The sequence below is a fragment of the Frieseomelitta varia genome, unplaced genomic scaffold, assembly GCF_011392965.1.
Source record: "Frieseomelitta varia isolate USP_RPSP 00005682 unplaced genomic scaffold, Fvar_1.2 scaffold_655, whole genome shotgun sequence".
In the NCBI taxonomy this organism is placed as follows: domain Eukaryota; kingdom Metazoa; phylum Arthropoda; class Insecta; order Hymenoptera; family Apidae; genus Frieseomelitta; species Frieseomelitta varia.
In genome coordinates this window covers 7,526-70,584 of record NW_025110429.1, presented here as the reverse complement: position 1 = coordinate 70,584, position 63,059 = coordinate 7,526, and the positions used below count along the sequence as shown (strand labels likewise).

General features: G+C 44.9%; 1 protein-coding gene across 1 annotated transcript; it reads right to left on the bottom strand.

Annotated features, from left to right (window-relative positions):
* Positions 1–6,659: 6,659 nt before the first annotated feature.
* LOC122534979 (lachesin-like) lies at positions 6,660–61,169 on the bottom strand. The gene is made up of 5 exons (XM_043666111.1): positions 61,045–61,169; positions 53,750–54,034; positions 53,237–53,299; positions 43,212–43,367; positions 6,660–8,436 (listed from the first exon to the last, which is right to left on the bottom strand). Exons 1-5 carry the CDS (start codon positions 61,118–61,120, stop codon positions 8,327–8,329), a joined length of 690 nt encoding a protein of 229 aa, XP_043522046.1. The 5' UTR covers positions 61,121–61,169; the 3' UTR covers positions 6,660–8,326.
* Between the last annotated feature and the right edge of the window lie 1,890 nt (positions 61,170–63,059).

The window sequence follows — 63,059 nt, the reverse complement described above, 5'->3', positions numbered from 1 at the left end:
TTTTCTTTTTTTTTTTTTTTTTTTACTAAAAATAAATGTCGCGCAATGCAAATTGCACGAATTCAACGCGAATTCGTGAACCGCGGCCTCCCTACCCGTCGTTCTGACTGACGTTGCGCGAGCAACCGAACAACGAAATTTCCGGCACGGCCACGTCCAAATGAATTCCCTTCCGTCTCCGGGCATAGAAATCCGAGCCGACGCGAACTCTCCGTCACGGGCGTGGGATCAAGGGTGGCGGAGGAGGAGGGGGAGGGCGAGCCACGAAAGAAATCAAAGGGAAGAAGCAACAGATTGGACGTGTTCCGCGCGGACAATACTTTCGCGGCGGTGAATTTTGCCGGGACGAACCGGGACTGTTAAACCGGACGAGAAGCGCTCACGGACCGTGACGCAGATTATGTATAACAGGATCCGATTCTGAGTGTTCCGCGCCCATCGTTCCGTTCTCTAACCTCTGATTTCGTCTTATGTATATACATATATATGTACACACGGTGGCTTGGTCTGATTTCCGGTCTGATTACGTTTCTCAGAAACGGTATTATTATTATTATTATTGTTGTTGTGCTGATTCGCGCGTGCACAGCCACGAAAAACGCGATCGCGCAAATATACGCTTATATAAATTGGCTGGCTAGCCGGCCAGGCAATTTAAATCGATCCTTTTGTTTCGTCGCGTGTTTTTCCGCCAGTGCTTTCGGTAATTTACGCGAAATTCGCCGTTCTTGTTTTCGCAAAGACGCGAAAGAAACGATCGTGCCGGGAGCAGAGTCCCCTCCCTCCTCCCTTCCCACCCTGCGGCAAATAAAAATGGAAAAAGAAGCCACGGATTGGTTTACGTTCTTCCAAAGTTGCCTTTGTTTCTCGTCTCACTCGTTCCCCTACCTCGCTTTTTACCGCGGTATTTTTTGATTGGAGATAGACAAGAGCTGCCCGGCTATTTGTGTTAGGTAACGGCGACTTTACTAACCGCCCTCTCGCTCGGTAAAAAGTTTCCACGGTCCTTGGGAATGCCACGGCTGGGAAAGAAATTTCCGCATGATATCTCACGGCAAAGGTAAATACTTTAAACTTTCGTCCGCGCGGATCAGAAGGGGAGGGATAAGGAGGAGGAGAAGGTGGCGGGTGGCAATAAATTCCAAGGGAAACGTATATTTTCGATTATCGTTCGCTCAGTCGGTTTTTCGTTTCCTTTTACGAATTTCGCGCTTTCTGTTCGAGTTCGACGAGAAACGACCACTCGTTGAGTCGGGATCGTTCTCCATTCATCGAGTCGTTCACTCCAGTGTCTTTTCATGTCGCTAATTTAAAAATAAGGTGGCATGAAACGTTGCTGAGCCGAGCCAAAAAAATTTCAATTGCGCGAAATGTTGTTATTAACTGAAAATGAAAATAAAAAAAGGAAAAAATGAGAGAGAGAGAGAGAGAAAAAAGGAATAAACATTGAAATTTCAAATGAAATTAGCGTGGACGTTTGTTCTTTGAGATGGAATGAAATTTAACCTGTGCCGGTTATTGCATTAATAACATGTTTTCCTGTCTGAAAACGACGATATATAATATTGTTACCGGCCGAAGAAGAATGATAAAATTCGGCAAAATTTCAGATTTGCGTTTAATTTCTCAGAATTCAATTGACCGACCGATGAGTTTTGACTCGTCACTATCGATGCGCCTGACCACCGATTCGTACCACTTAACGCGTTTGAATATCAATTATTAAATATCAGTAACGCAGTTGTTTATCGACTTGGATTTCGATTGAAAAAAGCACATTCAATGGAATATGCTTTCTGAATCCAGCGTTCGTCGCTCTTAATTCGCGTTCGAATGATAAATAACAAATATCATATTAAAAAAAAAAAGAAAATAAAGAGAGAAAAAAATAGTCGGAAATTCGCCGGAGCGGAAGTAATTTCGTAATCTGTCGAACTGGGATAAAAATGCTTCGATGACGGTTGTAATATAAAATTTCCGTGTCAAATGAAATCGTTAAATTTTAATCTACCTCCGAACGTACACACAGAGAAACATTAAACATACAGCAACTGTCCTGTCTCTCTCTCTCTCTCTCTCTCTCTCTCTCTGTCTGTCAGTTTTTTGTAATTTAGCGTTGCGAGGAGCACGATCCACGAGGACGGCCATTAGTCTCGGCTCCGTTGTTGTTCGCACTGTCGCAATTTTCTGCTTATTAATCGGATAGCGTGTCACGATGTACGCGCGCGTGATGTCTGCTTTCGTACACGCATACAAGAACGAACTCCCTCGCAAACGCCTCGACGATCGCGTGTGCAAACGCGATTCCGCTTTATTTTCCATCGCAGAATACTGTATGCTCGGACGAACGGTTTTCGGACCGGTTATCACGTCGAAGAACAGATGTTCCGTGTCCCGTTGAATAACGGGAAGTTCAACGGTGGATTCGCGGTAATCGACAAATGATCGCACGAAAAAAAAGAGAAAAAAAAATAACGCCAAGGATAAGATACGAGTGGAATGAGGAAGGAGTGGGGGTTGGAGGAGGGAGAAGGCTTAATCCGTGCCTCGAATCTAGGTTAAGTTTGGGTTATCATCTACTTAAGGGGTAATTTGCATAACCTCGATTCTTTGCCTTCTAGAAGGCTTGGCTCTTACGTAAACCTTACGGGCCTAACTTTCATTGATCTTGACAAACTTTTTACGTCGTTTTAAATAATCTCTCGATAATAAGACGTTCTGTTCCCGCGAGAGAAATTTTTCAATCTTCTCCGATCGCAATACCGGTTGGTGAAGACGAAGCGCAGTTGCGAGTACAAATCAAGTATATTGGTTGGAAGGTTTTGTCGATAAAGAGATAGTTGCAGAATATATATCGTTCTTAATCTCTTAGTTACGGCGAGATTTATCGCGAAGCTACACTTCCAGTACGGCAAACTGTGCGAAACAGTGTAGCAATGTATGAAATTTATATCCGATTACGATAAACTATGAATAAATCAAAATTTTGGAATTGAAGAGATCAAATAAGTTGAAGTTTGTTTTACGAAGAGTGTGAGAAATCGTAGCAGCGTAACAGTGCGTGTTTGACTGAGAGACAATCATTCGAAAAGATGGCATATGCGAGAGCTGCTTATAGCTGGGCAAGTTCAGTAGCCAAGAGATTAACAAAAGACTGATTTGTTCCGATTACTTTTTGAGTATCCGCGAGATATATCGTCAATTTCACTCCTCGTTAGTTGTGCGACTTCACCATGTCGCAGACTGTACATACGTGCCACGTCGTTCCACTGGCCTACTGTTTCATTTCGAGAAGGAACTCGGAGAACGATTCGATTACCGTTCAATATCGGCGAGGCAATGCGACGAAACGTCGCCTGATCGACGCATTAATTTCGCGTAACAGCTGTGTTAACGGCTGGCAAACAGAGAAAGAGAGAGAGAGAGAGAGAGAGAGAGAGAGAGAGAGAGAGAGAGAGAGAGAGAGAGAGAGAGAGAGGAATTACGTTTTCTCCTTTCTTTTCCTCCGACGTTGGTGTTTCGTCTTTTCCGCTACGCTTTCACAGCAATCGGAGGAACGCGTCAGTGTGAATCGATCAGCGTCCACGCGATTAACCTTTTGCCTTCGAGTCTCGTGTCGCGGGTTAAACGACGATCCTCGATAAAAAGCGAGACTACGACTTGTCCGCGATTAGATCATCGGCGCGAGGAATTCGAGGAATTCTCGGCGGAGAACTTTGAACGTCCTTCCGTGTCGCTCTCTGACGATGACTCGTTGCTCTGTCATCCGGGATGACAATATTTCAACAAAAATCGACGGGCTGATGTCGAATTTGATGCACTGTTGAGCGAGAAAAGACGCGAAGCAATCTTGAGCGAGAAAATAGCGAGCGAGTGAGACAGATACGCGTAGGTAGAAATGGCGAGAAAGAGAGAGAGAGAGAGAGAGAGAGAGAGAGAGAGAGAGAGAGAGAGAGAGAGAGAGAGAGAGAGGAGAGGGACGAAGCTGTGAATAAAATTCATGTCGCGCGTGCAGCAGACGATACACGATTCCTATCCGTGTACGCATCTAAATAGGCAGGCGTGTATTTTATCGGCGCGTGCACAGGCCGCGAATGCGAACGCGGACGCGGACGCGGACGCGGACGCGGCAATACACCGGTGGCGTGTAACGATGCGACGTCACCGAGCAGTATCTCTGTTACGCCTGGCTTCCCGTGGACTGTGGCCGCTCACGCATCGCTTAACATAATCCCCCATCCGACCAGGTCTACATAGATTACGAAATGATACCTCTGAAACGCGTACAATTATATTGGCGTGAGATATTTCACCCGTGCGCGCTGTTTCGTGCTACGAATCTCAATCCGCCGGTCTCCTCCTCCTCCTCCTCTTCCTCCTCTTCGTCGCTTTGCCCGTCGTCTGCCCGCTTTCGCGTAGGATATCGCTACGAACGAGGATAAATGCCGAAAAGCTGTTGGCCTAATTCATTGCCTCGTCCCGCGTGCATGCCGTGAATCGCGATCAACTGCTCGCGAACTGGTTGGTGATTTGAAGAAAGTTCGTGATCGAAGAAAATTGAAGGGGACATAGACTGTGTACCGTGGTGATATTGGAAGTTACAGCGAAAATGTTTCGGAGCCGTATTTTCAGACGAGAGCGTGTAAATAGAGACGTCTTGATTAAATCGTCGCCGGCGGTGAGCGGTGGTAATTACGGCAAGGTTGTAGGTAGAATCATAATGTAGCCATTCGGCTGGCTCGTGGACCGAATTCGAATGAGTCTATCGGTTCCCCGGCGGCGTGGAAGATTCGCGCGGCGCCGCGTCGACGACGCTCGCCCGTGAAAGATAAATCTGAAACGGCGCACTAATTTGCCATTTTCATTTAAATGCTAATCCGCAAAACAGAGGCCAAACGGTTGAACGTTTCTCGATGCGCTCGAAGGAGGGGGCGGGGATCGGTCTCCTCACGGTTTGTCGAGGGAACCTCCCAGACCAAGTCTCGTACGACTTTTCTGCACGCTTTATCTTTCGTTCTCGTACATTAAACAAGAAATCACGTTTCTCTGCTTACTCGTTTTACTCTTCTTCGCTCTCTCTCTCTCTCTCTCTCTGTTTCTCTCGAAGCTCTTCTTTCGTTTTTTATGCCGATGTTTTCGAAGAATCTTCATCCGAGGATGCCGGTATTCGGGCGGAGGATACCACCGTTCCCGCCGGCATCGCCGATAAAAGGGAACTTTTCAATTTAGAAGCGAGCCAACTTTCACAGTTGCAAGACTTTCCGACCGAATGATACTTTATCGAAGCCCTTTTCGCGCGATCGAAACTTTTCATACTGGCTTCCCTGAGCCGCTTGCGTGACCGACGAACGAAGTTACCCAGACCAGACACACAAATGGTTTCTACCGATTCGTCCGGAAGCGGAATTATGCGTCGACCGAGCCTACCACACCGCTAATTCCACGACACGACTGTTTCGTCTCTCGCTTTTCAGCCTGGCTCCCCTCACCGCAAAATTCGGCAGTTTCTCGTCGCTGGCCGAATTCGAACTTTCATTTTTCTCTGCGACATTGTACGACCTCTGGAAACCAACAAACAACCAACAATGCAACGCTGTTGTATCGCAACTGGAACCAGTTCCCCTCGGAGCATGAAAAATTTCTCGCGGTCGCGCGAAATTTTATAATTTGAGAATCGTTTGTCATTTTTCATCCGCGGCAGTTTAATTATCGGACACCGGCGAAATTGAATTACTGGCAAAACACCGGATCGGTTATTAATATTTGCGTTTCGTTACCGTACCGCCGGATCACGGAACGTTGGCTCCGATTTTGAATTCACGATGCTTTTCGATTAACCGAGTCCTAGACACCGACGTTGGCTGGCAGACGATTCGTTCGTCAGTCACGTCGCCGGAATTGGATTCTCCGTGTCGTTTGATGTCTTTGTGTCTTCTTTCGGTAATTAATTCGGAGCGGCGGGCGTATTTTAATTTAGAGCGGGCCTCTCGCCTGTCGACGATATCGCGAAACCCAATTACACGTCACGCGCCGATTACACGATCGGTAATGGAAAGTTTCTTAATTAGAGGGAAGCCACGATGATTAATACGTTCGCCCGGGGAATCATAGTAATTTCGGGGTCTTTGAAAGCGCGCCGCACGAGAGCGGGAACGCGCGTCGCGAGAAAACGCGTGGCTGGCATCGCGGAATGTTTCAAACCAGCCTCCGTAATGACACCTTTATCGCGTGAAAATTAGAAGCGTGCTCGTTTCGTTTTCATCTCCTCTCCGCGTGTCGTTGATTTCCGACACGGAATTTCATCGTTGTGTTTTAATAAATCATTTGTATTGTCGCGTCAGCGACGGCCTCCCATTTCCCCTCGCGACGGAAATTGAAACATCGACCGATTTATTTGTCGAAGAATCGCCGACGATCTCTGCCAATCGAAGAAATTCTCGCCGTAAATATTTGCGCCAGTGAATATTAGTCGCGAGAAATCACAAGAGGAGAAAGAATCGGGCAAAAAAAAAAAAAAAGTAACGAAGGAACAAAGAGAAAATGAGGTGAAATTTGTGAAAGTTGAAACGAGTTGAATGGAAAATCAGCAAGTTGCCGTGGCTCGTGAATTTTTTTTCCTTTTTTTTTTCTTTTTTTCTTTTTTTTTTTGGAGAAACGGCAGGCGAAGTTTCCACCGTCGTGCAACGATCCAACGAACCGTTTCGATAATTGGATTCTCCGGTGGCGACCGTTTTTTTTTTTTTAAATAACGCGAAAACCGTCGTTACGCTCCTGCCAACCTTCGTGATTTCGCGAGCGCCATTTTTCACGTGCCGAGGCATTAATCAAATTCCCTCCCTTCACTCCCTCGAGGGCTGTCTACTTGAATGCCATTTCCTGGCCGGGCTTGAAAAAGTCTCCGGGCCTCCCGGAGATTCCATTCAGCGACTTTCCTACGCAAACTACTCACGTATCTCCCCCAAGCGTCTTCGGGGACGTTTTGTTTCCGATCGCGACCTCGATTTGTTCTTCGCGATCCGCGAGATTCAAACTGTCGAACAACCGAAGCGACTGAAGCGACGGTATCACGTTAATTGACGATATATATATACATATATATCGCACGCACTCTTTAGAAAGAGCGACCATTCGAAACGGGGAGTATTGGCGCATCGCGAGGAGAGTCTAGAGTTTCGTTCTGTTCACCTTTTCCAAGTGTGTACTCTCGCAGGACAGATTTGTCATTTTCAGAGCGACCAAGCCTCGCCGAGTTTGATTGTTTTCGGAATTTATCGCGCTACGTGGTAACCCCCGGGTGTGCGTGTCTCCTTTCTTTTTTTTCGACTTGTTTCATCGACCGATTATCTCGCTCTGAGTTTACAATCTTGTTTGAAAATTTCAAGTAGGTTTCGATCGTGGGAGAAGGAAGAGTTTTCATCGATCGAGCTGTCATCGAGCTTTACCCGACTTTACTTGTTGAACTACCAAAGTGGTGAGCGTTCGTCGATTTCTATTAAAATTTTCTATCACGACGCTCGAAGTATTCGACAAACACAATTACACAGAGTCGCGAAAATTGCACGCCAACTGGCATTCAAGCCGTGAATTCATCACGGTGAAACAACACGGTCGAAAAACGCAACGAAAAAATTCAAACGCGAAAAGACACCGACACGAGCACCGCCGTAATAAATTTCCCTCTAATTGCGTCGATTAACTACAGGTCCGCGGTGCAGCGTCATATTGCTCTAGGAGCGGTTCGTTCCCCGTTCATACGTCATTACTTCCGACAAATAATTTACCAAGATAATTCACCTCACAATAAATATCCGACGCTAATTAAGCCGGTAATCCAGCGGCAGCCGATACATGATTCAATTATCCCAATTAATATTCGATTGCGATTAACAATCCAATTAAAGGTATAGAACTTGGTTGACAAATAATTTCGTCTGTTCCCGCTAATGCATTCCATCAATCGCTATTCGGTCTAATCGCGAATATTAGCCAAACGTACTGTTTCGTTTCTTTCGCGAGTGAATCGCCTTTATGAATGCCTCCCCTGACGCGTGACGCGTGATTTCTCCGAGAGACAAAGCCGCTCGATTGTTACATTATCTGCTAAATTACGTCGAGATGAAGCAAATCACGCGAAATAAATAAATAAATAAGTAGAGAAAAAAAAAAAAGAAAAGAAAAAACGTTTCGAAGGTGCACGCGCGATGCTCTCGAGCGCGGCTCTTCTCCGTGGAAATAGATGGTGATTCCGAAGGATTCAGACACAGACTCAGGGCGCGACAGAACGTCCTGGATAAACACGGGCCACGTGGGTATCGTGATCCATCTCCTAATTCGCCGTCTGGGGCACGTACGGGGGCATGTAGGGCCCCGTGAGGATATACTGCACCGCCACCACCATCAGCTGCGGCGCGCTCCATCTTATGATGTACGCGCTCCCTGAAACAGAAATGCATTTTCCTCGTTACTTGCGGTAGCCGACTCGCGCGCTCGCAGCCGGAGCTGAGTGCCGTAATGCTTCTGCTCGAGGATGAAAAGATGCAGAGTGCACGTGTCTGTTGGCGTGTGTCTCCCACGGACTGCGTTTCCATCGCGTTATGCATCGTACGGAAGACGGTAGAATACGGCCATGGGAATATTCGTTTTCGGACGGTGCAAGGGAAACGTATTACATCCACGGGACCGGCTGGTTTTTTACGGTATTGGAACTTTCGACGTCTCGCGTTACGGTGGTTCGTAACGAGACGCGTTTTGTGTTACGTGTTTCGCGCAAAGAGGTAGAACGCATCGGGCGTGGAACAAGGGAATTATGATCTCCTGGCTGCGGCTTTGTCGTTGGCTTACGCGTAATCGTTACACGATTAGTCGATGTTCCTAATTTCCAGAGCTCATTATCGCGGTAATTGGATGTCGAAATGAGGAGTTCCGAGGCTCGTGTCGTTTAAAATTTCGCGCTACGCTGCCACGGAATCTCAGTCCGCGAGGGAATTACAAGCGTTCCGTTCTCGTCGGCTGCCACGTAGACTCTACCGGTCCGAGTTCTGGCGCGTACGGCAGAAAACGCGTCGGTATTTATGCCAACGGCGAACAAATTTTCCGTCACCCCTCTGAAAGCTGCCGGCTATCTGGGGAAAGTTTCGCGAGTCGCGTCGCGAAAGAGAATTTAAATTAACATTTAAAGTGGAGGAGCACACATTTTCGAAATACTTGGCGCGTATCGAGTGGCGGGAGGGGATGCGTCGGCGAGCGATACCGGCCGGCGAAAACTTGTCGGATGGGAAAACTCGTCTAAGCAACGGAGAAAGCGAAACGGTTTCCGGGACGGAACTTTCTCGTCTAGAATCCCACGGGTGTTCGTTTCGCGCTATCTCTGATCTAAGCTCGCTCGAGCAACGACCAAAGATCTCATTGGTTTTCCAATAAATACACTCTTTTTCGATATATCGACGCGAGCGTTCCTTCTATCACGGATGCTACACCTAAATTCGCCTGCTCGTTGAAGATGCCCGAGCTTAAATAAAATTTCCACTGTGCTTCCGTTCAGGCGAAATACCTGTTATCGCATCGAGCTCGTTTCTCAAAAACGTATTTCCAAAATATCTCTGGGATACGTACAAATATATGCACCTTTGTTTAAAAGATCATTCCTACGATGTTCGATCGCACGAATAGAATGTTTTTTACTCGACACACGGCGAAGAGCATAACTGTAACCAATGACGATGGAAAATTTAAACTGATCTAACTCCGAAGACAAAGATCGTACAACAATTCGCTTGGTGAGTTTAAAGATGATTTCACGTCAGGTAGGAATACCTTTGTTTCGAAAATTGTAAAAATTCAAACGCATATGAAATCATTGAAAAGTCTCTTTTGTGATTAAATCCACCAAGGCATTGAAATTTGAATATCAAAGTTAAACGACAAAATTTTAAAAAAATCTTAATATTAATTCGTCATTTAGCCTCTAATGTTCAAAGTTGAAGAAAAAAAACACAGCGGAGTCTTAAGGGAAAAACAATTTTTAAAATGACGGTGGAACTAGTTACGAAAATAATTTTTTAACGTTTTTATTTTTTACATTCTCACTTTCTCATCTGCCACGTGATACCGTCATTATCATATAAAGAACGAATTCACTGTCAAACTAGAGATTTTGTACTTTAAAAAGCACCAAATGTTATATATAATTTTTATATTAGTTTAAATTGTCGGCAATATTTCGTTATTATTGGTAAAGTCGTTCCAGTCACTCTATACAGGTAATAATAGGCAGAAGACGATCAATGAAACAGAAATTACATGATAATAATTTCATTCTACAGAACTCGTTCGACAGATACATAGATTTTTGCCTAGTGCAGTTTTGTATTCTTCGTTCTTTCACAGTGGAGTTTGCTCGTTTCTCGATTATTCATCATCCACGTGAATTCTCACTTGCTCGACGGTATTGAAATTTTAAAGAAACCCCGCGGTGTATTCGCTGAATCGAGTAGAAGCAAAGCACGATGTAATTCAAAGGAGAAGAGAGGGATAAAAGGAACAAGGGGTTGACTTCCGTCGCGCTCGTCACGCTCGTTTTTTCTTCGAGACCGCAGGAGTCTTCTGTTCGAAGGGCCGCGAAATCAAAGTTACAAGGAGAAATCCCTACCCTCCTGTGCTGTGAATTACCTGTCAGCTTGACAGCCAGTCCCTTGCATTTCTGTTTACATATATGCGGCATCAGGCGTGCGCTCGCGTCACTTCTTCGTTTCGCGCGACCGAGCTTAAGGGGCGTTTTTGCCTGGCAGACTTCGGCATACGGTGTTTCGCTCGTCGATTTTTCACGGTTAATCCAGCGGCGTCGGAATTGCCGATGTTTCGAGACGTCTACGAGTTTTGAAAATTTTCGCGAAGCAATTTTCGCTAGAACTAGATCAAGTGCGAATAGTTTGAAGAGAAAAATGTACGAAACAAAAGTAACAATTTGAAGCAACGCAACAAACAAAAATTGCAAAATATAAAACACAATGAGGTAATAATTTGTCGTCTGGGTGTCAACTGGACTCGACTTTTGCTGCCTCTTCAAAAAACGTCGAATGGAACGCGGCTCCGCAAGGACGGATCAAGTGGCAGCCAACTTGTGAAATGTAATTTATCGCGTCTCGACTATTTATTTCGGGTTCGCCCGAATGGAGCAAATAGAGTTATAAATAATCCAGAGATTCCGAGGATCCGAATAAAAGGAGTGTGTGTGTGTGTGTGTGTGTGTGTGTGTAGGAGGATGGGAAATATATCGGGAGTAAATAACGTCGAATCGCTCGGTTCATCGAACGTTCCGGAAACCGCGGCAAGGGAGGCTCCTTGATCGCGGACGAAATTACAAATCGGGCGGCGTATCGGTTATCGGCCGATGAAAAATTTCAAATTGGATGCCGACTGAAATGACAGCGTGGCACCCTTCCGCAGGACAAAAGGAAAAAAAGAAAAAAGAAGCTCCGTCCCCTCTTCTCTACTCGTATCTCTTCACCGTAAGATTTTTATTTACATCCCCGCGTACCGCCTGATTTATCGTTGATCTGCATCACGTTCCCCACGCGGCGTACTCTGCTATTCTCACTACGCCGGCGTGAATCTAGCTGGAAGTTTTGCGTCTGGAAATATATTGGTCGTTCCACCGTGGCTCGGGGTAGATTGTTGAAAAAGAAGCGGACGAGACAGAGACAGAGAGAGGGAGAAAAGGGGAGAGGTACACGCGTGGAAAGAGGGACAGACTCGAAAAGCGAACAAAGAAACGGGACAAATAGACGAAACGAAAAGCACAAAGAGGCGAAATGAGAAAAGCATCGGGTTCAGTTTGGTGGTAGGCAGGGAGGGGTAGGGGTAGGGGAGGGAAATAAAACGAAGTGGAAGAGGCAGAGGGGCGAAAACGCCTGGCGGAGAAATGGATAGAGAGGGTGGAAGGGCATAAAGGGACGAGTAAACAGGGGAAGAAATAGGGTGGAGGAGAGTGAAGAGTGGGTAGAAAAAAAGAAGAGGCGAAAATAGAAGAGAGAAGATGGAAGATGGAAGATGGAAGAGGAAAGAGAGGAGTCCGCGCGGCGTTCTTATCGCGGATACGGACTGACGTAACGGATTACTCGCTATCGCGACCAATATGTCAGCCGGTAAGAAGGACGAGGAGTCAAGCATTATATCGCGAAATAAAATGGCCCGTGGCGTGTGTCCGTGGCCAGGGCGTGTTCTGAAATATCGTCGGCCACTGGACCGGAACGCAGATATAGGTATTATTATTGACACTTTGCTTCTGCCGGAATTATGTATTTTTCATAGCGCATGTGTCGGGTAGCGTCGGTCGCGAATGCAAAGTAACGAGGTTGCCGACGAGCCAACACCACACCGTCGTCGACGACAACGACAACGACAACGACGACGGTGACGTCGACGACGTAAACTCGATGCACCTAGCTTGAGATAGAGAGACGACGTCGCGTCGTTCAGAAAGTTCTCGCTAAATCGGAAAACGCCACTGTGAATTTTAATGCCGAGCTACGATATCGACAGCCGTCGGATACGAAGAACGACTACTCTCTGATCGAACTACGAGATCGGCCGTGTTTATTACCCACCGTTATTATTGACCTCTAATCCTCGTTAACTTGACGTTAATTGCTCAATTGCATTCTCTTTGCGCGACTTTGTAGTTGCCCTTCGAACATCGATCGACGCGATTTCACATCGCATCCTCTTCGAGAAACCGGTACACATTTTTCTGTTTTCTACTCGAATCACATTCCGCTCGACTCTGCTTTGCGTACATAGTTCTCGAAACTCGAACATGTTCCAAGTCCTCTTATTCAGGCAGTAACTTTGTTCTCACCGTTCGCAGCTTCGAGAGTTCCCGGTCCATTTTCTTTCTAGAGCCTTAACCTTATCAAATTTATTTTCCGTTGTAAAACGGATGCTTTTAACGTCCGGGTGATCGATGAGGTTTTGCACTACCTGCGCAACCTTCGCCAGAGAGAGAGAGAGAGAGAGAGAGAGAGAGAGAGAGAGAGAGAGAGAGAGAGAGAGAGAGAGAGAGAGAGAGTTTTCTATATCTCTCTCACANGAGAGAGAGAGAGAGAGAGAGAGAGAGAGAGAGAGAGAGAGAGAGAGAGAGAGAGAGAGAGAGAGAGAGAGGGAGAGAGAGAGAGTGATTTCAATATTTCTCTCCCACAATGCGCGGCGACGTATTTCAATATTGATATTTCGTACGCGTTATCCCTCATTCGGTGTTCATGGCGACGATCGAGGATTCACGGCGGAATTATTCATGGAAGGAAGGGAAAAAAGAAGGAAAGAAAGGCAAATTGGGCAGCTAGTGCTGAGGTTGATGCGATTTCGCGGCGCTTTTTCGAAGCCACTGGAAGTTACGTCGTGAAGAATCTCGGTTAATCCGCGTGCATGCCGGTGAATTTTAATGCAACGTCTCGATATCGACAGGTGTCGGCGCTGCCGGCGTTGTCGTGAAATTTTTTCGACGACGCCCGTCGCGTCCGCGATTTATTATCATCGTCCCCGGTTCATTTCCCTCCTCCACCCCCAACTCTCCCGCCCCCTCTCGTTTCACTTTCTTTCATCCACGAAATATTCCCGAATTTTTGAGCCAATCCGAATCCACCCCGACACGCCAACGGTTAATGTTTGTCGTTTTGTCGATACGTCACTTCTTTCTCACGATCACCGTCGTCTCCCAACGTCATTTAATATCGCGTTATCTTCCTCCCTCGCGATATTTCTACGTCAAACGCGACCGAACGCGAAACCGAAACTCTCGAATTCTATTTTCGCTCGCTTTTTTGCGCTCTTTTTCCTTTTCCTTGAAGATCCGTCGGCAAGATCCGACCGAAAATTCGTCGGCTGTTCCGTGCGTCAACACGGAATGGCGCGAAATAAGAGGAGGCGAGGGAGGGAGCGGGGCGAGGGGTGGAAAAAAGGGTGGATCAGTCGAGTCATCGATTCTCGCAACGTCCGCTCCTATCTCCCGTACCCGTTTTTGCGATCCATTAAAACGACGCTCGAACTTCCTTATCGCTAATTTAATCAACGATAAGGGAAAACTTTGGTCGGGCACCGTAATGCCGGTGGCAAACATTTTTATCAGCCGACACCAGTTCGCTTTTTCGCCCTGCCCGCTCTTTTCCCTTCCTCCATCTTTCCTTCCTTTCTTTCTTTCTTTTTCCTAATGGAAACTTACAACCTCACACTAGCGAAGAGGAATGAATTTTATCCATCCTGCCCCCCATTTTTTTTTTTCTTTTTTAATTTCCAGCGCGTATACCGTCGCATTCCACCGGGATTTTCGCGTCGATAGCTGATCGTAATCGTAATTCAGTGTATATCGTCGATATTGAAGGTAAACGACGAGACCCAGTTGCAATTAATCACCGAGTAATCTCCGATCAAACAGAACGATTTTACCGACGTTTGTTTCAAATCGAATATATATATGTGCATATATATAGATAAGCATTGTCAAGCATCACTGCGCTTGGTACTGGTCCGTCGAAAAATACCATCTCGCGTAGAAAAATGAGGTGAGAGCACGAGAGTGCGCGAAAGGACGAGATCGCCGGATGAGCTTACACCGGGTGGCGATCATATCGATGCATAAGCTGGCCTGATTTACGATCTAACGTACCCTTGCGAATCTACGTCGTCCGCCCGCCCACGGGTTGCAATTCATATTTCACTGCAAACGGTAAAAAAAGGATATAGCACGTCGTATGCACATCGAACGTCGTAACGATAGTCGTCGAGCTATTGGAAATTAAACGTGATGGCAACGGAAAAACCAAGGCCTCCCCTTTTCCTCGCATTCCGCCTTCTTTATTTCCCTTGAAAGATGGCCGCCGTGCCGTCAGCTTTAAGAGACAAGACGAGGCCAGTTATAACGTTATAAATCGATGGGCGGCAGAAATGAGGTCGAAGGGAATAAGAAGGTTATCGAGTTATCGGTTATATATCGGCGTCGGATAGATAGAGAGACAAGTACGGGGCACGGGTTGCGGGGGTAGCGGGAGGGCGAGAAAGCGGAACGGGGGCTGCCGGCAGGTTCTGGATCTCTCTCCAAAGTGCTCCGGCACTTGTGGCACGTGCAATTTGCGACGTCTAAAGTTGCTTCTAACGTGCTGTTGTTTTAATGGCCGCAGACGCTATCGGCAGCGACTGAGTCAGCGGAATTTTCCGGTGACTCGCCGCGATCCAGGGAAATGCGTTTTCACGAACGGGGAAAAATATACGGGCGACTCTCCGTTGTGTCGACTGTCTAACCGTTCGAATAATTTAGGCTAAACCGCGTCATTGATTCCCACTCCAACTCGAGAGAGACGGTACAAAGCAAGGTTCGAATCACATTAGCAACGTTCGAGATTGACGCGGCTTCGTCACACGCGATACTATTATAATAATTTTTACATCCGTCTTTCGCCGAGTTTGAAAATCTCGCGAAAGAAAACGAATCTTGAAGCTGATTTGTTTCTCTAGTTTTGCCAAGAGCATCGGCAATTACGAAAATTAACATTAACAATGAAAACGAAATCGAATTATTAAATATTTGAAGCGACGAGTTTGTGCCAATTAAAGAAAAGGAGAGGTTACTTGTTTTTAATTATAGTAGCGAATAAAATTCACTTTTGTTTCCCGAAATGTCATTATTATTATTTTTCGTTAACTTGTATGAAATAAATATGTGTTTCTATAACCAGTGCCAGCTTTTCTTTCCAATATATCGTTTTCTTTTGTACTGACAGACTCTATTTACGCGATTTTCATTCCCCTTCAACAACACAGGACGAGTGTATACTTTTCTATTAGTGTCACCATCTTTTCGAATTGGAATCGGACGACATTTAATACCAGTGACATGCCTTGAGGAATATTAAAGGTTCTAATTTTGGATAATTCCTGCCGGCGCAAGAACATCGTTCCGCTCCTCGTCGCGAAAGCGGTTTAAACAGTCGTGGACAAGAAGAAGCGCGCGACAGCTCAAATTCCTCGCGTCCTTACGACACGTTGGTATTCGCGATTCTGGTGGATCGAGATGTATTTCGGTCCTCGTTTCTTCTTCTTCCTTCCCTTTTGGGTGTCTTTGGCCACTCAGCTGAAAAGCTCGCGATCAAGATCCACGTGTTCTTCGCCCACGCATTCATTTATCACCTCCGCTCCTGCTCGAGCCAGGTCTGCTGCGTGTGTATATATGTCCGGGGTTAAACGTGGCATTTGTATAAGGGTTGCTTCGTCCTCGTCGACGTGTACATTACGTATGTGAAAGGCAACGGATCTACGAGGGCTCAGGAGACCAGGAGCCACCCTTCGTTGACCCATCTTTTTATTCTTTCGCCAAAGGAAATTACCCGAACGAAGCGGTGGTTGCTCGATCTTCTGTTTCTATTGTTTTTCTTTCCCCTTTATCACGGCCCATTTACCACGTTTCCTTCATCGTGAGAGAGAGAGAGAGAAAGAGCGCCCCTTTTATATTTATAGGTTCAAGTTCACGCCGCTCTTCTTTTCAGACGAAAAAAGGTGATCCCGAATGAAGCCAGGGAACCGGGAGGCTCCGTCGTTTCACCGCGGGAAATATGACTCGCAAATTATGCCGCCGAGTAACGAGATTTTATTATCCGCGAGGTGTGGATTTGGTCTTGGAAGTTCATTCGAGTCGGACGTTTTTCTCCATTCGCCGGCGCGGATCTACTCTCGTTTGCGTGAATTTCGAAGAAAAGGATGGTCTTTTTGTCCTCTCTTTTCTTTTGCCGTTTAAAAAGATAGAAACTTCTCGACGGTAATATTATTGCTCGACTCGATGCAGGGGAGGGAAGGGAGCGAGAGTTTCCAGACCGAGCGTCCGAGGCGAAAATAGTACGAGCACGCTTGAAACGTTCGGGACACTCTGTATCTCATTTTGGGACAAAACGCGACGGTATCTACCGACGTACATATGTACTTCTACAAATTTCGTCCACCATAATTCGCGACAACGAAGACTAATAGCGGTGCCGTTCACCGCCACTCATTTATCACGCGTGTACACGTGGACTTAATGCACCGTTTAGACAGCATAAACACGGCGCGAGGTCTCAGGTAAGACCGATAGCCCGGTGGATGTTAACGTTTTGGAGCGGTTCTTTCCTCGGACAACGTTTTTCCCTCCTCTCTTTGAAATTCTCTTGATTGATTGTCCGTGCTAACTCTGCGCGGTAGTCAGTCTTATCTGCCTCGCATCCTTCTTTTTTTTACACATCCAATTAAAAATTGATAAAAATTTTCATCAATCATCGCCGGTGTCCGGTTGAACGCACAGATCTAAATGTAAGTTCATATATATATATATATATATATATATTTGGCATTTTTGGTACATTACAATCTTCACGTTAGTAGTCATTTGTCACTTGTTATCGAAGTATAAAGAGGACATCTTTTATGAGAGTATATTTTTAAGAGGACATAAATAAATATGGGAAGTCTCATTGTTCAGAATTCCTTCCTGTGCGGCCTTATTTAGTTTTCCTTAGTTACTTAAATCGTATCAACTGACTATTTGTTACAAATCACGTGAGTTTAATTTTTTTCCACATAAATACAACCGCATCTCTCGTTATTCGTCTCTCTTCCTTCGACATTTGCAGAAAATAATGTCCAATTGTTGATTCGAAATCGCGATGAACGACAATCCTCGGGGAATTGAGTTTGGAAGCGGGACATAGTTTTTCCGTTGTTTTTCCAATGATAACACCCAACGATAAATCGTCTAAACCTACGTTCGATAGCAGACGAAAAGTCGCGCGAGCGTCGAGCGTCAGGAGTGGCGCTCGCGAGGCACATCGAGAAAGCGGAAGCCGTAAAATCGACGGTAGAAACGTCGCTTCTCTTGATCGCCACTTCGCGGCGCGCTGGAACAGAGGGCTTGGGAAAAAGGATTTCGAAGCGGAAGCAACGTTCTTCTCGGTCTGTCGGGGGATAAACTGGGATTCTGCTGCCTGGGCGGGGGGGAAGTAGAGGGGAACGAGGCAAAACCGACGAAGGGATGGAAGGGACGATGGAGAAATGGGTAACGGATGCCGCGCGAGCGTCGTTTCGTCGCTCGTTTCACGCCGCGACTGTTCCCAGAGTGCTCTCCGCGTGCGACGAACGGACACGAAGCCACTCGAGCCGCCCTTCCGGCGGAAGTTAAACGCGCGCCCGCGTCCAAGAACGCCGAGAGCGCATCGGTGCGCGCCTACCTCCGTGTCGACTGTTTTTTTCGGCGGTTTTGCACGCTGTAAAATCCAGCCGAGCGAATTTCGCTTGCCGCGCCTCGATGGACAAGCCTTTTCCACCGTCGTCGAACTGTTTTTCAGAGCACCACCCGTAACTTGGTCCGAACGAAACAGTGTGTACTCTTTGATCGTTTCACGGCCTATATCCGAAGGTTCGCAGCATCGAAATTCAGAGAGAAAGAGCGTAGTTTGGTATAAAACGATGTTACGTTGCAAGGATATAATTGAAAATTATATTTTAGTAGAAAAAATTTATTTGAACGAGACGAGACTTCTACTCTGGAACTTATAGATGTAAAAAATGTTATAATAATAAGCTTATGCTTGCTGCAATGCTAAACTATTTCTGCCTGTTGCTGTACATTTTGCTTGTATATTTTTTTCTACTCGTACTTTGCTCAAAGTATCTTAGGACGACTCGTACCTGACTAATTCTTAGCAACGATTTTGAAAAGAATTCAAAATGGACTGTTCAACGAACGGTTTTCTTTCTTTACCGGATCTTTTATTTACACTTGTAACGTTAACGATTACGTACGACGATATTTAATATGTAACAAAGAGAAACTTCTCTCATCAACAGTTACTTTGTTACAGCCATTGCTGTAACGAGGGAGGCGAAGAAAAGGAAGAAAAAGAAAACGGGGAGGGAACGAAGAACGTGCAGATAATTTCTCGTTAAAACGCAGCAACCGGTGTTTCGTTTCGCCTTTATTAACCAAGTCCTAATTGATCTATGACGCGCAACGTTGTAAGAAGATTTCCCTTCGAGATCCTCTTTCAAACACGACGGATGGTGTAACATCGTTCTCAATAATTAAGCTCTTTACAATAGTACATACGCGCGTCTAATTCTCTTAACAATACCGTTCGTTAATCCGAGTCTCGATTTTCAACCGTTACAGGGTTCATTGTTTCGCCGGAGAGTGTTCTCGTCTGCGAGTGAAACGTTTTATGAACGGAGACATATATATAGCGAGAGAAAGAGAAAGAGAGAGGGAGGAGTGAGATGAGGGAGGATAAAGTCGAGTCGAGTTTTAGAAACGAGCGAAGCGCGTTCGCGGATGGAACATCTTCTGACGGCGGCGTGCGGTGTTCTGTATCCGCCGATTTTTCGGTGGAACGTTTGACGATTTTACCCGCCTGCTGCCTTCACAAACAGCCTCGTTTGCTCGTCGTTACGCCCTCATTGCTGTAACATAATTCCCGTTTGATGCAGAAAGTGGGGCCTCCGACGCCGGAGAGCCGCTTAATATCGCTCCGCTGCGTTATATATTGCACGTGCTGCGCAAATATGCACGCGTATTACAGATGTCCTTTGTCGACGATGAGACTCGCATGCGGTCCTCTTCTTAATCCTTCTTTTCCCGCGTTCGTCGGCGAACGTCTCGTCGCGAATCGATCATCGTTCTCTCTTTTTTTCCCTTCTCTCTCGGCTCCAACTCGCGTCGAGATATTTCGTTAACACGCGATGACAACTAAGACAATGAGTTTCTTCGGCCGAAACAAAACATCGTTTATAATTTTGAAACTATTAATTCCTCGACCTAAAGTTCATTAGGACATTCTTTCGTGTCTCGGCGAGTATTGTCTATTCTAGAAGTTATGAACCTTTTTTTTTTTTTAATTCCTGTATGTATACGAGTGAGTGGTATTTAGTTTCGACGTGTTTAATTCACTTTTTCTCGTGTTACGATGTTAGATGGTACGATTAATTTGTGCGACACTCCCATGTAATCAAATTAGTGTGCCTAATGTCTTTATGGTTTTTACGGCCGTGTGGGACATGACACACCGTCGACTATACGTACTACAAACATCTTTCTAATTTATCGTAAGTTCATCATTTCGTTCCAAATGTTGTACAAAATGAAATTTGTTTTGTATTAAATTTACCATATTAACATATTCCGTGCCGCGTATATGCCCACAGTAAACTTTCCGCCATTTGGAATTTTCATTGTAAAACGGAGAATTTTTTAAAAATTTGTTATAAAGTCACGTATCGACGTTTTAATATGTGTACCTCGTTTATTTTATCGTATACGCCCCAGGCGGCGTGACGATCATTTTTTCCGACCATCTTTGAAGACCATCAACTCAACTCGCTGTAGAATTTATTATCAAAATAATTTATTATTAAATTAAATATTATTTATTGTATAGTATTATATAATGAGTTTCCCAAGTACAGTCTTATATAACTTATACAATAAATTATTATTATTTAGTACATAAATATATAATACTAAAGATATTTAGAGCGAAAGAAATTTAAATTAATTTTGACACCATTAAAAAATTGTTTGTTAAAATAATCGCTTGAAATCAAATTTATTGCTTGGTTCTATAATGCATCTTAAACTCGAGACACCTTTCTCGATAAATATAGCTTTTGCGTTATTATAAGACGTACTTCAGAAGCAAAACTATTAATTACAATAGGGTGGAGCGTGTACGGAAAGTAACGAAAAATCGGCCCGGCACGGAACGTGTTAAGTTCAAAAATTCAGTCATAATATTTTATAATTATGCTTCGTTTCACAAATATCACCAACTAGAGAATGGATGCATTTATTACGTCAAGTCTGATGGTCTGGAGTTTGCACTGCGAATTTGCACTGTCGATTCGTCGTGTCTGTGTAGCAAAATTCAGATAACAACACGTGAACAGACCGATCATCATTACGAACGCACGCCCCATTCTGACGGCGATTGTTTCGGGCTCACGCAATACCGCAGCAAAGCTAACGAACCGTAATGTCTCGGGCATTCGCGAAAATGATCGATTAGCACAATTTCCCACAAGTTCTTTGACACGGCGCCAACTATGTATTTCACTTTACCGAACGAAAAGGACGAGAAGCTACACGCTGTGGAACTGCCGGCAGCTTGCGAGGGCGTATGAATACTTGTAGAAACTTTCCAGCGAATATAACACGCGTTACATAAAACATTTTGAGATACGACTTTCGCGATTATATTGGTTAAAACTTGAAGCTGAATCTGAATCCCCGACGAAATTTAAAGAGCGTTAAAACACTTCGGGTGTTCTAAATTTCATGAAATAGTAGAATCCAGGCGGTAGGAATAGCGACGAGCTGAATGTCGAACGAATCTTTGCAATATCAAGGCGTAACTTTCTTTATCGTCGGGCCGAAATGTCGAAAACCCAGGGCTCGATGGTGCAAATTTGTCGAAGAGAAAGTGAGAAAATCGCGTTAACGCCGTGTTAATTTTTTATTACCGTTAGCAACGAACGTCTTGCAACTTCCGTATCCAACATTCCCGGGTTAATTTAAAATTTTGCCGATATAATCACGAAGAGTGGTTGCCTCGATGCGGTGCTAACGAAGTTTCGGAAAGTTTCCAGCACGCGGCGTTGATAAAAATTTTCCGTGGTTTCCGTGCGTTCGAATATTTTCGTTCCTATCGTGCAGATAGGAACGAAACTGTTGGGCAACACCAGTTCTTTGAATTTCCCGGAGAAAAGTCCAAGGTAGCCCCCGGTAGACCGGTCGACTCGGAGGTTTTGTCTCGGCCAATAAACAGGGCCGCCTCGAGAACTTTCAGCGCCCTGGGACCGGGTTCGCAAGTAAGGACATTAGCATAGCGCTCGCTGGCTGGCAATTTAGTGCATTAAGCGCACGCCGGAGAACGGGCAGAAGCGTAGCACGCGCACGGAGGGTAGAGGAAGAGTTCAGAAATGGCTGAACAGAGGACAGAGGAACGCTGGGGCACGGGCTCGAAAAACCGACAACTGGAAAGGCCAAGTTGCGGAGGAAACGGAAGCGGTGAAACCGGTAGCGACAGACTAGCCGGAACGAGGCGGAGAGGTCGAGGCGAACGAGGAAGATGGCAGCTAATGCAGGACAAGAGCTCGGAGAGAAGAGAAAAGGCTAGCCGCTATCAAAGAGTATATTAAAGTAATATTTTGCCAGCGTTGCTTTGTTCCGCGTTGCAGCCGAGGCGTTTAAAAGGGAAACTCGGTTATAATGGAAATATGGACGAGATATAAGAACGAATATGGTCGCAGTGCGTTCTGACATCGGAATTATTGAACGATAACGTTGTTAATAACTAAAACGTCCAATGATCTTCGGAAATAATTAGAAAAGTATTCGGGAATTATTATCTAGATCGGCACTCGTGGGAAGTAGAAATCGTTGATTCGGTTCTTTCCAGGGGAGGTGTGTTGCACTTGTACCGGAAGAATGAAACGGTATTTCATACAACAATTTAATCAGTCGCAGTCAGAGTGTTAAAGAACTGTTTAAAAGATGAAGAGCGTCGCAAGACTCTCGAGCGAATGTTTCACTGGCCGAAATCGAGCTGCGCGACCGCTGTGCAACTGTAGCTTTATGGGAATTTCATTGACGGGCTGGAAACGAGATTAACAATACCGACGTGGACGCCGGGCACGGCGCGACAAATCGATATAACCGATTTTCCATCGACACGGCCGATTGGGAACGGGAAAAGTGGGTAAACGAGAGAAAGGGCAGGGTGTCGCGACGAACGCCGGGTCGGACCGGATCGTTAATATTTCATGAATGTTGGGCGTGACCCTGCGTGTAATTCCCTATAATTCAGAATCGAGCGATGTTTCGTTGGTCGAACGATTGTAGGTCGAATCGAACGGAAGGCTCCTGTCCCGGTAGCAGACCCGCACGCTGATAATCGATCCCGCGAAATATTGAAATTCCGATTGCAGCTCGCCGATCACCGAAGTTTGTTAGCGTTATCTCGGTTTCCTTTTTGCCGTCGGCTAATGGGATTCCGAGCAATAACACGCGGCCCCGTCGATTACCTGGCCGAAAATTGTTTATTTATCGGGGGACCCGGCTCGAGCACGGTTCTGATCGACTCTGCTAACGACACGTACCCTCCCCCCCCTCCCCCTCCCCCTTTCCTCTCCCAACACGGGGGGACATGCGGCGAAACTTTAATTAATTCCCCTTTTAATTAATGCGCCGCTGTCTCTGATTTCCGGCTTTATTATGCATTATACGCTGCTCTCGGATCGCGCGCTGATAGCCAAACTTCACAGCGCGGTGATGCCCCCCGGCATAGAAAAATATTTACTCGACAGTAATTAGGATAATAAACACGCATTATGCCCGCCGGCGGCACTCGAAACTCGAGTTTGGTCTACTTTGCTCTACTTTTCCACGAACGAGCTGGCTGTGATCGTAGTTTCGCGTAGTGTTTATCGGGACTAGAGAACGTTTGTCCTATTTTTTTCCTATGCGCATCTCTCATATTTCTAAATTGTCTGCAAAAGTGTCTTCGTAACTGGGAGGAGGTTAGAAAAATTCTTTTGCTGGAAGATTCTCTCTTCAGCTCCAATTTTCTTGCTGGAATATTCTCTCTTCAGCTCCAAACTTTTATAAACGACGATCATCCATACGTTCTTACGGTGAATTTGATTAATTCGTTCTGAAGACCCAGAAAAGTAAATAAAAAGTTGTACAATTTCTTACGACGTTTATTTATATGTACAACAACAGTTATACAAACGCACATATGTACACAGTCTTGTATCCTCATCAGTCATGTTTTTTCTTTTTCGTTAAAGAATCTGTCCAATGTCGATTGCTTTTCTCTCTTCTTCAAGATTTTTCCAGATGTGATTAACAGCATTGTTACAGCACTGTTGCAGAAATCCCGAAGCCTATTGACCTCAATTTCGTTTGGGTGCCATTCTAAAATCGTTGTTCTGACATCCTTCCCAAATTTCTTCAAAAGATCTTTGATAGCAGATGTCGGCATCGGTCCTCTTTCGTCTTTCTCTTTTTCAGAAGAAAACACATCCCGATGAGTTTCTTGGTGTTCTTCGTTCAAGAGTTCTTGGAGTTCCTCTGTTGTCAGATCACTTTCATGTTCCATTGTGAGCTCTTCAATGTCATCTTCACTCACCTCCAATTCCAGATCTCCAGCAGTTGTCACAATTCTACAAATCTTACGTACTGCGTCGCGGTATATGAGGTGTTCGTTGTCGGAGCATAGAAATCTTACTCAGGAAGAACTCATTTATGGACAGTTCTACTAAAAAAGAACCTGAAGGAATTAAGGTAAAACAGAGACAAACTAGAGAGATGTAGTTTCAAAAGAATGAATAAGTTCGATCTTTCGCGTGAATGAATTCAAAGGTTTTCATCATCTCGCGCCTTGGTCCCTTTCGCCAGAAAGGCGAAAGATAAAAAAAGGAAGAAAGAATCGCGAGAAAAGGGCTTGGGGCCTGGAAGGAAAGGAGGAGAGAACGGTCGATGTTTAAGCTTTTCACGGCTGGGAACGTCGTTATCAAGCCTGGTGACACGAAACTTGGAAAAGGTATCGTTTTCTCGCCCGAGGGGGGCAGTTTGGCGTCCCACCGCCGCGCACAGCGAAACTTTTTCATCAAATTTATCGAGGAACGCCTTGGGCCGTGCTCCTACGCTCTGTTGCGAACCTGTTCGGCGGTCAAAGTCTCTTAAACCTGGCTCCCCGAAACCTGCCTGCTCTGTTCTCTGCCCGCAGCTGTTGAACCGCCCCCAATGTCCTCGCCTCTGTTTGTCTGCGTTTTCATTTCCGTCGTCTAACTTCGTCAGAGCGAAGTTGAAAAGTTGACGAGTTTTTATTTCATTCAAATCTCGCTAAAATTCCCACTATGAAAATTAATTTGTTTGATCAGCGTCCAAGTTCGTTCATTGTTTCTAGTCTCGTGAATTCTTCCTGTTCTTCGTAGTCTTTTTTTCTCTTCTGTGTTGGTTTAAAGTCACATCGACGTCGAAGCCGAGGCTATCCAGGTTATTGTTACATTTTTCTGTTCAAGTTGAAGAGTTCAGTGTAAAATGTAGAAATTTCATAGACGAATTGTATTAAGGCTTTGATTATACTCATAGAATCGCAGTGCGGTAACAGATTAACAACGTTTTCTCTTATATCATTTACGTTTACAGAAGAGCTTCCACGACGAGTCTGAATATTTAATAGGGGTATATTTTCTTGGATGTGAACGTTGAAAAGGAAAAGCTAACCGACGACATTGTGAAAATTCACGAGTTTCTTTCCCGCTGGCCGAAACGAACGTTTCCTCGGGATAGCTTCCTTAAATATTCCGCAGGCTAGGTTAGAAGCCAAAATCGTTGTCGTTACCGTAAATAGTCGTTTGCCGGCGAAACGACTCGGCACAGCGGCCCGGTGTCTGGCTGACGAAATTTTACTGTAACGGCGGATCCGGGGGGCACAGTTGCCCAGTGGGTCGACAAACCTTAAACGCGACGTTAACGGTCAAAAAGCTTTACACCCGTTGTTTCCCCTTTTCAATTAAATGACACCGTCCGCGCGATTCCCGGACGGGGAAAGCTCGACGGAACAAATACCCGTAACTTCATATCCAGCTTCCAAGGCGCAAACAACATCACCTCCGGTTGGGAAAACTCGACGACTCGAAAACGAACACCGACCGATCGAACGTGCTCCTCGAGCGCGCGCGTTCACCGGCGGCGAAACATCATCGCGCGAACGTTCAATTTCTGCTGTCGGAAGGCGGCATTTCCTCCGGCGTAACACGGTCTCAAAGGCCGGTGGAATTCCTCGAAATACTAGAAGAAGGTCGTCTCGGGAAATACCGTGAGAGGCGAGAGGCAATTTGAGCGAGGTGCCACGTCCGTCCACCTTACGAATAGCTCCCGTGACCTTACGAATCAAACTGTCGATATACCCGCGCGGATATATCCCTTTGACGAGGCAGGCCTCGTTTCTCGCTCGTTGGTTGTTCTTTTTTCGAGCCAAGGAGACCCGAAAGAGAAAGAGAAAGGGACGATCCGATGGTTACGCGCGTGCTGCTCGTCGTTTCAATATCCCTTCGTTTCTTGATTTCCTCCGCGTATTCCCTTTATATCGCGTACGACGTGCAGCTCGCTGGAGCTCGAGAGATTCCGAGACAATGGAGAGATCGAAATCGACTTCCCCTTCGCCTCCTCCCTGCCTGTGGTTTCGCGATGGCGCGGCCCAGACTCCAGACGAGTCGAGAATCGCAAGAGAACGAAACGCAAGGTTGCTGCGAAAGAGCGTGTGCAGCATGATGGAAAAGAAAATGCGGAGACGCGAGGATGCCGGAACGTCGGGGATGATGAAGTCGTCGTTTATACTTTATATCGTATGCATGAAATTTTTGGATCCCGGGAGTCACCGTTATTGCGCCACGGGGAGGATACGCCACGAGTCTCCGTGGAAGCTTACATTCTTTATGGATACGGATGGCAACGGGCCACAGAAACCGCGATATATCCGCGCGCAGCGACGCGGCTTACATCGTGTTAAGCCTGCACCGCACCGCGCCGCGAGCAAGCTTCGGAAACGTTTCTCGCCCGAGTTTCTCCGCGGCAAGACGAATCGACCAAGAAGCAAGACGTATATTCCTGCCGCGAGCTCTTCTTTTCTCGCCAACCCGCGTCTCTCTATGTCACGCGGTAACCTTATCCTACCCGGATATTTTACTTTAGCTTCCCTTGCCGCAAAATACCGCATTTCCCCTCATCCTGTTGATTGTCGTAGGAAATTCGTGAATTGCAAGGCAAGTTTTCGTTCGCCAGATCAGGAAAAATCGAGTAATTGGTTTTTGTTTATTTCTGCCGTGATTTTTTCGTCGAATTTCTCGCTTCGTCAATCATTTATTTCTGGAATCACGCTGAATCTCTACTATCTTCCTCTTGCCACTGATGCTTTCGTATAAAACGTTCGCGTCAAAACGAAATTTTGATGAAAAGGAATTTTTCATTAGTAATCTCGTGCTACTGAAAAACAACATTTTTGCAAGGAAAGGAGCAAAATAAAATTTTCGCTGCTTCTGCCGATATTGTGAACTGTGGAATTAATCATTTATTTCTATTAATTTTTCTATCATTTTCGTTCAATGCGAATCGATCCTTTCAACTTCAAACGCTACCAAGGTTTGAACGAGACCTTTTCGCTCTTCAATCATTTTTCTGGAGTCATATTAAATCTCCATGTTTCTCTGGCTATCGACGCTTCAATATAAACATTCACTCGACGTCAAAACCAAATTTGATGGAAAGGAGTTTTTCATTACTAACCTCATCCTACCGGAATATTTTATTTTAGCTTTCCTTGCGAAAATATCGTTTCCGCCGTTCCTATTGATTTCGTAGAAAATTGGTGAATCGCAGCCAAGTTTTTCGTTCATCAGGTACAAAAATCAAGTATATTAATCATTTATTTCTGTGATTTCCAGTGATTCTCATTTGATTTGAATCGATCCTTTTTTTAACTTTGAAAGCCACGACGATTTGAACGAGATTTTCTCGCTTCTCAATCATTTTCCTGGAGTCACGTTAAATCTCTATGTTTCTCTTGCTGTCAATGCTTTAATATAAACGTTCACTCAACGTGACATTGACGGAAAAGAATTTTTTTTTTTTCGTCAAGTAACCTTATTTTACTTTAGCTTTCCTCGCAAAAATACCATTTTCGTTGTTGCTGTTGACTTTGTAGAAATAACGAGAGTCTAAGTTTTCTTTCATTAGCCACAAAAACTGAAGTAATCATTTGTTTCTGCGATGACGTTTGTTCAGCGCGAATCGATTTCTTTTAACTTCGAACTGAAGTTGCGAATATTATTCTTCTAAAGTCATGTCATTCAGTCTCTACGGTTTCTCTTGCTCCGACGTAAACACGTACTCGACGTCAAAATCAAATTTTCCCCGGAGAAAAGAAAAAAAAAAAAAAGAAAAAACTGTTGCCGCTACTGCATATCGCAGAGTAACATAAGTAGAATCGAAAGGAGATCGGTAGAGTTTCACTGGGGTAGGGGTGGAGAATTCAATTGGCAGTGTTCGATCTCTCGCGACAAAACGATATTCTTAACGTCGGGCGAAAGTTTCCACACTTCGGCCCTCGAGTGTCGTTAAGTTAAAAGCCCCGAGAAGTCTGAAAGCTTGTTTGCGTTACAACCTTTAACTGTGTCGCGATAAAATCCGCTGGCTACTTCTCCACTGCAGTTGGCCAGCTTTAATCTCCGTGGTTCAAGATCCACCGGCGTTGGATAAACGCGTTAGTACGTAAGTAAATAATAAATTGTCCGGGATAGAAATCTACTGCCGCGTGGAAATAAAGGGGGGGGGGGGGGACGCGAGCGAGATTTCTCGCGACACTTAACCTTATTGGTTTCATCTCCCTGTACGCGGAAAAATTAACGCGAAATTCCACTCGTAATTGTTGCAACCCGGACGTTCCGAGTCTGCCAGACGGTTTCCTGTTTCGTTCTTCGTCCTCATGCGACAGCAGTTTTTCTCTCACCGTGCGCTCGCGCGAGACGTGTTTGCGAAACGAATTTTTCCCCGACGCGGCACGTTTTGCCGCGCGAGAAATGAAGACGAAGGGCAAGACCGAGCGACGCCCCCGCTTTTCTCTCCGTTGTTAAACATAATTGCATAGAAAGCGAGCTAGTAACGCGAGACGTTACAACCGGGGTTTTGTGTAGGGATAACTGGAAACATTTGCCTTTCCGTTTTTGTCGTCACGGGGTCTTTACCCGTGTTTCCGCGTTTTTCGGATGAAAAAGAGCGGCACGGAGAAGAGAAAAGGCTCGCTCTGCTCGTTGAATGACCAATTCCTTGCAAATTTCTCATTTACGAGGGTAATGCAATTGTAGGACGTTAAAGTAATAAGTCAAAGTAATTAAGGTAAAAATATTTTTGTCAATTGGTGACGTTGGACGTGCGAATGGTCATATTATAAAGGTTTGAAAGAATCTCTCTCTCGCTCTCTCTCCCTCAGGCAGCTCTTTGATGAAAATTTTGTCATTAATGCACGCAGCATTAACTTCGAATTAATAATAAAATTAGCAGATGATTCAATGTACGTATCGTGCGTATTTATTACAGCTTAAAATACTCCACTGTTAAAAATTCGTCACTGTGAAATTGAAATGCAGAGATGGGAAACGGTGCTCGACATTTCGGTTGAAAGTGATTTGAAATTCCCCGACACTGCTCCCTCGTTTACGTCCAAATTTAATCGACCAATTTGAAATTAATCCCGCAAATATCAATAGCGATTCTCGTTATTTCCGATTTCCTTGGAATCTTTGCGCCTCTCCTTCCCCCCTTCCGGTAAATGCATAGATTCCAATGGAAAGAAGATGGAAACGAAGGGATTTTAGTCGAACGACCGTCGATTTGTTCCGCTTAATTCCTTCGAGCGAACGGCCCGACGGTTTGAAACGCCTCGACGGAGAGAAAGTAGATAAATTTCAATCGTTATGGGCTTGGCGGAGTCGTCGCTTTTTAAAAAGCTTCTGGATAGGTCTATCGATGGCCGTGAGCAACAGGTGTATTCTGTGCTTCTTGCGCGTCATAGCGTGATAGACAGCGGCGAAAAAAAAAAAAGAAAGAAAGAAAGACAAAAAAAAAAAAGGAAAAAGGAATTTCTGATAATGCTCGCCCTTTGGTTTCATCGATTTCACTCTTGACTGGCCCCGTGTAGTACGTGTCGTTCGAACACCGGATACAAGAAATAATGAATCGCGTTCGGTACAACGACGATTCATTGATCAACGGGCGAGGCAACGAAGTCGGAAAATTTTTCAAATTTCTCGGCTCCAGACTTTACTTCTTTCTCCAATGCGTTGCTTTTTATCTCGTCGTTTAACCGGAGCACACAGCCACTGAACGGGAATCCACATATCGATCGAATCATTCTCCGTTGATTCCTTTTCAAGTAGAATCATTTTTGAATTTCTTGGTAGTATTTTGACAATTGGGACAATTAGCAAATAAATTTTAACTTTTCCAACAAAAATCCAACCTCAAATTTTTAAGAGACGAACCAAATTTTTAAGAGAGTTATACCTACAGCCGGTCTTTTCCGTATTGCAATGGACGAAGAAAGATTTTTTTATTACAATAATTTCTTACTGTAAAATAAATATTTCACTGTCGAATAAAAAGAATAGGAAGGAGAGCCCGTCTCGATGGCTAAAGTGTATTATGTATTTTTAACGATGCGATTACTCTGAAATACGTCAATAGATGTCGCATGTATATCCGGCACTCGTAATAAAAAGGTTAAGTCAAACGTATCTTTGCAACGACACGTTGAAACTTCCCTGTTCTTACTTCGATGGAAATTGAAAGAGTACTCGTCCGATAATTGATCGACCGTGTCCATCGCGTTTAATTCGAGGCGATTTCTCACCGCCTCGCGAGAGACATCCATCCTTCGAGGTTCGTAACCCTATCGCGCAACAGGTACCGTTTTTTTCCTTTTCCCGTTACGAATCTTATTCCCCTCCCACGGCGTCACCGTGATTGATGATCGATATCGAATAACTTCGAAATTTAATATCAACATTATGCCGGCGACAGGTGGACTGAAGCGGCGATTCGAAGGGAAATCGATTCGATTCGATTCGATTCGATTCGCGATTCTACCGCAAACATCCCGTACGTTGTACGTGCGTCTATCGTTCACGTCTGAACGATAGACGTCAGCTTAGGAAATTTCAGAGGTTGTCGCGCGCTCGTGGAAAAAAAAGTCCGCTCCGGCTTGTTTCGAGCCGCGTAGCAACGTAGAGCGTCGTCGTTGGCGGGCAACGTTTCAATTTGACGTGCGTCGGAAACGTTGTCCAACAATTTAATCTGGCGAGCTGGTGTCGCTGCTCGTCCATCACAGATCATTTCCATCCGGATCCGATGGAAAAATATACGCCCATGCCGCGTTTATGCCGCGCGCGGATTCCGCGCTCCAAGACTCGCCGGCTGTGACCGTGTATTTGCACGACAAATTTGTGTCAGCGTTATTGTTGATCGCGCCACGCGCGCCACGTTGCATCCGCGCATTCTTTGTGAAAGGAACTCCGGCTTTGTAGCTTATTTTTTTTTTTTTTTAATCTTTTTTTCGATATTTCGTTGACCGGCACGTTGCAGGTGCCAATTTTTAATTCGTTTTTTGCTTTTATTCCTTTTGTCTCTCTCTCTCTCTCTCTCTCTCTCTCTCTCTCTCTCTCTCTATTTCTTCTTTTTTCTTTTTGTGTCATTCCACGCGATACGAGTGACTTTTTTTTACACGATGCACGCGAAGCATGCGAGATGAACGATACCAGTTCGATTCACGAGAAAGTTCGTAACACCTTCCCGGTAAAAATACCGAGGGAAAGTTAATTGCCGTTTTGTTTTGAAAGGAGCACGGCGGCGGGCTTTCAACTAATGGGTATTAGGCGGTCGCTAAGTCTTCGTGATTAGCTTCTCAACGGCAGCGAGTTTATAAGCAGACTGCAGTCCTTCGGGATATGGGGAGGATTACCAACTACTTCGGTCACTCGAGTGCGTCGATCGGAAATCGTTTAGAGACTCTGCCGCACTTTGTCCGTGAAAGAACTCCCATACATTCCGTCCACTCTCTAGAAACGTAACAGGCGAATTTCTGACACGAAAATGTACGTAATACGTACATATGTATATTCCATAGGTACGAGCTGCAAAGTGTTTAGTTTATCAATTTCTATCAGTTTAAATTGTCTGGCGTTTTTCCATATTTGGCTGCAAATGTTTTTATCTCTTAACGAGGCATTTTATCAGTTTGTACATTTTTCTCTCACAGCACTGTATCGAATTTTTGCGAAATTTGATATATCTAAACCAAACAAATCCGTGCGTGAAACAAATCCATACGTCGATACAACAATATTGTGCCACTATATATCTCCCCCCCCCCAGATTTTCCAAGTTTCTCGCACATGGAATCCATACCCCGGTTGATTAAAACGCGAGAAACAGTTTTTACCATCTGAAAACGAACGAGAAATAAACTGCCGGCGGACTGGCGAGACCAGGTAGATTAATAAGAAAATACAAAGACCGGGCCAAGGTAGTTTGGGGGCTGAAATATCCCTCGGTCGGAGGAAGATTCAAAGTGGTAGCTTCCTCGGAGGAAGAAAGTCGTCTCCTCTGAGCGTGCTGCTGGCAGAAGATAGAGCGGAAACGTGGTCCGCTTAACCAACCAACGCGTCTCACTTGCGCCACTTCTTATCTGCGAACACGTCTGCGCGAAAGAAGAGAGAACGCGGACGAGATCAGAGAACAACCACGCGGATTGGCGGGAGGGGGTGGACAACACAACGAGGGGAAACGGGAAACAGACTGGCAACGAGAATGCATTTGGCTGTAACGCGGCGTGCTAGCTATTTACTGCTCGTCAGCCGGCGCGCCTTGGAACACCGAGCCCCGGAAATTGAGATTAAACGCCGCTGCTACCTAACAGATATACACACGGACAGCCGGCACGGTGATCCTTGTTAACGTTACCACCGTGTCGAACGTTGGAAATTCGAGCCGACCCGACTGGTTCGCCAGCAGCACGGATTTTCGTGCCGGTGGACACGACTCGAACGATCCCCGCGAACAGCCGGAACGTTCAGATTTTTGGCCGAAATGATTTTCACACGAATTCGAGAATTCGCGCGGAGACTGATAGAAATTTTTCGTCTCGGGGGGAACGACGTCGCGAACAATGGAGAATAGAGAATTTGACAGATTTTGATTAGGAGAAGGCTTAAAATAGATACTTCTGTTTGCGGTGTAAGATTGATCGATTGAAATTTTTAGTACTTGTATATTTTAGGGGAAATTTTACTTTTTACACTGCCGGCGAATTGGTTGAGAAATTAATTGGAATTTTCTCTCGGGGCCTGAGATTCGCGTGTCACGAGTAATGGTGTATTCTTTTAGTATTCGAGATGAATATACAGATTTTTTTCGTCCAATGAAAATTTCGTCGAAAGAAAAATGCTCGATTTCCATCGATGACGAGAATTTTTTTTAAAGATCTTCGTTCCGAATTTCCGCGAGACTTGGACATTTTCAGGGGAAAATACAGTGAATTTTTACTGCGAAAAAAAAAAAGAAAAAAAAGTGTGTTTGAAAGTTGGATAGATTGGCTCAATCGATAGAGGTTTGTGGTATTTTTTCACGGTAAATTTTCCTCTTTTCCAGTATCATATGTTTCTATTCTCTCTCTCTCTCTCTCTCTCTCTCTCTCTCTCTCTCTCTCTTCCTTGAATAATTTTATCCATCGATCCAGTTTTGTCACTTACATCTCACTCGCGGCGAGTTTTTTCAATTTCGCGGTGAATAGAAGCAGCAAAATTTCCGCGCCAGTTGAGCCGCGATCTGGGAAACAATTATATCTGTGACGTAGCGAACGAGAATCCGCGCGATGATATACAACCATTTGTAAAATTCTCAAATAAAAACCGCCGCGACCTGAATAGAGCCACGGGCCCGAGAAATCTGTTTGCGAACAAAGGGAATCGCATCAGCGATCACCATTTTTTTTTTTTCTTTTTTTCGTTTGCTTTTTCCAATTTTTCCCCTCCCCTCCCCCGCCCTCGAAAAAGTTTTTTTCCCTTTCTTTTTAACGCCGCGCAAGCACGACAATTGACGGACGTGAAAAGTGCCGCGAACACCGACGATTCGTCAGAAAATCACGGAACAATATGATATCAAGGTAGATAGCGCTTCGAAAAATTATCCAGAATTTTCGGCGAAGGTTATCGAGTGTGCGACGCGCTGTTTGTCGGGGGCGTTAGCTGGTGGTAATCGAGCTAACTGCGAGATCGTGGCGGATATCCGTTTTCGAGGTCAGTTCCTGATATCGGTGGGAACGGTTCACGACTAGACTAGGAGGGGAGCGAGAGAGACGTTCTTTAAAAGAGGAGAGGAGAACGCGGCACGACGATGACTGGAGATAGTAAGCGTCTGGTTGGAACTCGAGGTAAATGCAATCACGAGGGAAACCACCGATGAAAACTGTTGTTACGCGTTACGGGGCTGGTAGAATCGTTCGAGATCTTGCTAACCCGTGCCCTTTGCCGAAGCTTCGCTCGAAAACGAGCAGTCAAATTCGAATCGATTGAGGAATATTTCAAAATTCCTCCGTTTGCTCTTCCGGTCGGTGTGTACGTAATACATCGACGTGGAATTTTCTTAGCTGAAACACCGAGGCAAGAAGGTCGAGACCGGATGTTTATCGTCGGTCAACCGATGTTAATGCTAACAACGCGCAGGAAAATTGAGATTAGACTGCATTTCCGGGGAACGCTTGGCGTTCGCCGGATACCGGCTACCGTGCACAGGGCGATGGTTCTTGTTAGAGAGCTTCATACTACTAAGTGTCCACGAAATTTCAAGGAATCGAGGATGCGCGGCATGGCAACCATTAGCAGCATCAACCGCTCGTGAGATTACATTGCGTTCATAGATTAGATACAACAGTATGCGGAACCGCTAATGCTTTTTGTCCGCCGCCGTTCCCCACCCCCGATACCAGCTACGAAATAGGAATTTTCGAGATGCTGATGGAAATTGTTGCCAACTGTTCGCGCACGCTTCATTCTCCAGTGCTAAAAGTGCCTTTTCTTTTTAGCACTCGGAATTTAATTTCCTCTACAAACATTTCTTTATCGTCCCAATTAAATCTTGACAAGATGATCAACGAATAACACTCGTTCTTGATCATTCAAAATCTTCTCTGTATCGAAGAGACGTTCTTTGGAAATAGACAGTTTGGTTGAAATTGATATGACGCTACGTGTAGAAAATTAAAGTCATTCATCCGTAACGAACAAAGGTAAAAATATGATGTACAAGATAGGTTTCTAAAGGAGAATCGTTTGACTAAGTCTTTTATCGTGTTACTTAAAAGCCGTGTCTCCGAACTGCTGGTCTCCAAGTGGCAGAGTCTCGTGACACGCGTCCCGTTTTATGCAAGGAACGTTCGCGCCGTTAAATTGTCCAATCCGCAACAAGTTATTTAAAGTCCGCTTGCACGTGGCACGCCGCAATTAAACTCTTCGTCGCAGTCTGCTTCGCGTGCACGAAACAGCGTTTTGCAAGCAGACTGCCGATGATGTAACGTTTTTCTTCTAGCCTTACCCGGTAATTTCTTATCCCTATTCCTTGCCTATACACGCCCTGCAATTTTCAATAGCTTTCAAATTTGTTGTTTAATCAATTAAACAGATCTGATCGATTTTGTCTTTCAAAGTAATCGTTGATACTACGCCATAAACTGTAGTACAACGTGGAACATAGACTGCAAGAAGGGCTAGATAAATTGAAATCTAACTCGAATATTTGTGTCCTTCAAAATTGATCAAAAGTATATGTTACAAATCTCTGTGTTTTCAGTTTTTGATCTCAGAGATTTTATATTCCACTTCATTCATATTCAAGCGGTATAAATATCTCAGAGACTTCAGTCACTTTCATTCGGACAAGTAGTACACGTAAACGTATCTTGCGTCTGACACTGAAACTGACATTAACGATTTTTATCCGCATTCCTCCTAGAGATATCATTATTCGTTATTTCGTTATTTCATTACTTTATCATTCTGTCACATTACAGATATTTCAGATTTTAATTTCGCGCAGACAAGTAGTACAAGTAAATATATCCCGCGCCTCAAACATCGAATTAGCGACTGTTATCCCCATTGCTTCTACAAATTTCATTATTCGTCATTTCGTTATTTCATTATTTTATTATTCTATCCAATAGTACAGATATTTCAGACTTTAATTTCGCGCAGACAAGTAATACAATTAAATGTATCTCGCGCCTGATATCGAAATATTAGTAATTTTTATCCTCATTATTATCCTAGAAATTTCATTATTCGTCATTCCACTATTTCATTGTTTTATCATTCTATTCCTATACAGATATTTCGGACTTTAATTTCGCTCAGACAAGTAGTACAAGTAAATATATATCTCGCGCCTAACATCGAAACATTAGTGATTTTTATCCTCATTATTATCCTAGAAATTTTATTATTCGTCATTTCACTATTTCTTTGTTTTATCATTCCATCACTGTACAGATATTTCGGACTTTAATTTCGCTCAGACAAGTAGTACAAGTAAATGTATCTCGCGCCTAAAATCGAAGCTGATATTGGCGATTTTCATTCTCATTTCAACTAAAGATTTCATTATTCGTCATTCCATTATTTCATTATTTTATCGTTCTATTAAGTAATACGTATATTTCAGACTTTATTTTCGATCCGGGCAAGTAGTATAAATAAAAGTATCTTCTGTCGGAACTGATACCAGCGATTTTCGCCGGCGCACGCACAGAGCTTCGGTGGCGGACTGTAACCTAAAAGCGCGCAATGAACTAGCAGGTGGCTGTGCCACGGTTCCACTACCTCTGGGATAATGCTCGAGAGGGGTGTAGTTAATATTAACGGCGCGTTATAGAGGCGGCGCGTGTTGTTCCTACGTAATTTCCTACTAAACGTACTAAGGGATGCCCATGCATATTTCAAAACACCACCTACGACCCGTCCTCGACCCCGTGTCTGTCTATCGGTGTTCCCGTGTCTTTGATGCTGCGCGAATTTCGAGACGCAGCCGGTGGCTTAGAAACGGATAAGTGGTTGTCGTTTAGTGTGTTTCCATGTTACCGGCAAAGTCAGGGGAATTCTTCGGATAGAGCACGTTCGACGAATATCGATTACGACGAGAAACTGGGTGAACTGCTAAGGATCATCGGTAGACTACTGTAAAAAGAAAAAGAAAGAAAAGAAAAGAAAAGGGAAATTTTTGGCAAAAAGGAAATATGTACTTTGGACGTACTTCTTCGTGTTACGTTTTGCAAACTATTTAAAATGCAAATAGATTGCTGTTTTTCATCTGCTTGACGATCGCCGTCGAAGTATCACTACTGATTGCACTGGATTTATTTTCCGTACTTAGAAGAAATCTGGTAGTGAGAAAAAGCTAATTTTGTTAATCATATATTAAATTCGAGTTCAAACGTGGTTTTTTCATTGTCTCGTGAAAATTTGTAAAAAGAAAAGTTAAAAAATATATGGTTAAAAAAATTACAGATTTATTTTAGTAGAAAGTGACTTTTGGCCCACTCGGTACCAATTTGGACGTTACATAAATAATGCATCGCATTATTTACGTGAAAAGTCCACAGTCTGATCGTCAGCTTACCTCGGATATTTGAATTCACCCGGCATGATGAATGCGCAATTACGATACAAAGTGAGATGGTTATCATTCAGGTTGGCGGTTGCGAAGGGATAAGGATATCGACGTCAACCTTGGCGTAATAAGCCTACTGATCCGAACATTTATTAAGACATGGATTAGACGGCTCTTCGAAGTACTGGGTAGTAATAGAAACTGCGTGGCTGATTGATCGGGCCGATTCTTCACGCTCACGGTTTGTGTTATTAATTGTTGTCGCGTCTGACTTGTACGCGGTATTATCCACTTGGAGGAATTACAGCGTATTTCGTAAACAAACGTCGCTTCGTTCGAACAACTTATTATATTCCACTGCTTATTTCGCTTTGAAACTAAACTACTTGTACTTGTACCAAATAACACTTGAGGATTTGTCGAGAATTTTTCAGATTCGTTATGCGAATGCAGGCGAGGCATTCTCTCTCGCCGTAGTCGATGCAACGCGTGCAATTGCAGCCGCTTGAAGAAAGCCAGTGAAATCGCACGTGTTGCCTCGGTAACAACCCGCCCCGGCACGGACTTATTTCACTATTTTATTAGATTAGGCAGTTACGGTCGTGCAAGTGGAAGGGGGTAACAACTGTCGGCCGTAGGAAACGCATTAAGGCGGAGCAAACCCGCCGTTTCGACGCGCATAAAGGACATGCCGACACAGGTATCGCGCTGCACCTTTAGCGCGTCGATCGATCGGAACGTCTTGCGTCTTTATATTTTTTTCAAACCTCGCTCCATAGCGCCGCTGGATTTGTCTCCGTGAAAAAAGGAGTGAAAAAGAGAATAAAACGAGAGAAAGAGCGAGGCGAGAAGTTTCGATTACCGTCGCGCGAAAGCGGCCACTTGGAGAAACTTGGAGTTTACCTCGCTCGCAGCGAAGATCGGGCATTTTATTCGTCAAACTCGCGTTACGGCGGCAATTCTCGCCGGTAATGCCGCTACGTACGAGTCGATCCTTCCGTTACGCTCGATCCCGGTCGTATACTTTCCCAGAGAAATATATCTCCGAGTTTACACCCCCTTATCGAACTTTGTCCCTCCCGTGTCGGACTTTCGCACGTTCCGCCAGCGTTGGATACGTCCAGGCAATCCAGGTCACACACGGTCGTGTACGTGCTTGCTGACTTTCGCTCGAGCTTTCGGCGCGTGTTCGCCGGCGGTGCACATCGTGGCGCCATCGGTGCCGTCGTTGCCACGTTACAAACCCACTGTAAAATTCCGGACGCATTTCCCTTTGGGAAAACGTAGTCTAAACGTCGTACAATTGGTCACGTTCGGCCGTGGCGATCGGCACTCACCGCACGGTAGAACGCGAATCGTACGAATCGGACTTCCGTTTACATAATGACGAACAGACGGTCGCCAACTGTTTGCTCAACGGGTTTTAATGACACTTCGAAGCTTGTTGGCGAACACCATTTTCATGGGACGACGCGAAACAACAATACATCCGTCCCTCCGTTTATGCTGAACGTTTTTTCTTTTTTTACGCGAGCCTCTTTCTACACGGTGCGAATTGTAACACTATAATGTAACGCGGTAACTTTTGAAAATAGTCTGAATTTACGCGGCCAGAGAACTGATACAAACGTGATCAACGAGCTTTGAAGTTTCAACAAGATTCAAAGAAATATTGACAAATTTATGAAAACTTAGCAAAAGATGAATCTGAGAACAAATCGTCCGAAAGAGTCAACATTAGTTATGAAAATGAAAACGAACTTCCAAACATTTCGAGCGATGAGGATAAGGAGTTTTTTAATGCGCCAATTAAAAAGAAAAGGTTGATCATTTCGAATCACAGCAGCGATAGTAACACCGAATACAATTTACTTTTGTTTTCTGAAATGTTATTATTATTATTGTTGTTATTCCACGTGAAATAAACATGTATTTATATAACTTGTACCAGCATTTCTTTCCAATATGTTGTTTTCTTTTGTCCTAACAGACTCTATTTATGCGATTTTTATACGCGAAAAACAAACCCACGTAGAACGGATACTCTGCGTAAATATACATCCGTAGGGAATAACCATAAACTCGCTGTTAACATTCACGTGTCCGCAATGTTAAATGATTATGAAACTTTTTTGCCATGTTTCAAGAGAACTATCAGGTTCCTTGCAAAAGTTTTACCTCCGTGATGAGCAGAATACAAAGCACAAGGAAAAAAAGAAAAATTTTATTGACCTTGAAATTCAAGATCAAGATCAATTTCGTGGCAGGTTCTTTATATATTTCCATCAAATCGGAGGTGTAAAATTCTATCTATAATAGCCACGGACAAACTTTTCTTTCTATCCTTCGTACAATGTAGGACGTCACCATTAATAGTTTTTAATGTTAGTGAAAGCAACTAGTTTGTAGTATCGCGATGAAATGTGAAAGATCTGATTGAAAAAAAGTCGTTTCGTCGTAGGTGTCAATATTTTTTCTAGCAACTGTATCTACGTATTTGACGCGAGTTTCACGTTCCAGTCGAGTCTGGCAGTTTTACCCAAGCTAGTCGAAACTTTCGGCCATTCTACGAATCGTCGCCGATTTCTTTCGCAAGAAAGTTAGTCTAGCTGCGATTCTCACGTGCAGTGTAAAACGTTCAGGAATATACATACGTGCCTGACTAGACAATCCATTTCTCCGCGGAGGAAATTCCGAGAGCGGGCATTCCGAAAATAAACCTTTGTCATTTGCCTGTCAAATTGTTTCGTCGCAGCGGGAATCTAATCGATATCGGATCTTCAATAAAAGATGAACGCTTTGCGCGCGCGTGCCCGTTTCGCCCGTTGTTTAAAATATCACGAAGGAAGCAAAGCGGCGAAACTTCGGTGTGTAAGTTTCGCGGACACTCGACGAATTTCCATCGTAGATCTGTCATTGACTTTTTCCCCCGGCTGAAATATTACCGTGCAGTTAATGGCCGTTAATGAATGAAAATGAACGAGGATTTGCCAGGATCGTATTTCACCGGTGACGCGATCGTCACGTGATAACACCCTCGAGAATACTTTATGGACGGTACGTACCGGGCTATTTGTATCGCGACAACGAAACTGTAAATGCTTCAACGAGACCCGGCGTTTGCCTTTTCCCACAGTACGCATTCGCGTACACTTGAAAATGTTCTGTTTGTCAATTTATAAATTGAAAGATGATATTCGGGGAATCTCGTTCGAATTACAAAGAATTGAGAACTGAGAAGATGGCTGATGGTGAGGCCAGCTCTGGTGACTGGTTTCGGTCGCGTCTACTATTAAAAATAACGACAAACAGTTTGTACCTAATGAAAAAAATAAAAAATTAGATACAAGAAATCGTTCGGTAGCTTTCAGCTCTCCCAGTGTGAGCCGTGTCACAGTTTTTAATCGCGATCGTGACGTTCGAATTGTGTAAAAATACAAAAGAGTTGGAGCTCCGATTGGGTCAAGATTTCGCGTAAATAACGTACGAAGCTGTCAGCTCGCGACTCAAGATACGATGAATTTCATCGAACGAGGTTAGTCAGCCGTGTTCGTAACGATAAATTTAACCGACCGAGTTATCTGATCGGGAAAGCAGAAATAGCAGGCGTAGAATTCAGAAGGCTGACTTTCCGCGAGAGAGCGTGATTGAAAAATGAGATCGTCGAAATGCAGGGTTACAAAAGTAAATCGCTGCGAATCGTCGAAAGTATCGCTTCGTTCGTTCGGCTATTAAGATAAATAATGTTCCCGACATTGATCGTTAACGACTGAACGTCTTATTAAAGGTTTCATTCAGCCCGTCCACGGTTCCGGTTTGAATTTAATGGCGTTGCCACGAAATGGTTTCCACGAACCATTTCAGTGATGCTCGTTATCTCGTTAACGATCCGAGTGGCCATTCATCTATTCTGCGCTTCATCAAAACGCGCTTGATCGCGAACTACCGGTTTCTGCCGAGTAGCCTACTGCGCATTATAAACACGTTCCTTTGCCTATCTCGGACCCAATGAACTTGTTTCGGTTGATATCAGACCGACTTTCTATGGGTTTTGCAGTGAGAGTACTTTGAACGTGTTTATCACTATTAATACCTTTGACGTTACTTTCGGCTGTAATGAGACGCGACTACTCCGCGATCGTATTGACGTTTGTAACTAATTAGAAGCAAACGTTCCACGAAATAAAAGATCGTGCACTAAATATCTCGCAGCTTCTACATACGTATTTGTATATATATATATATATATTTGTTTCAATCGTAGTCGCGATAGTCGGCTTTCAACTAGGAAAAATCGGCGTGCAATATATTCGCGGAGAAGTTTCTACAAGCGAGAAGTTTCGAACGCGCTTTTTTCACAGTGTCTCCGAGGTCTCTGTCGTTTCGATACCTCGCCAATTTGAATACCTTGGCCGTTTCGATGGGGCACGAGACCTTTTAACGGAATTAACGAGCAGCGCGCGAAGAAGATAGATAGATAGAAAAACAGAGAGAGGGACAGTTCATGAAATTATTCGTTGTCCGAATTACCGCGTGGTACGTGATTACACCGACGCTACTTTCAAGACCGTAAAGAAGTCGGGGCGTGATCTTATTTGCGTAAATGAGAAAAGAGGATGAGCCGAAAGACGGTTGCGGAAGGGGTGAGAAGAGGGTTGGCGAGGCCTGGTACGCGCCTGTTTCCGCCTAGCCCGCGGCTGTTTTCCGCTCCACGCGCCCCTTAACGCTTTAAATTCTTGTCTACGCAAGGATTCTTGTAAACACGCGATGCATTATGCGGCGCAAACAGGGTTACCCTTAAATTTCAAACGCGGCGATGAGTTTACAGCGAGCTCGGCTAAGACGCCTTACGGTGCCTTACGTAAGCGTGATATCTCGCGCTGGGGAACGAGGACAGTGCAGTTTAATTTACCCGAAACGCAGGTAAATAAAGTTAGACCTGCGGAGCGGTTAAAAACGGCCGTGGTTACTGGACGTTGGCCGGGCGAAGGTTAAATCGACTTCCATCGTTCTATATTTAAGCGTTCTACATTCTAAAAGAGCTACGCATGGCAAAATTAAACTGACTTTGTTAAATAATAATAATAATAATAATAATAATAATAATAATGATAAAGAAACGGAAAAAGAAGACACGTTTGAAGCTTGGCAACTACAAGAGTGCAAAATCAAACAGGAGGATTTACTTTCGTACTTTCAAATATACCGTATTACATCTAAATGTGCCGTAGCTGCGTATACCGTACAGAAGGTAGGTTTGAAAGCACCGATAAGCCTACGCTCTCGAGAACGTCTGCGAAACGTTTTGACAACGATGCCAAAGAAACTTTGCCATATTTCTCAAGCGACCGAAGAGACACGTATCTTCTTTCAGCTGAGCGCAAGCTCGAGTTTAATGCACGGAAAACTAGCCTCTGCACTTTCCTTTCTTTAAACTCGAGCCAACGAGTGCACCGAACGAGAACCTCTTCCCCCCCCCCCTCCCTCCCCCCGTGAACGTGTGTTTCACGTTCGGCAGCAGTTTCAAAGCGAAACAAGGCAAAGTCTCGTCGAGATCGGGAAAACCGAAACGTGAATCGACCTTCCCCAGACCTGGATCTTCCGAACCTGTCTTCCTTTCAATTACACGCGTATTCTAATCAATCTAGCCGGTGTGCACGCGGGATGCATGGTGCAGAATATCGCATGACAGACAACTAGTTCGAGAAGGATCCGACGCGCGCGCCTTTAATAGTGGAAGTTGATGATGATGGGGTGGTGTCGTTTTGCCGTGTACGTTTATGTGCGTGGTGAGTGAGATCGTGGAGGAGGGGGAAGGTTGAGGGTGGGTGATTGGGAGGGGGGAGGAAGGATCAACACAGACACAGACGAGAAACGAAAGAAAGAGCGGGAGAGGGAGGGCCAGATGAGAGAATGCAAGCCTCACCTGTGCTCTGGCCACCACGTAGCTTCTGCTCTGGCCTCTCGACCCTCTCCTCGCTCGGGGGAGGTGGCCTCTCTGTCCTTTTCGTATAGTACGTGTTGTACGAGGATGGCCACACGGTGGTCGGCCTTTTTGCTGGTGACGGCGTGCTCGGTCGTCCTGAAAATAGATTAGGACCTTTCTCATCTAACCCAGCCAACTCTCTTTTTCTCCTCCTCCTCTTCCTCCTCCTTTCTCTCCGTCGCTTTCCTCTCTCTCTCTCGGACTGAACACGTCTCTACGTTCCGTTTTTATTTATTTACTCGTCGTTTTGTTTTTCTCTCTCCTTACTGCCCCTTTATTCTATTTTCCTCTTTGTTTCCTTTTTCGATCTTTTCCTGTTTCTTTTTTTTTTTTTTTTTTTTTTTTTTTTTTTTTTTTTTTTGGTTTATATTTTTAGCTGTAGCCTTGCTTCTCTATCGTTTTAATCCTCGTCGATGCTCGTCTCTGGTCCTCGTGCAACTACTCTACGCCATATATACACCCGGGACGAATTTCACGGCTAGAAACCGGAACCGATCTCCTCCCCCGTTTCTTAATTGAATCTAGATCACAGCTGCGCGATATCGTCACGTAACCATGGGAACTTAATTCGATGCATGGTCAAGGAATCTATTTCATCCGTTCGGTTTCTTTTTCTTTTTTTTTTTCGGTTCGATCGATTAAACCGAGCTGGCTGGTACGGAGATCATACTCTTGCGAAACCATATGTCGAAACGGTTACCTCAACGAGCGAGCGAGGATCCCGCCGCGCATTCTTCGATCACGAGCGAAAGAAAGTTTAGGCAAATTCCCGGCGAAAGATATTTTATTCTGATCCGTACGGAACTTCGAACTACCCCTCGTAGCGGCCCAACTTTCTAAAAACGTGCTCGGAGAGCCATCAAGAGCACTCGACGAGCACAGAACGAGAGACTGAAAGTTCGAAAACTGCGAAACCACCGAGCGGTAGCCCTATTATCCGCTAAAGTCAGTTGGTAATCCGGCGCGATTAGTTCGAGCTTCATAATCGTCGATCCTCTTTTTTCTCTCTTTCCTTTTTTTTTTTTTTCTCTCCAACGGAGGAAATCTCTGCTTTCCTCCATTTGGGAGGAGCGCGATCAACGATTTCCCCGCTGAAATTTCCCCGTTGTTAAGCGAAACGAAGAGAAACACGCAACGCGCGCGATACGAAAGCGCGAGGGTTGTGTTTCGCGATGGGCACGATCGTGTTCACCGGGAGGGGAGGAAGGAAACGCCGGTCAGAGTGTCGCCGATCGTTTCCACAGGGGAACGGTGTTTCGAGCGGACGCGTTGGAAACGGGTCGAGCGAGCCGGACCGCGCCGCAGCGTGGTTTGATGAATTCCGGCAGCTTCTTTGAAAGGCAGCCAAGTTCAACTTGTTGCGTTCGATGGCGGCGGACGTTCCATTGAACCGAGCGCGCTCGCCGACAGAGAGGAACGGCCGCACAAAGAGTCGCGACGGGGAAGATAAAAAAAAAAAAAACAAGAGCGAGCGATACGGAGCGAACCGATTCTCTGCGATTCTCCACTTCGATGATTCCCGTTAATTCCGCCGTGATTCCTTCTCAACCCCTTGGCCTTACGATCTTCTTCTCGAGCTTCTTTTAGATCGAGAAGCGTTAGTTGTTGCAACGTGTTGCATCGCGTCAGATTTAGACTGTCGTGCGGTACAATTTGCACTTGTTTAACCCTTTGCTCTCGGAAACTCTTTTTTTTTTTTTTTATAAAACCTACCAGCAATTTATTTACGAAGCAATGTCACTTCAGTATTGGGAATGATCGTCCTGCTGAAATAGTGTCTAGCATGAAATTTTGTCTTTCTGACATGTGATATCGTGTTTAAGTTCAAAGCATTGTGGGTTTTCTAGAACAACTACAGTACTATAAGAACAGCTACTATAATAGTTAATGAGTGCTATAATAGCACTATAAGCGTAAGAGTTTCAGTTTCCGAAAAGAAATCTTCATTGTCATTTTGTAAACTTTCGTGACAAGCAACGAAAAGTCTAGTTTATGCGAATTATTTCAAATGAGTGTCAATTGACTCGCGACTGGTTTTGTCCTCGGGAGTTTATTCTTCTGAAATTCTTTTATTTTTCTCGTCGTTAGCTTTTGCTCTAGGCGTCTGTTCAGGTATTGTACTATTATATTACTATATGTCGTACAACGCCAAACGTATATATATATTATAAAAGAAAAAGGAACTTCGATGGCTCAGATATAAGTACCATGCGTTCCCCTAGAACGCACAGTCGAGTGCAAAGTGTTAATAGCTAATTTAAAGTGTTACGACTTACTGCTCGATGTATTGATCGGTTTCCGGGTGCTGTTCAAATTCTATTTAATTTTATTTAATTTTACAGCAACTAGTCTTATCTAACCGAGGACGATAATGTTTACTTGCAGTGACGATTCTCCTTCTCTGTGTTCATTGAAAAGAATAGAGATTCTGATGTGCTTCCGAGTCCTGATCTAGTAAACATCCAAATACAGACTAGATCATGATTCACAGCGCACGAATATTCCGATATTCTCACGCTAACGCAAAGAAAAATTTAAAATTCCGCGGCGGGCTTTCTCTTTCGGATCGAAACGGCAGTTTGTACGAGACAAGGGGGTCAAAGATTTCCCATAAAACGTCCGACGCGTAGTGTTTATCCTCCTAATCGCTCTCGACAGGCTCTCGTAAGTGCGCGAGGTAATTTCAAGACCTCTCGTTTCGAAACTTCCCCGATTCGTTCGTTTCGATCGGTCGAACGAGAACAGCTCGCTCGGTGGAAAGTATATTATTATTACAGCGGAAAGCCCGCACGCCGGTACAGGTTTGTAGCGACGAATTCGGAATTCTACAGATCGAAGGGGCGGCGGAAAAGGGGGAGGGGGTCGGAGCTGCACTCGAGTTTCCTCGAGGATTTGAAAGTTCGTTCACGCGAAATACGCCCCTCTCGAAAACCGCTCGAAACTGGAATTTCTTTAAGGATGCGAGCGCGCCACCGGTTTTCGGAACTTCGCCGGAATTCAGTCGTTCCGATACTACCCTCGGCTTCCTCCTTGTTTTTCCTCTTTTTCTTTCTCTCCCCCTCCTTGTCTCCCCCTGTTCCTGGCGCTCCGTTCACCGGAAGAATCGAGTCCTTAATTTCCCCAACCCGCCCTCAACTTTTCGCAACTACGACGGGAAGCTGCTCCTCGCTCGTTCGGAAATGGTTACACAAATATGTCTGTTGCTCGCGTCTCCTCGCCTTTCCTGCTTTCTTCCTCGAGTTTCCGCTCGACTGTAACGTTGCTAGTACGTAAGATACCTACCGGTATCCAGTGACCAGTGACGCGCGATAGATAACAGATAGCGAACGTTCTGCCCATTTGGGGTTTGGAAGAGTGACTTCGTTTGATGAAAAAAAAAAAAAAAAAGAAAAAGAAAAAAACAAAACGCGCGTTTCCAGTCGAACTACCCGATCCGGCGGTTTGCAAGCTTCTATGGCTTTTGGAGCCATTGCGCCGCGCACGGTAGAAACAAAACGATGCGATGAACAGCGAAACCGAAGTCTTGGGTTCTGAAGCCGACTTGGGGGGGAGTCAGCCCCAGGGCAACCTTTGCGCGGGGGAAGATTGAAACTTTGCTTAGGTGGTAATTTCGCGTTGCGCGCGTCGGCCAAGGGTGCAATTTGGATTCATGCCCGACACGGGACCCCCCCGATATTATACGTACCCGTCGTTATCCTTTATACATCGCGGTAAGATGGCTCGCTGCTTATTTCGCGGCCCTGCTCTAATCGACCCTCGAATATTCAGCGCTGTTTATATTCCCGCGTGCGTCGTGCAATCGTACGACTCGAGTTTCGTTCGCCGTCGAAAAAGAATATTCATCCCTCGGATGTTGAAGAAATTTCTGCTCGGAGCTACCGGTATCCGCGACACGAGTTATATCCAGCGTTGAATTTACGATTTTCGCCTCTCGTCTCTCGGGCCAACTCACGGAGAGGAGTTTAGACGCCGATTAAAGGTGGGCGGAGGGGGGAGGGGAAGAACGCGGCTGGAATTTCGTTGAAAATTTCATCGGCTCGTTAACAATTTCCCAAAAGCATGCGAGATTAAACGCTCCGGCGTCTCGGAAAGAGACAAGAAATAATTAATTTCTCCTGAGGTAAGGGGGAGCAACTCGCACGCTGCGAATAAGAAGTGGACTTGCTTCGTCGACGGAGTCCCCCGGCCCGAAAATAAACAGGCGAGCAAGCAGGCTAGCAACCGGCGAATTTCAAGAGCGGCATCTACTCAATTAATTCCCATCCCGGATCTCTTGGCCGGAATAACCCCCGAATAACCAACCATCCGCCGCTCTTCCTTTCTTCCTTCCTTCCTTCCTTCCTTCCTTCCTTCCGTACAGTTTCTCTGAAATATTCCGCGTTTCTCGAAAACGTTCTTGAAAGGCAGCCGCGCTCCTCCTCTCCTTTCTACTGCTCGCGCGTTTCTCTCGCGCAAAGCGATCGCTGGCTCAACTTCTCGCGGCACTCTCTTTCTTTCATTTCTGGCTGGCAAACAAGCGACCCTTTAAGCCAGCGTGCACGAGCGCGGGGAGGGGGGTTGCGCACACGATGGGGGGTAGGGATGGGGGAACGATGACAGCGTGGCGCATCGTCGACGAGACGCTACCGGGGGGGCTGCCGCTAAAAACTTTTCGAATAAAAGTTTAAATACGCCCGGGCGAACTTTGTCTCGTAGCCTTTGCACCCTCTCGCTTGCTACTCTCACTCGTCGCCTTCGAGCTTCGTCCCGGTCCTCCCTGCTTGCTACTTGCTTTCTTGCTTCCTCGCAACAATATGGCCGCGACGCTGCTACCCATCTTCGCCGAGTTAAGAACCAGCGACCAGCTCTCTTCGCTGTGTGAATATTCTGCTCGTTCTACCAGCGCGTCTACAAAGACGTGTTTCCTTTCGGTTATAATACCGGGTGGGGCCCGAGCAATCGCGACCAGCCTCGTATTTCATCCGGTTTTCGCACCTTTGTCCCGTTGTTCCCTTTCTCTCGTTCCTCGTGTCTCCGTTTTCTTATTTCCTGCGCGTTGCCGTGACTGGAACTTTCCGAATAACTCGTTGAAAATTTAAGGGCCCCGCGGTTGCATCCTGCCATGAAACCGGCAGCCCGCGAAGTGGGGATAATCGCGGATTCTTCCGGTTTATGCGGAGGAACGGCCTACAGTCCTTTGGGCCACCGTCGAGGCCGCCATCGGCTTCTAAATGGAAAAGTTCTGGTCGACGCCGAGGGGGAAATAGGATAGATTAAGATTCGTTCGTGTTCTCTCTTCTCTTCACCGAGAGTGCTCTTTGTACCGTGGGATCGTGGTACTTATTAAACGAGACTGAGGGATCGGCCCGGATAAATCGAGAAATTAATTCCGTTTCCTGTTGGACGGCGACGAACGAGAGAAAGATCAGGTCGAGAGTCTTGCCCGGCAGCGAGATCGCGAACGGTCCGAACGATAGAGGGAAAGAAAGAGAGAGAAAGAGAGAGAGATCGCTTGGAAATAATTCAATTGGAAAGTTGAATCGGACCTGACCTCCCGCGCGTACAGCAGCCTTTGAACCGATTGAAAGGCGAATCAAACGAATCGACGTGTTCGGGGAGTTAACGCCGATTGTTCTATCCGTTTCGCTTGTCACCAGATAATACCTTAACCAGTATATCTGTAAGCGTTGAAAATTTTCTCCGTCGCGTGAAAAATATGTCTAGGGAGTAATTTACGTACGAGGGAAGAGAGGAAAAAAGGGACGCGCGCGGTTCGGTTAAAGTCTCTTTCACCAGGGAACAAGCGCATTTTTCTAGCGAAGACGAGCGTTCCTGGAGGAGTCGAATATCGTTTTTTTTTTCGTTCTCTTTTTTATTTCTCCTTTTTCTTTTTTTTTCGGCGAAATATCGATTCTTACACGAGCGTCTGGAATCGATGGTTCGACAAAACGTGTTTGCAAGTAGGAAGGTCAGAGCCTGGAGGCTAATACCAGAAATAATTCCGGCCTCCTTGCTCGACGATAATTAATTACGGCTGCTAGGATCGATGGGTGTCCCGAGAGGTAACTAGTGTGTCGAGGCATTATTAAATATCGTATATTCTCGCGGGCCTAATCCACCCAATCTAAACTCCCCCTTTGGAGAACCAACTCGTTTCGGTATAGGAAATGGGGACAGAATAAAGGGTACCGAAAGAGAGAAAGAGAGAGAGAAGAAGAAGAAAAGAGAAGTTTATGAATAACAGAGCTGGTTCCCGGCTGGCACTCGAGTTTATGGCATAATCCTAACCTGACTTATTCTTCTAATAAGAATTTATCAGGTTACACCGCGCTATCTAACGAACCCTCGCACACTTTTTCTCTCGTCGAAAAATTCGGAACTCACGCGAATGTTCTTCTCACGATGCATATCGTCAAGTTACTCTAAATCAGGCTACGCTTTACTACTAATCTAAAGTTTGTAATCTATATAAGGTGGGAGACGTGGTACACGTTTAGTCTAGTACAAGTTTCTAGAGTTCTAAAGTTACTGTTCAAAATCATACTTGTGTGTACAACATACACTCTATACGTACAGTCTATACTCTAAAAGGATACACATTAAAGTAAACGTTCTGTCTGTTCGGAGTCAAATTGTTAGCAGCAACACTACACGCGTAACGAGGGAAATAGCAAGGTGTACCTTTCTAGAACTCGGAGGGAGGAGAGGGAGGAGGGAGTATATATTTTCTTTTCTTCGTCGACGTTCGGCGGTTCTGCGACTTTTTCGCGACTCTATACTCGTTTCGCCGGATCTCTCTGTTCGGAACAATGAAATTCAGCCTCGCGCTGCCTCGTTCCCACTCGCCGCCGGTAGTATAGCGGTAATTGAATTTTAAATGCGCCTAATTAGGTCAGCGGTCGGCCCAGCGATACCATGCTCGCGATATAAAATTAAAATCTTTCACGAAAATTCGCGGGACTCGAGTTCAAGTCCTCGTGAATTTTCGAAATAACATTTCCAATCACTGAGCCGCCAAGATCGTCAATAATTGTAAACTTGAATCAGTCACCGATTTTATTCAGATCTCGCCGTATCAATCGGGGTGCCGAGCACACAATTATTTCGCAACTGCATTTCGAATGGAGCCACAGTGTCAAGGGGTTGTCGATCGATACGTCAGCCTCGAAGGTCTCGCTTCCGCTTCGAGTCTTATCTGGCCTGATAAGGAGCAACGCGGTCCCATTGGAAACTATTCGGCGGCGCTTAACGTCCCATTCGTGAGTTATTGCCCGCCACGGGTCGGGTCATTAATAATTCGCTAATATTAAGATTGATTTCGAGCCACCGAAGGCGACGAACACGAACCATCGCCCGATTTCGCGAAACTTTCCCGTACACCGCAGTCAATCATCCGTCTCGTATATTACGATAAAATCGTGCGACAGTTGCCCGATTAAAAAACATACACGCCGGGCGGAAACCCTCCGCGTCGGAGGATCGTCGTCGCGTCGTTACATTTCGCCTCTCCTAGTTTTCCAGTCACCTCATCTTTCTTTCACGAACGCGCGACATTTCAGTATCATTAATTCACGGATACCTTTCTTTGTCGATACGTATCGATTTATTCGTTCCCGGAGCCAATTTGAATTCTTCGACAATTTGCCAGCACTTTAACCCGCGATACCGCGCGTGCACGCGTATTGGAAACGCGCGTGGGCGCGTTCGCAACGTTGTTAATTAGCGCGAACGAAATACGCCGCGTGTTCTTGTAAATGAAATTGGTAATTTTGGTCTGATCGGGAGGGGGAGGGGGGAGGGGGGGGAGTGTGTGTAATACGCCCGTGAATCGAGACATCTGTTATTCCGATAACTTCTGACAGTGATGATGTCGATACCATTTGAAAGTGGTACTAATGCAAATAGATTCATTAGTGCGATATTTGTCAAGTAAGTTGACGCGTTTCATACGCCATTGTATTATTATTGCGTTTCCCTTTAAAAATACATCTTTTCAAAGCGTTAAATAATCCCTATCATTTTCTCTAACGTGTCTGTCGACGATAGTTTTTCATTTTCTCTAAAAAATGAGAACTCGAAAGAAAGTGACGTTTCGAAAAATTCAAATCGACACGGATCCGATTTCAAGGCACGTTAGTTCGCGGAACCTAAATAAAAATTCGTAGCTACGATTTTCTACAATATTTTTTTAAATATAATTTCTGACTAGTATTTCCCCATTTTTTTTCTGGAACGCGAAAGGCCTAGTCAAGTTAACCTATTCACGGAACGATCGATCGTTCGACAAAAGAGACGTCCCTTAAAAATTCACAGCGACACAATCGAGCAGATCTCCCATTTCGAGGCACGTTGATCGTCCGATTGGCAAAAACCTGGGGCAGGACCCCAGCGATCGTGTCCCAAGTGAAAATCCGTAGCTGGGGGCATCGGTACGATCTAACAATAATCCACGGCTCGTCGGGCAGGTAAGGCCGCCGAGTAAAATCGCGAAGCTTAATGGCGGTAATACCGTCGTGGCCGAGCCTTGTATGGCGTTAATAATGCAGTATATTGAGATTGGTTTCGCTGCGAGAACACCGGGGCAGAGCCACAGGGACCTGACCTAGGCATCCGCCCAAGTTATTCGCGCCACTTTAATAATACACCCGCCCAATGTGCACACGCCGCACCGGCCCACCCAGTGCAAAGATTACATTCGAGAACCGGTAGTAGTCGCGGTAGTTTCGTCGAGGATCGCGTTTCTGCGTAATTTTCTCGTTCGCCCGCATATTTTTCTCCGTTAAAAGTGTCTTTAATGCCAGGCAGAGTCGTGCACTCTGACGTCATTTTGTCTTGAAACGCTCACCTTGCTCTGTGAGCTTTTCAACTGGTCAGTTGAAGGTTTCTGCAATCTCTAATGCTGCTCTGGAATACGAAATATCGAAACCATTTTCGCTCATCAATTTTTGGTTCTTAAATTTCTCTGGGTCATAATTCTCTTGACGACCGATACCGTGAAGTCGGAATTGCGTGGTCCGAGAGAAATTTAGGAAGTGAAAAGTCAATGCTTCTTTGGGATATATTTTCACTCTTACAATGAGAAATCTTTTTTTAATTCCTAAGTAGATTAATGACTATTAATGAAATAGGTCTCATATAGGTTTGTATAATTCCAACGATGGAAATATGCGTGCAAGTTAAATATAAACTTCAACTATGTATTCTACAGTCCATTTAAGGATCGTAATAAAAAAAAATCGGTCCGCCATTAGCCATATTCGTTTCATAAAGTTTCAACTAAAATACTGTGTGACAGATCAATATCTATTAAAATATGCTCGGTACGAGATACCGACGTTGTCGTCAAAGGATCGAGGCAAGGAGATAATTTTCGACCAGAAACGTATATCCTATAATCCTATTTGCCTGTTAATTATAAAATTCCTTTGCTACCGAATACCTGTTACCGTTCGATGCCGAACGACGAGAGATCGAATTCTTGAAATTGCTAATTATACGAGGATGAGATCTAGCTGACGAATAGAGAAGAGATTCAAACCGGCAGGCGGAACGGATATCGTTAGCGGTATCGAGGATGTTCGTAGTCGATCGCGGGAGGGAAACGTATCTCTCTTCGAAGGAGAGACGGGATAACGTTTCCACTGTGTTCCGAACGAGCGTAAAGCAATCGATACGGACGCGAGACTCTCGACTAAATTGTTTGGATTACCAAAGCAAACTCCTCCCTTGATCTCTCGTGAAATTTAATGGTCGACCGTGTCGCTGACACCCCCCTCCCGTCCTGGACCGTTTCGTTTTCCAACGGTGTTAAACGTACGGTTCCTCGACTGGTTCGTGGAAGCGCGGGGAGAGCAACTTTCGGCGGTAGATTCGAAAATAAAACGCGGACGTAACGAGTTCGATGAAGAGGGAAGCGTCGGAGAGGATCTACGTGACAGATCGATCTCGGGGGCTCGAAAGTGCAATGTATTCAACGAGGCTCTCACCTTCTTTGTTGGCGCTGCTCTTGATCTCCGTGGCCTTCGGTGCCGCGGACGGCTTCGGAATTGCTGAAATAAAAAATTATCCACCTTTGAAGTTGCATAATTTTTATTACCGTCGAGCACTCACTTTCTAAACGCTATGGAGAATATCGTCTTAAGAATTATTGTTTCTTACATTTATATTTTTCTTTATATTTCGCTAATATTACACGTTAAGATTAATTAATTCTGCCTGGATTCTTCTATATGAAATCTTCAAGTTACCAACAAGTTCTAAAACACATCTTCGCAAAGGAAACTAAATCACACTCATCGGCAATCGAAATCATCGGCAGACTACTAGATGAATATTTCATTCGAAATGAATGAATCGAAAATGAAATTCAGAATTCAAAATGAACGAGTGAATTATGATCAGAGGCGCATGTATTCCGGCACACAGATACCAGAATAAAAAGTAGAAAATAATGTTTCGAAGTAACATGAATGACGGCTTTCCGATCGTAATTGCCTTACCGTACAACCTGATCGAGCCCTCCGTCTCGCCTAACGAGTTCTTGCTGATGCAACGATAGTTGCCGAAGTCACCGTCCTGCAGATTTCTAATGGTCAGTCTCATGTACGCTCTGTAACTGTTCTCCATGATGTTGGTCGTGTACTTCTCGTTGGACAGTATCATCTCGTCGCCGAGGAACCAGTAGCTCATCGCTCGTGGATAGGCCTCCGTGTGGCAGTCGATGGTGACGTTGGTGCCAGGTGGCGCGCCGACCAGCTGATTCGGCACGAAGATCATCGGCGAGACTTCAACATGAAACGGAGAAATTGGTTACCGTTTGGAACCGAAGTGGGAAATCCTGGTCCACGGCGAATGAATGATCGTCCGCGGTAACGTTCACGCGGTTAACGATCAAGCCAACTCGCCATGGATGTTTATGGCGAACCGTGGCCCAAGCCACCGTTCGTGTACGATTTATCTTCCACGAAATCACTGACCGTGAATTATACCGAGCTGTTTCAGCGATTATGGAGATCGATGGCCGGAGAAGATTAAAGCTCTCGCGGTGGATGGATCTTAAATTGCCAGCGATGAAGTATCAGTGTCGTTAACGAATCTCGCGTTTGCCTTGATAACCGGAGAGAATTCCGCGGAGGAAAGTTAAAAGACCAATAAACCAGTCTACAGCCATTTTCGACTCGAACTAAACTTTGCTTAACGAAATGAGGAACAAAAAAGAAAAAAAAAAAAAAATAGAAAAAAGAAAAAAAGAGAAACAAAAGGGGAAAGAAGAGAAACAAAACGAGAATTATATCACGCGAACGTTATTACAATGCTATCTTTTCATTTCAATTCTGTTGGCAAACAGAGTTGCTTCGGGGACAATTTCTCGATTTGCGAGAAACCCATCAGTATTCGCGGGTCGCGTCTCCCATGCGTCGACCAACAAACACTGCTCCAGGTGAAAAACTTTCTCCCCCGCGAGCGAGTTTCTTTCCCCAACCGTGGAACGAGAACACGAGAGGTTGCTGGCGTAACATCCCCTATCTTGCCCCGTTCTTCTCGAATTGATCAAATGTAAATACCGTTCCAAATGGGTTGCATACCGCGCGGAAAATAACCACGCGCGGCGTCCGTGTCGTTTAATTCGACCGGGGATAAACGCGAAACTTGCTGGGGTCCAGGGGTTGGAGAAACTTTGTCGCGTGAAACCCCGGATTAGGACAGCATACACGGGCCAATCAACGAGGGTGAGTTCGAATTTGGCGAACGGTGAACCGAAGCCAGGGCCAAGAATTTTTTTCTCCCCCCTCTCCACCCTCCTCTCTCCCCTCAGCTACCGACCGAGCGAGGATTGGCCAACATTCAGAACGTTTGGACAAGTTATTTGGTAGCGAGTTCTCGAAACGGAGAACTTGATTAGGACACGGCGAGAAGCTAGTTTAGAGATTAATCTCAGGGATGCAGGTCGCGTAATTCGGCCGGGCAATGCGCGTCATTGGCCAGCGTCGCTTGCTGAGCAAATTCGACCATCTTCCGCGTGAATTCCCGCGGTTCGCCGGGAACAGGCAACGACGAGACGTTCCGAGCAGACGTTCCTCGTCGATTAAACGAGGCACCGCCGTCGGCGATTAATCGCGCGAAAGTGCAACGTGACCCGGATTGCTCGTAGGCCTAGACGTAGACAGCGGGAAACAAAATTGGCGGCATCGCGAAACGAACGGGGTTAACCGTAGACGAATAACAGGGAGCAGCCGGCTTAGCAGTTATCTCCCGAGGCCGGCCATCGGCGGTATGCATCAGGCTCGCCACAAATCCACAAATTGCCAGCGCTGACCCTAATTAACGCATACTTCTCCCGATTTCCCGCCATCGGATCTATCTACTATCGGTTCGCCCTTCCTTCGCTGCTCGTGCCTTTTCATACTCTGCGTTCCCTCCCGAGTTCTTGCCCCCCCTCCCCCCCCCATCCTACGGTGAAATTAATTCCCCGAACGCCAGCTACCGACGAATCACTCACACGCGTTCTCTGATCTTGGTTTACGATCGGATTTTGGAAATTTCGCGAGTCCCTCGGCGTTTCGTTCAAGGGGGTCAGAATAATTTGAAATTTTCAAAAAATCAATTTCTTTTCAGTTTTGTTTTGTTTTAAATAGTAGTTTCGAAGTCTTAGAAATAAGATACAAAAGGTTCTAGCCTTTAAAACGACTTATTATAAATCCGGGGATACGGAATAATTGAATTTCTCTCACTGTTTACATAACTTTAAGCAGTATTATAAAGTGCAAATCGTGCGATTCAAATATTATTTTTGGTGAATCGAGTGTTGGGGGACTTGGATTCAATTTAGTTGTGAATTGTAAGAGACTGTGAGCCGCGATGTATAAGTAAAAAAAGTAAGTAAATGATACATATGAAAAATGACGTTTTGAAACTTTAAACGCGTTTTTCTCGAAACTAGGTTTTTAGAAACGGTGTGCAAGATATCTTGGAATCTAAACAACCGATTACTATGAAACTTGGTACGTATCTTTAGTGTAATATTTACTAGGGACTGGCGATTTAACATTTTTCAATTTTTAACAATTTCGAAAAATATAAACAAAAAACGTGGAAATTTTTGGCATAAATTCGATACGTCAAAAACAAATAGCTGCTATTTTGATAATTTTCGCAAAAATGAAAATATTTGATCGTCAATCCCTAGAGAATATTCTTTACTTTTGAAATGTTTTTGCCGTTTTGTTGCAACTAATCCTGTTTGCCTGGAACCATGCACATCGATAGGCAATGTGAAAAAAAAGTTATGTAAAAGAATATCGTTAAAAAGTTAAATAAGAGCCCTCTTTGTTCCTTTTTTAATGTTGCTTTTTATAGTTCATAATGTGTTAAAATAAACCACAAAAGCTCGTGTCAATCAAATATATACCTTTTTTTATTAGCCTTCAAAAGTATTCGTAATTGTTAGACCCGTCAAACTGTCCTGCCCCCTTAATTTCCGTCGAGTGTGCGCGGCTGGATTTTTATCAACACACGCTCGTAAAAAGCGTATGTTGTCTGAAATATATTGTCGCAGCAATCTCGAGCAAGAGCGATTGGCAAAAATGCTTGAAAGTTGATGTGAATTAGCTCAAGAACTTTAATACAAATACCTGATCGATTAGATTCGCCAAATTTCAATACTCCAAGCCACGGAGGGCTCGGCACGAGACTATCGAAAAATAGAGACGAGAAGGAACAAAGCCAGCATCTTGAAGCAGGTTTACTCTTCCGTGAGATGAACTCCGTTGTCTTCAAAAGGACTTTCCGCCTCAGCGGTATCTTAATTATCCAAACTGGGAATGTAGCCATTAATTAACCGTGGGCGAGCGTACTTTGTTAGTCGCAGTTCCCAGTTATCGCCAGTAATCGAGCAACAAAACTAATCGGACTCTTCCAGGCACCTTGCCATCCACGCTTCTTCTTTCCACGAGGAAAGGGATTAAAGGCCCAGTTAGAAATTTCGTACCAACCTAATGAATCTACCATCGCGAACCCACCATCTGTAATTTGCCACCATCCGAGAAGAATCGCGATTCAAATGCGCGCTCTCGTCTCCTGCTTTTTCTTCGTCCTCGCGATCGCAAGCAATCGCGAGGTCAAATTGGACGACGAAGGAAGGAAGGGAAACGGCGCGAAGTGAACCGGGAGCGCGGATCGTTTATTCCGTCACTTTGGTTATTCTGTCCGAGGTACCGTCGAATTTGTATAATGCCACCCGGGAGGCATCGAGGAAGCATTAAGCGGGGACGATCGCGGGATTTTTGTAATCCGGTTGAAGGACACTTCGGATCCCGCGCGTTGATCGAATATCTTTTTCCGCGGTCCCACCCCGGTAATCCCAGATAACCGTTTCACCCCTCATTTTTCACTTGTCGCAAAAAAGCCCATTCTCCGGAGCGGGGGGGCCGGCTCTTTTATCGCCACCCTATTCGAATGATTATTTCTACCGTTCCGATACGAACCGTGGAATATTTCCGATTTCCACTTTTCTTCTGTTTGAAAGAACAGGATTTATATGTATTTATATGTATATAGCTCCCGACGGTACCCTGAACGAAGTCAGGGATATCCGACGGCTCTGGCCAAGACGAACATCAGTTTCGAAACGACAACGTTGCGTAAGAGCCAATTAAGAGAGTATTATTTTCATACTGTATTGTCGATCTACACTTTGAATAACTTTTCGTCGATTGTCCACTTTTATGTGTATTCTATGGTTGTGCACGTGCACACTGAAAATTGAATTGTTTTCGGACACTTCTATTTCTAGTATTTGGTATACTATAATACAATGTACATTATAATACAGCACATAATATATAATATGTAATAATATAATAATACGATGCATTAATTGATTAACGGGATCATTATTGTACAAAGTTTTTATAGTATTTAATTATATTGTAAATATTGTATTTATTGCATCACTTCTGTTATACAAGTATAATACTCGTCGATTAATTGAAACTGATTGTTTCCAAAAAAGAGATCATGTAACAATCCACTTTTCGTCTCGTTTTAAAGCGCCAAGTTTCTACTTTGACAGTGTCGTGAATTCGCTTTTTTTTTTTTTTTTTTTTGAAAGTGATTTTATTATACATTATATAGCGAATGAGAAAAAGCGAGGATGCACTTTCTCTCGAAAATTGCAGCTGGCAAAAATGCAGCTTCGAAATGAGACCAAACGAGAATCGTCGTGCGATTTTTTTGCTTTACAAAGTTACTTTAGACTATCGACAACTTCGCTAACATTGGTAACAGTTATATCCTTCACATTGATATCTCGAAGATCTTGCTCTTGATTTTCGTCTTTGTCCTGAGCCACAGAATTTATTCCTCTGACTTTGCTTTACTCGCGACGCATAGGTAGAAAGTCGCGTGTTACGGTTATTTGTCAAATCTCCGAGTATGATCGTGGTTTCGTTGTTACGTGTATCGAGAACGTCGCACAAAGAGCTCCAAGTAGCCACGATCAGTCGATGGAAAGAAAATTTCGTTCGAGAAAGAATCAACGTTGACTTAAAAGCATAAGACGAGAGAAACAAAGAGAGAGAGAGACCTTGCGAGATTATCTTGCGCGCAGCCGAGTAAAATATGTCTCCCCTAAGTACTCAAAGGAGCTCAGCCACTCTCCTTCTCTTTCTCTCTGTAGGCGCCGTGCGGTTTGTTCCCTTTTTGCGATACGCTGTTGAACAAAGCACGCTAGCAAGTGGCGCTAGCAGAATACGCGAAACGAAAATCTCTCCGATATAATCTGGATTAAGGAGGGGCAAGTGTATTCTCTTGATGTTTCTGGATGGCTGGCCGACCCGGAATAAATTCTTCGCGAGACGCGGAAGAAAAGCATTGCAGGTGTTCAGTCTCGGGAGAGTGTCTGCTTTCTTCCAAAGAGAACGAAAATTACGGGTTGTAATTGTGCTCGCTTCGCTGATTCATGGAACGATAAAACAGAGCCCTATCGCCTCGTAAAATATACGAGTTCGTGGTGACGACGATGCGTTTCGAGTGTTTTTGTATTTTTCAACCATTTTTGTCGAGGGTAAATTTGAATGATCTGGAACGATGCATGTAACAACTTTATAAAGAAAGGAAGCACGCGAGAGTTTCGGTGCTCTGGCCAACTAAAAATCCCCAACGACTATTACCTCTGTCCAGTTGTCGATCCGCTAATTCTAATTCACCGATTCTCCAAGGCAGCGACAAGTCTCGGGGCAAAGATACCGGAGGGTCGAGGAAACGGGTGAAAATTATTCAAACGTGTGGGCATGAGGAAACAAAAGTACCGGGGCGGGAGTTTCGTGAGCACGGGAGCCGGAAGCCGGCTGTTTTCTCGCCGGTCTAAATAAAGTATGTCCGCGCCTTTCTAAATATTCAAAGGACAGCGTTCGGGCTGTCCTGCGGCCCCTTTTCTCTCATCCTCTCTCTCTCTCTCTCTCTCTCTCTGTCTCTCTTTCTCTCTCTGTTTCTCTGTCTCTTTCTTTCGCGTACGCACACGAAGCTGGCACGAACGAAATGACACGAACGAATGGAACGCGTAAAAGGGAAAAATGACCAGCAACGACGGGACGTTACCGTCGACCTGCCCGGTATTTCCCTCGGGCCTTCCTAACGGCGCATCTGCTCTCCTCCTCCCCCCTTTCTGCCCCTCCCGCCTTTTCTTCTTTCGCGACGCCGGATCGTCGACGCGGACGCCGATGTCGACGCCAACGCCGACGCGGACGCGGACGCGTCGCCCGCGCCACAGCTCGCTGGCAATTCGTGAAATGAAATTTAAACAATGCCACGCCGAAGCGCCGCCGGCTTCTTTCCAACTCTCTCCACTCTCTCCACCCACTCCACAGGGGACCTCGATTACGGGAATTTAACTTCCGCAGCGAGCGTTTTCGCAGCCCGTCGTCATTCGACTCGATGATTTCCCCCATTCAGCTTTAATTTCGTTATCGATTCAGTTCCATTTGCTTAACCGCTTATTTGTTATTGCGTTTTGAAACGGGTTCGCGGTTCACGAATGCGTGGCTTCACGTCCGATTCGAAATTTACTTTCCGATATTGGATCATTAACTGGCAATGAGAGTCGTCGCAATTTGTGCCTCGCGTTATTCGATTAACACAAATGACCGGGGGATCGAAGTTTTTCGAACGTTTTTTTACTTCTTTTTTTTTTTTGTTATTTTAGGAAAAGTTTACTCTCGACGAGATTGTTAACAACAGTGACGTATCTTTCCTAGAGCGCGTGAAAATTTCGAGCCAATTTCCCCGACGAGTAGAAACACGTCGTGCTGGCGCGGAGGGGGTTATTACACGAATACTCCAATATCGCTGAATTGCACCGCTGAATTCCGAACCGAATAGGCAAACAAACGAACGAACAAAACCGGAACATTGGTGACGAACGTACGGAATCTTACCAGTCCCGAGAATCGAATTTCTCTGCGTCGAGGAGTAGAAAAGTGAAAAATGAGAATGGAAAAGACTCGACGCTCGCGTGTGCCTTTGTACCGTAATTCGGCGGGTTCGTTAATAACGAAAGCTCTACGTTTTCCCTGCCAGACCGGCACCGCACGGTCGTACGGTCGTATGAGTGTATCTTTGATAGAGAGGAATCCTTTCGGCCACGCTAAAACAAATACGAGAGGCAACGAGACATCGAGAACGCGCGGGTGGTTGGCTTAGGTACACGTAACTCGACAAACGAATGTGGACGCGGGACCAGGGGGCGACGGGGGGCGGGTACCCCTTGGCTATCGTGTATATCTTGAAATCCACTCACATTCGACGTCGACGGTGATTCTCTTGCTGACTGTTGGCGGCACGCCATTGGTCGCGATGCACAGATACGCGCCCATTTCATTGCGCGTGATCCTCGTCAAGTTTAATTGCTCGCCATCGTACAGGGGCACTGAAACCAAAAGCAGAAATTGATTCAGCCCGGTCGGCCGTGCAAATATAGCGTGTAGCGCCCCGGAACAAACAGTCGCGTTCGACATAAACGTATAAACAGAATCCTCCGAAGAGGGAACCGTTGTCGGCGTTTCATCGGCGAAACTTTCTCGGTTAAATGAAACCCTTTTTTCTGGGACGGGTTGTAAAAAGAGAGAGAGAGAGAGAGAGAGAGAGAAGGGGAGGGGGACAGTGGAGGTAAACAAAAAAGAGAGTGAGAGATAGGGAAAAAGCGGGCCGGCGAACCCACTGGAACACGCATCAATCTACCGAGCGAGTTTTCCTGTCTTTTTTATTATTCCTGGCGTCATCGTTTGTCTTTCCTTTATCGATTTCGCGTGCTCTCAAAGCAGAAACTTTTTAAGGGACATTTTGTTTCTCTCCGTGGGATAACCAGTGTTTTCTTGACTCTTCTTTGATATTCTTGCGTGATTCACGACATTTTGGTCCATCGAGTTATTCGACGTTTCATGGCATTTCATTTCGTTCACATTCAATTTATAATTCAGATTATACGACCGATAAAACTACCGAGCACCTGAGTACGATGGCCCAAATGGACTATTCCAAGTCATTCTCTGGTATCAAAACAATATAAATAATTTAAGAAATAAAAAGAACCTTCAGTACTCGAACGTGAATATGCCGACAGACTTGACGCAGACAGCCGGAACAATTCGACGCAACAACAATTCAATCTAGGAACACACGGAATGATCTAAAAAGATTTACATTTATATTGTATATTATCTTTCCAATTATTTCTGAGAGAAGGGACAAGTGTTCTGCCTGTTCTGAACAGTCGGCTATTCCTGTTAATTCGAACATCGGAGATTCCACGCTGTTTTCCTTTCTCTCTTCAAAGCTATTTTAACCCTTCCGCTACGACAGACCTCGATACGTACCGCACGTAGCGAGAAAATTCAATCGTAACTGGGAAATTTTCCGTCAGCGTGCATTTCTCAGAAAGTATATTGAAATAATCAAAACATTGAATTGCACTGCATCAAACCAATATTATTTATTCCTTTGTATTCTGTATTATTGATTGTTAGTGTACATAATGAAAATTTAACAATAGCTTTAACAATAGCTTTATTTCATAATATGTCCGATAATCTAGTAAGATATGGTATAATTCGAAACACGGATTAATAGATAATCACATTTCTTTCATTCGTAATGCGTTCTTGTCTCCTTTTCTACATGCTATATATTTGTGTCTTTTCCTGACCTTTTCATTTTGAGGGTATCAAATGAAATAACTGTAAAATAATCACACTTAAATGACATATTATAATTAACGGAAGGTATAATTGTTCAATTAGAATTCACTTACGTCTGATCCAATATTTCTTTTGTCGCAATTATTGTCAATAACATTCGCCGGGAGCCTTTAGTTTGATTCAAGCAACGTGAAATCTGTAAGCGCCTCTCGTTCTGGTGGACCAAACTAATTGTAAGTTAAGCGCCTATAGGCATCTCGAAAACAAATTTTAAAAGCGCTTCTAGGCGTCAACAGTGGCCAAAGAGTTAAAGAAAGTTCGAGAAACATGGCAGTCAAGAAGGAAACATTTTAATTTAGTAACCCGTTGTTCCAACGTCGTAAATTCGTAAACGCCGGCGTAAAGCGTAATCGAGACGAGAAATCTTCGTGACCTGAGTCCGCTTCGAAACAATTGATAGAGAACGGCAACGTTCTGCTGCTAGCCGAATAATTTTTAAGCCATCACGTTCGAGGAGACATTGCCGCAACGACGACGACAGTGGGGCGTAAAAAGTTTGGCTGAGAAAGGTAGAAGGAAGAGTTCGTTTTTACGAGACGAATATCAAAAACTATCGTTC

Coding starts and splice junctions, on each gene's coding strand:
- LOC122534979 (XM_043666111.1), bottom strand. CDS start 61,120: ATGGGCGCGTATCTGTGCATCGCGACCAATGGCGTGCCGCCAACAGTC. Junction 54,035..61,044: donor AATCACCGTCGACGTCGAAT/GTGAGTGGATTT, acceptor TTCATGTTGAAG/TCTCGCCGATGATCTTCGTG. Junction 53,300..53,749: donor GGGCTCGATCAGGTTGTACG/GTAAGGCAATTA, acceptor TTTTTATTTCAG/CAATTCCGAAGCCGTCCGCG.